Genomic DNA, 72,089 nt, shown 5'->3' with positions numbered 1-72,089 from the left:
GTAATGTCAGTGGCACGTAAAGTGCCCTCCGCCACACACCGTTTGGTGGCTTGCGGAGTATAAATGTAGATGTAGATGTTATCTATAAGGTGTGTTTCATATTTACATGTCAGATGCTAGCGAAGTTGTTGGGTGGCAGACTTGAATGTTTATCATACAGTGAGATTCCTTTCAAAGTTCTCTGTAAGATATGAGAAAGAGAAGTGGTCTGAATGTGTTGATTAAGTAATTTGATTGAAGTGTTATCCACAGATTATTATCTCAGTAATTTATATCTACTACATTAAGCAAAACAAGCTCTGTATCATTTGAGAGATACAGAGGCGAGTGAGCGTGTCGGGACTCACCCCAGTTCACTGCTAGAAGCGCCACGTCACCACAACTCATCTGTGCGTAGCACACAAGTATTGCACCATAATTTAATTTCTCCCCTATCCTATTCAATACCTCCTCATTAGTTATGTGATCTACCCATCTAATCTTCAGCATTCTTCTGTACACCACATTTCGAAAGCTTCTATTCTCTTCTTGACCAAACTATTTATCGTCCATGTTTCCCTTCTGTACATGGCTACACTCCATACAAATACTTTCAGAAACGACTTCCTGACACTCAAATCCATACTCGATGTTAACAAATTTCTCTTCTTCAGAAACGCTTTCCTTGCCATTGCCAGTCTACATTTTATATCCTCTCCACTTCATCATCAGTTATTTTGCTCCCCAAATAGCAAAACTTCTTTACTACTTTAAGTGTCTCATTTCTTAATCTAATTCCCTCAACATCACCCGACTTAATTCGACTACATTCCATTATCCTCGTTTTGCTTTTGTTGTGGTCATCTTATACCCTCCTTTCAGGACACTGTCCATTCCGTTCAACTGCTCTTCCAAGTCCTTTGCTGTCTCTCACAGAATTACAATGTCATCGACGAACCTCAAAGTTTTTATTTCTTCTCCATGGATTTTAATACCTACTCCGAACTTTTCTTTTTGTGTATAAATGTTTAAACTGCCAAATCTCAGACTGACCAGATGAATATTTTCCGCAAATACATCGTTTTAAGAAAAAAATAAGTGGCACTAAATAATAAAGCCCGGAAGCCAAAAATTGGTCATAATGTGTAGATACATGTCAAAATTAACTGGTACAAGTTTCAATGTGATTAAAGCAATATTTTGGTGGGAATCCAAGTTTTTAAGAAGAATTGAAGGCGCTACATATTAGACTTAGAAATATGAAAATTTGTATGAAGTTTCAGTTTAGTACAAAAACTTTAATTATGTGACCTCATCCAACCACCTCTAATAGTTTTCAAGTAATTTACTGAAAACTAAATTTGGAAGAAAAACGTCCTTATTTGTAATAGATTAAGTATCTGTAATATTAATGCTAGAAAGTTTTGGTTACATCACGTGATGAAACCTATTAAATAATTCTGCTATAACACGTTTCAAGGTGTGGATATAAATAGTAACAGATATAAGGCCTCTTAAAGTTGTAGTTCAGAGATCATGTTCTACTGCCTGTTCCGTTCTGAAAATTCTAGACTCCAAAGTTCATGTGTAGGCGAGCTAAAACCTTTTCTGTGATTTTAACCAATTTAACTACATTCATACAAAAATTACGAATATTCTAAATTAATACACAATAGTGTTATAAAGTATTATGTGTCCGAGAAAGTGGCCATTTAGAGGCTGCTACTGAGGGCATACGAGGTGCATTCAAGTTCTAAGGCCTCCGATTTTTTTTCTAATTAACTACTCACCCGAAATCGATGAAACTGGCGTTACTTCTCGACGTAATCGCCCTGCAGACGTACACATTTTTCACAACGCTGACGCCATGATTCCATGGCAGCGGCGAAGGCTTCTTTAGGAGTCTGTTTTGACCACTGGAAAATCGCTGAGGCAATAGCAGCACGGCTGGTGCATGTGCAGCCACGGAGAGTGTCTTTCGTTGTTGGAAAAAGCCAAAAGTCACTAGGAGCCAGGTCAGGTGAGTAGGGAGCATGAGGAATCACTTCAAAGTTGTTATCACGAAGGAACTGTTGCGTAACGTTAGCTCGATGTGCGGGTGCGTTGTCTTGGTGAAACAGCACACGCGCAGACCTTCCCGGACGTTTTTGTTGCAGTGCAGGAAGGAATTTGTTCTTCAAAACATTTTCGTAGGATGCACCTGTTACCGTAGTGCCCTTTGGAACGCAATGGGCAAGGATTACGCCCTCGCTGTCCCAGAACATGGACACCATCATTTTTCCAGCACTGACGGTTACCCAAAATTTTTTTGGTGGCGGTGAATCTGTGTGCTTCCATTGAGCTGACTGGTGCTTTGTTTCTGGATTGAAAAATGGCATCCACGTCTCATCCAGTGTCACAACCGACGAAAAGAAAGTCCCATTCGTGCTGTCGTTGTGCGTCAACATTGCTTGGCAACGTGCCACACGGCCAGCCGTGTGGTCGTCCGTCAGCATTCGTGGCACCCACCTGGATGACACTTTTCGCATTTTCAGGTCGTCGTGCAGGATTGTGTGCACAGAACCCACAGAAATGGCAACTCTGGAGGCGATCTGTTCAACAGTCATTCGGCGATCCCCCAAAACAATTCTCTCCACTTTCTCGATCGTGTCGTCAGACCGGCTTGTGCGAGCCCGAGGTTGTTTCGGTTTGTTGTCACACGATGTTCTGCCTTCATTAAACTGTCGCACCCACGAACGCACTTTGACACATCCATAACTCCATCACCACATGTCTCCTTCAACTGTCGATGAATTTCAATTGGTTTCACACCACGCAAATTCAGAAAACGAATGATTGCACGCTGTTCAAGTAAGGAAAACGTCGCCATTTTAAGTATTTAAAACAGTTCTCATTCTCGCCGCTGGCGGTAAAATTCGATCTGCCGTACAGTGCTACCATCTCTGGGACGTATTGACAATGAACGCGGCCTCATTTTAAAACAATGCGCATGTTTCTATCTCTTTCCAGTCCGGAGAAAAAACATCAGAGGCCTTAGAACTTGAATGCACCTCGTACAGTGGAAAACAGCAGGTGTTCCTTTGGCTGTCCGCTGCTCCATTATATAAATACAGCCCGAGAGGCAAGGCCAGGTTTCAATTCGCACCCAGCCAACGTACGATCCGCATCAAGCAAACACCGGAGTATACGCTGCCTTGGATGACGTCAGAGAAAGGCTGTTACTAAATGTATATTTTCAGTAATAATTGAAAGCAAAATCCCGAGGACTGTAGACAGTCCTGGATCACTTAGATTTTGTGGAAGTAACTGTTGGTACAGTGTGTGTAATGTTTCATAAATGCACGTGGTAAGTGGTATCAATTATTTTCCACTTTTGTGGTGAGCAATTATTTTGATTATCAGAAGTCAGCGCGAAAGACAATTTAATAGGAACTTACCATAGAGGTCGCCTCTGAATTGCTCATTGTACTGTTTAGGATAGAAAGATTTATTATTAGTATTAACATAATAAATATTAAAATGTTGTGCATATGAAGCTTTACCAAATGTATCTATCAATTAAAGCTCAGAATCTTCAGTTATAATCATGGTCCTGATCCAGCTGAGTAAATAGAGAATAGGAACGTTTCTTTCAGTGGGTTGGACAAGAACATGAATTTGCAGACTGGAAACTATGGCCAGTATGTTCTCCATCACTTTCTGGCTGACCACAGAACTAGTTTCCAGGTTCTCGTAAAAGACGGCAAACAATATTATAGTATTCTAATATTTCCTCCTATTACTTATGATGATGGTTATTATAATTATTAACCCACCGCCCCACAACATGTATGATATAACTTTTGCCTTTTCTGGAAGGGAAGAAGTCGGTGAATATCATATGACTTTGGGCCTGTATAGAATGTCCCCAACATTAGCACTAAAACAAAAATACAGCATGCTGTGCTGTTGCAGTGCCCACTGTGGACTGAGGTGTGCTGCCTGCCACGCAAGAAGCAGGCAGGGTTTGGTTCCCACACGCATCTCCTAACGCATCAGATGCCATTCAACATGGTGGCAATGGCGAGCTTAAGCTTCCAGCATGCAGTGCAAAATGGCCAAGTTGTGTACATTTACTGTCTTCTATATCTACGCCTATTAACGACAAACCGCCATGGGTTGTATGACAGAGGGTACGTTCCATTGTACCAGTTATTAGAGTTCCTTCCTCTTCCATTCACGTATGGAGTGTAGAAAGAATGATTGTTTTAATGCCTCTGTGCGCATTGCAATTATTCCAATCTCGTCCCCAGAATCCCTATGTGAGATATACGTAGGAGACTGTGGTATATTCCTAGAGTCATCATTGAAATCCAGTTCTTGAAACTCTATTAGTAGATATTCTCGGGATAGTTTGCATCTTATCTTCAAGTGTCTACCAGTTCAGTTCTGTTCCTTCAGTATATCTGTGTCACTTTCCCATGGATCAAACAAACTTGTGACAATTCATGCTGCCCTTCTCTGAAGACATTCAATATCCTGTTCATCCTATTTGGTATGGATCCTCTACACTTTAACAATATTCTAGAACTGCACTTCGCCAGTATTCTACCAATAAACTGAAATCTGCCACCTGCTTTGCCCACAACTGAGCCTATGTGATCATTCAATTTTATGTCCCTACAAAATGTTATACCCAGGTATTTGTATGTGTTGGTCGATTCCTATAGCAACTCACTGATATTGTTTTGTGAAGTGCATAGTTTTACATTTCTGAACATTCAAAGGAAGTTGCCAATTCTCGCATGACTTGGAAATCTTACCAAGATCTGACGGAATATCTACGCAGCTTCTTTCAGACAGTACTTCATTATAGATAACCTCATCATCTGCAAAAGTCCAAGGTTACAATTAATATTGTCTGCAGGGTCATTAATATACAACATGAACAGCAAGGGTCCCAACACACTTCCCTGGGACACACATGTGACGATGACTCTCCATTCAAGATGACAAGCTGCTTCCTCCCTACCAAAAGGTCCTCAATCCAGTCACAAATTTCACTCAGTACCCTATATGATCATACACTTGACAATAAGCGTACGTGTGGTACTGAGTCAAATGCTTTCTGAAAATCAAGAAATATTGCATCTACCTGACTTCCTTGATCCTAAGGTTTCACTATGGCATTTGAGGAAAAAGCGAGTTGGGTTTCACATGTTCTATTTCAGAATCCATGCTGATTGACACTAAGGAGGTCATTCTGTTCAAGATACCTCATTATGTTTGAGCTGAAAATATGCTCAAAGATTGTACAACAGATCAGTGTCAAGGATATTGTATGGTAGTTTTGTGGATCACTTCTGCTACCCTTCTTGTAGGTGGGTGTGACATGAGCTTTTTTCAAAGCATTGGGCACAGTTTTTTGTTTGAGGGATCTACGACAGATTATAGTTAGAATAGAGCGCAAATTCGGTGTAGAATATGATAGAGATTCCATGTGTTTCACAACAACACTAACATTAATACTTATTTCGTTCGTCTTTTTAGTGGTATGAGGATTAAATAGGTGCAGTTTTCCTAGGTTTTTCTCGTAAAAGAGCATTTGAAAATGGGAGTTAAGCATTTCAGCTTTTGCTTTGCTACCTTCAATTTCAGTTCCTGTCTTATTCACTAGGGACTAGACACTAACTTTCGTGTCACTAATAGCCTTTATGAACGATCAGAATTTCTTTGTGTTTTATATCATTTGACAAGTTTCTGTTACAGTAGTCATTGAAGGCATCTCGGATTGCTCTCTTGACAGCCAAATGCACTTCATTCAGTACCCTTTATCTACAGGCTCATGCTTTGTTTTACAGCTATTACGTAGTAATCTCTGTTTCATTAGAAATTTCTTTATAGTGACTGTATACCATGGAGATTCCTTCCAATTATGATCTCTTCTACTGGGTAGATAACTACCATGGTCAACTACTCTTTTAAAATTGAGCCATCTTTCCTCTACATGCTCCTGCCCTGTGCTGAAAGTTTTAAGTGCCTCATTGAGATTTGACACTACTGATTTTTTATCTAGTTTAGTGAATATAAATATCTTTCTGCTTATTTAAGTTGTTCTTTGCACTTTGGTAATCACTGTTGCCATAACTTCGTCATGATCACCGATATCAGATTGGATGTGATCATCAAAGAGGTCAGGTTTATTTGTTTCCATCAGCTGAAATACATTTCCATCATGAGTAGGTTTATAAACTATCTGTTCTAGTTAGTTTTCAGCGAAGGTATTTCGTAAAGTTTAAGACAATGTGTTATCATGCCCACTAGTAACAAAACTGTAATTTTTTCAATTAACTGTTGTATAATTAAAGTCTCCACTGATGATTACAGTGTGATTGCGGAAATTATGTACAAGTGAACTGAGGTTCTGTCTAAAGTTTTCGGTTACATCAAGAGAGGAGTTTGGTGGGCCACAGAAGGATCCAATTATCATGTTATGCCCAACCATGATACCAAGTCTTGCCCAATCAGTCTCACATGCGGCTTCAATTTCTACCTCGGTCGGTTTGAGTTTCTTGCCTACTGCGACAAATACACCACCTCCATTTCTCATTTGCCAATCTTTTCGATATAAAATTTTCACCAAAAATCTCACTGCTATCAGTTTCAGGTTTCAACCAGATTTCTGCATCTAGTATTATGTGAGCTTCACTGCTTGTCATGGGCGTTTCAAACTGTGACACTTTGTTGCAATTGCTGTGACAGGATTTTAATACTGTCACCTGTGGGAGGCATTTCTTTCGATCTCACACTGATGCTTCTGGGTTTCCTACACCTATCATTATCAGGACTGGATAAAGAGCCGCTTGATCTAAAAACCCTTGCGTGCACCCCTCCAACAGTCAGCAACCTGAGTAGTAGCCTCTGATGTGTAGTGCACAACTGACCTAATTAGGGGGACCCTACAGTTCTCAACCCTATGGCGCAAGTGCACGAAGTTGCACCCGAGCTCATCACAAAACTTCGAAGTCTCTGGTTCACTCCTTCCCTTCAACTCAGAACCAAAGGCCACGATCAGTTCAGGGGACAATGCTCCAATTTGCGAGCTGGGTCAATGGTGCAATTTGTGAGCTTCGTTGAAACTCCAAGCACAAGGCTGGTCTTCTCAACCTTCTCTGCCTGAATGACTCAAGAAATACCTCAGAGCCCAGACGATAGGCACCTTTTGTTCCAACGTGCGCCACAATCTGCAGTTGGTTGCATGCTGTTCCCTCAATGGTTGCTGGAATAGTATGTTGAATGAGGCCCCCAAGCGTACACACCGAGTGCACCTGGTGTTCTTTCATGTCCCTTCCTGCCATTTCTGTACGGGGTACCACCATTTTCCATACATCTCAGCTGCCGACAATTAATAGACTCCTACCCTTTTGCATTTGCCTCCTCTTGAAAATGGACAACACAGGTTTCCCCAAAACGAATGAAGTGTGCCCCACTGACTCAGTTCCAGTAAAAGACTGCACCTCTAACTTGTTGGTTATGGGGATTGGTACAATACCCTGAGTCCTCCCTGGTGCCCATCCACCCTGTACAGGAATCCTAGATCTGCCACTGATGAGCCACTCCCAGTCAAATGGACGAGTAATGTACTTTCTGCTGAGGAGACAGGATCGACAGGAGAGAATAGTACTTGAGGTGCCTCTGATACCGGTATCACAGGTACACGACTCCTTGGAGTCCTTCCAACACACCCGATTCGCAGCAGCTGCCAATCGTTTGACAGTAGTCAGGGCAATTTCCAGGACTTCGGTTCGGCTAATACAGGGTGTTACAAAATGGTACGGCCAAACTTTCAGGAAACATTCCTCACACACAAAGAAAGAAAATATGTTATGTTGTGGACTGACAAGGCAGCCAGTCCACAGTGAAGTAGCCGAAAGGGCACGCGTCAACTCACGCCGTCTTACGTTAAGTCTGAAACAGGATACGTGATGAAACCTATAAACAAAAGAACGGAGCTTCTCATATACTTTAATGTCTTCTTATACATTGCTCTTGATAATACAAGTGAGACTCTCTCCAGATATGGATAACTGCGCCTTGCTAGGTCGTAGCCATGGACTTAGCTGAAGGCTATTCTAACTGTCTCTTGGCAAATGAGAGGAAGGCTTCATACGTCTAGTCGCTAGCAATGTCGTCCGTACAACTGGGGCGAGTTCTAGTCAGTCTCTCGAGACCTGCCTTGTGGTGGCGCTCGGTCTGTGATCACACAGTGGCGACACGCGGGTCCGACATGTACTACTGGACCGCGGCCGATTTAAGCTACCACCTAGCAAGTGTGGTGTCTGGCGGTGACACCACATTCCTCCCCCGCAAATCGGCGAACGGTCGTGTTATAAGGCTTCCGTCCGCCGTGGAGAGGACCCCATGTTGACGTATGCGACGAGGTGGGGAGCCTAACAACAGGCGAGGCTGTGCCACCCGCACCCGGCCATTCGGTCCGAGGGGAGCTAGGAAACGCCTGAAAACCTAGTCCAGGGTGCACGTCAACATGCGGTGTATGCGCCCGTAATGAGACAGGAGGGGCCGAAGGGTCGACCTCCATGTGGTCGGGGCACCCGACGGGCGAAGACGACATCTGGTCTGGAGCGGGCAAGAGTTCCATGGCGGAGGACATCTGGTCACGGGAAGCGAGCGGCTGCGCGTGACCCAGGGAGGCGCCAGGCGGTGGCAGCGACGCGTCCACTGCGGGCGGCGCCAGCGGGATAACAGGCGGCGGCGGCGGCGCGTCGCCCTGAGGCAAAATGGAAGGCAGCGTCGGTAACACCTGGGGATGAGGCGAGCCAGTAGATGGGTCCCCAGGGCGCTGACCTGACGGCACCGTCGCTGAAAGCAGACGGGGAGCGGCAGAACACAGGCGACGACAGAGGCGCAGCTGATTGAGATGCCGACGCACCTCACCAGAGGCCCCCAAAACCAAATACATCGCGCGGCCGAGGCAGCGAAGAATGCGCCCTGCGAGCCAACGCCGTGAACCGCGATAGTTGCGATAGAAAACAACGTCGCCAGGAGCAAAAGCAGGTGTCTGCCGCTGCACAGGAACCTGATGCGGCGGATGCAGCAAAGACATCAAGGTTCGATGAGGACGACCATGGAGGAAGTCAGCCGGCGAACGACCATCGCGGGGCTGAGAGCGATACGAAGACAAAAAGAACAATAACGCGTCCTCCCGAGAATGCGACTCTTTCAACTTCAACATCTGTGACTTGAAAGTCCGGACCAATCGTTCAGCGGCACCGTTTGACTGAGGTGAAAACGGCACGGATGTCAGATGTTGAATACCATGGGCCTTGCAGAATGACTGAAATTCTGCGGACATGAATTGTGGGCCATTGTCGGAAACAATAGTCTGAGGAAGACCTTCAATGCAAAAGATAGCAGACAAGGCTTGGATTGTGGCAGAAGACGTCGTGGAATACATCTGGACAACAAAAGGAAAATTACTAAAGGAATTGACAACAACCAACCATCGAGCATTCCAGAAGGGACCAGCAAAATCGATGTGCAAGCGTTGCCAAGGGGAAGTGGCTTCCGGCCATGCAAAGAATTGCCGCGGCGGTGTGGATTGTTGTTCGGCACACGCCACGCAAGAGGAGCACATATTCGTAATCGCAGCATCGATTCCGAACCAAGTACAGTGCTGTCGAGCAAGTTGTTTCGTTCGCACTATACCCCAATGTCCTTGGTGAAGAAGCCGTAAGACAGAGGACTGTAACGAACGTGGGACCACGACTCTGGATTGATCAGTATCGGAACGCAAAAACAAAACACCACGTCATACAAAAAGTCTCTCCTTGTGGGCAAAAAATCGGCGAACCAACGGATCCTCGATCCGTGACTTTGACAAGGGCCATTGCGTAGCAACAAAACGCAAAACAGTAGCAAGGACAGGGTCAGCAGCTGTGGCTGTAGCGACACGACAATCAATCGGAAACGATTCGACCACGTCATCGGTTTCCGAATCAATGAACATGCAAGCAAGTTCGGAAGAATCGAATGCTTTATCCTCAGCAACAGGCAAACGGGACAACGCATCAGCGTTTCCATGCTGAGCAGTGGACCGATACAAGATATCGTAGCGGTACTGCGAGAGAAAAATAGACCAGCGAATGAATTTCTGCGCTGTACGTGGAGGTACAGGCTTGGTCGGATGAAAAAGCGATGTCAAAGGTTTGTGGTCTGTGATGATGGTAAAGTGACGACCATACAAGAAATCATGGAACTTTGTAACACCAAAGACGAGAGCCAAAGCTTCTTTCTCTATCTGGGAATAATTTCTTTGCGCAGATGAGAGCAATTTTGACGCAAAGGCAATAGGGCGATCATGCGATCCATCTTTGTGCGCAAGCACAGCACCGATCCCGAAATCCGATGCATCTACCATTAACAAAAGGGGTTTCTAGGGATCGAATGGCGTAAGGCAAGTATTTGAAAGCAACGCCGATTTCAACTGGCGAAAGGCGCGTTCGCATTCCGTCGTCCAGACGAACGGAACACCTTTACGGCGTAAGCGATGAAGCGGAGCTGAAATGGAAGAGGCATTGCGCACAATAGTATCTGAAGAAGGAAGTCCACAGTCACACTGAAAATCACAATCCCTAGTAAGTCCTTGCAATGTTGCAACCAACTCCCTATTAGACTGACCGGCCGTACGTTTCGTACGAAAGAACATATACCTTTTTGCAACGACATTTACTGTTTCTTTGAAATAGGCATCTAAAGCAGACAAAATTTCTTCGTAGGACAGAGTTGCTACGTCGCGTCGGGGAAACAATTTCACTATCACACGGTAGGTGGACACACCGACACAAGAAAGCAAAAACGGCTGCCGCTCATTACCTTGAATTCTGTAGGCGGCGAGATGAAAGCCAAACTGTCGGGACCATTCCGGCCACGTTTCCATGGTTGAGTCAAAATTACGGAAGGACGGTGCAACAGCGTGTTGTGGCTGCGGTAGCGATGAAGCGGCGGCTGCCGCATCGTGGTGCAGTGCACGTTGACCCTGGACGAGCTGTCCAAGGTCATCCAATAACGCCTGCGTCTGCTGATTATGCAAGCGATAAAATTCGGACAGTACATCTGGAGAATTTGGCGAAGCCATGACACAAGCAAATTAGTGCAAAACAAGTAAAAAGAACACGATTTTTTAATCCGCGTCGCCAATGTTGTGGACTGACAAGGCAGCCAGTCCACAGTGAAGTAGCCGAAAGGGCACGCGTCAACTCACGCCGTCTTGCGTTAAGTCTGAAACAGGATACGTGATGAAACCTATAAACAAAAGAACGGAGCTTCTCATATACTTAACTTTAATGTCTTCTTATACATTGCTCTTGATAATACAAGTGAGACTCTCTCCAGATATGGATAACTGCGCCTTGCTAGGTCGTAGCCATGGACTTAGCTGAAGGCTATTCTAACTGTCTCTTGGCAAATGAGAGGAAGGCTTCGTACGTCTAGTCGCTAGCAATGTCGTCCGTACAACTGGGGCGAGTTCTAGTCAGTCTCTCGAGACCTGCCTTGTGGTGGCGCTCGGTCTGCGATCACACAGTGGCGACACGCGGGTCCGACATGTACTACTGGACCGCGGCCGATTTAAGCTACCACCTAGCAAGTGTGGTGTCTGGCGGTGACACCACATGTTATGTGGACATGTGTCTGGAATCGCTTACTTTCCGTGTTAGAGCTCATTTTATTACCTCTCTTCAAATCACATTAATCATGGAATGGAAACACACAGCAACAGAGCGTACCAGCGTGACTTCAAACACTTTGTTACAGGAAATGTTCAAAATGTCTTCCATTAGCGAGGATACATGGATCAACCCTCCGTCGCACGGAATCCCTGATGCACTGATGCAGCCCTGGAGAGTGGCGTATTGTATCACAACCGTCCACAATACGAGCACGAAGAGTCTCTACATTTGTGCCCCCATAAATGAAAGTCAAGAGGGTTGAGGTCAGGAGAGCGTGGAGGCCATGGATTTCGTCCGCCTCTACCAATCCATCGGTCTCCGAATCTGTTGTCGAGAAGCGTACAAACACTTCGACTGAAATGTGCAGGAGCTCCATCGTGCATGAACCACATGTTGTGTCATACTTGTAAAGGCACATGTTCTAGCAGCACAGGTAGAGTGTCCCATATGAAATCATGATAACGTGCTCCATTGAGCGTAGGTGGAAGAACATGGGGCCCAATCAAGACCTCACCAACAATGCCTGCTCAAACGTACTGTAGAGCAATGAGTCTCATGTCAACACAAGCACCGAAGTCAACATTACCTTCCTTCAATTGGGCCAACTGGCGGTGAATCGAGGAAGTACAGTACATACTGACGAAACTAAAATGAGCTCTAACATGAAAATTAAGCGTTTCCGGACACGTGTCCACATAACATCTTTTCTTTATTTGTGTGTGAGGAAAGTTTGGCTGTACCTTTTTGTAACACCCTGTATTTTTGGAAATAGGGACTGTGTTCGTTTAGATCCTGACTTATGTTAATTGAAAAGAATATATAGAAATTATGCACTCGCTTGTCATCCTCTGGCATGTTTCCACAGGTTGTGTGGTCTGCACTTTCTTTGCTTTCCTTTATTCAAATAAGTATGTTGTTCACAAATTGCAAACACCTGAACTTCTCGTGGTAATTAAGGGCATAGAAGTATGGTCCTTTCCTAATACACTTTTGACTAAAATGCGATTACAGTACCTGGTGGCCACGGTTTTAGTTGATCATGCCTTTTGCGCTCTTGTGATGATATTTCCAAAGAAACTTTCATATCCTAACACATTTCCTTATACCTAACCGAGAAGTGAAGTATCAACTTTCGTAGATTTTTTAATATAACTAGGTATTATATTAAAAATTTTCATCCCTTATTTCACTCTCTTAGTGTTTGATTGTTCAGAAACACTGAAACATGTATTTCTTTATTTTTAATGGAAAAGGTAAATACAAATTTTCCTTCGTGATGAAATATTTTCATACCCATGCAGGTTGACATTTCAAAACCAGTGAATCAGTCAAGCCCTATTTTGCTATCTTAGGGGGTCAATTTCCAAAAACACCAAAACACATAATTTTTATTTCTAACCAAATTCAAATTTGCAAACCTTTAGCTTTAAAAATGGTTTCCAATGAAATATTTTTGTGAAACATTTCATCTGCTATTTCAGCCCTTCAGGGGTTGAATTTCCAAACACACTGAAACATTAGGCTTTCTATGTTAAACTGAAAACTAAAATACTAATTTTCATATTTGTAGGTTTAAAAATACTTTAGTTGTTCTTTAATAACGATTTCCTTAAAAAGATCCCATAGGTGTTACATTTACAAAAATGCTTGAACACAGATTTGTTTATTTCTGACTGAGAAACCAAATGCTACTTTTAGTAGATATAGTTTCAAAATTGCTTAACAGCGACATGTTGTCGTTGTGTCTTCAGTCCAAAGTGTGGTTTGATATAGCTCTCCATGCTACTCTACCCTGTGCAAGCCTCTTCATCTCCGAGTAACTACTGCAACCTACATCCCTCTGAATCTGCTTACTGTATTCATCTCTTGGTCTCCCTCTACGATTTTTAGCCCCCCCCCCCCCCCACATCCACTTTCCTCCAATACCAAACTGGTTACCCCTTGATGCCTCAGAATGTGTCCTACCTACACTGATTCCTTCCTTTGATGCCTCAGAATGTGTCTTACCTACTGATTCCTTCTTTTAGTCAGGTTGTACCACAAAGTTTTCTTCTCCTCAATTCTGTTCAGTACCTCCTTATTAGTTACATGATCTACCCATCTAATCTTCGACATTCTTCTGCGGCATCACATTTCAAAAGCTTCTATGCTCTCCTAAACTGTTTATCGTCCTTGTTACATTTCCATATGTGGCTACACTGCATACTAATACTTTCAGAAATCCATACATGGCTACACTGCATACAAATACTTTCAGAAAGGACTTTCTAACACTTAAATCTATACTCGATGTTCACAAATATCTCTTCCTCAGAAACGCTTTTCTTGCCATTGCCAGTCTACATTTTATATCCTCACTAGTTCGGCCAACATCAGTTATTTTGCTTCACAAATAGGAAAACTCGTTTCCTACTTTACGTGTCTCATTTCCTAATCTACTTCCCTCAACAACACTTGATTTAATTTGAATACATTTCATAGTGTCACAAAAATCTTTCATCCCCTATTTTACTCCTTAGGGGTGGAGTCTCGAAAAGTCTCTTCCTAAGCGAGGCCTAAAGTGTAAGATAAACACCATTTCCAAATTTCAGGTTTCTATCTTTAGCAGTTTGGGCTGGCTGATGATGATTCAGTGTCAGGGCATTGGCTTTTGTATACAAGGTCTATTATTTATTTATTTATTTATTTATTTATTTCTTACACCATGGATCCAACTGTGACAATTTCACATGGATGTAGTGTGTGTCAATTTTTACATTGTCAATGACAAGTACTTGTACACTATGTTTACAGGTAAAGAATATAAAGTTACTTAACCACTACAATGATCCATAACACAATATAATGGAATGAGAATCCTTAGACCTACAGATTACAGGTATAAAACAAAGTAAATTAAACCTGAAAAGTCATATAACCCAGACTGTTAAATATAAGCAGTTAACACTAAAAGAGTTACATATGTGACAAGAATGTTCAGCTTAATGTTCAATTTATATGATAATACATCTTATTTTAAGGCCGTTTCTCACTGTGTTTCATAAACTCTTCCAAACTGTAAAATGACATGGCTAAAAGAAATTGCCTCAGAAGCTCTTTAAATGTAGATTTGTTGGCAATTTCACATTTGATTTCTGGAGGAAGAGCATTAAATATCTTTATACCAGAGGACTGTACACCCTTCTGCACAATCTTCAAATTTTTACCTTCAGTGTGGAAATCATGTTTCCTCCTTGTGTTATACTGATGGTATTCACTGTTACATTTGTATAAATCAGTGTTTTTACTTATGAAACACATAAGTGAGTATATATATTGAGAAGTAGTTGTAAGAATTCCCAGATTCCGGAATAGGCTTCTGCAGCTGCATCTAGGATCTGCACCAGACATCACTCTTACAACACGCTTCTGAGCAATGAATATTTTCTTTGCAAGAGGTTGATTTCCCCAGAAAATAATTCCATATGCCATCAAAGAATGGAAGTAACCATAGTATGCAGCTTTTTTAATGCTTAAGTTTGCACTGACAGAGATGATTCGCATTGCAAAAACTGAAGAGCTGAGTCTCTTGTAAAGATCTAAAATGTGATGGGACCAGTTTACTCTACAGTCAATCTTCACGCCTAGAAACTTTGTTACTTCCACTCTTTCTATGACCTGTGTGGCATATTTAACAGTCATTTCTTCCTCAGTTTTGGCAGTTGGGGTGAACTGAATATAATTAGTCTTACTCAGGTTAAGTGAAAGACCATTTGCAGTAAACCATTTCATTAAATCTATAAGAATAGTATTAACAGACTCTTGAACATTTTCACATTTAAGACCATTAACCATTATGTTAGTATCATCTGCAAAGATGGTAAAATTGCACTGAATCATTGAAGAATAAGGTAAATCATTTATAAATAACAGGAACAGTAAAGGACCAAGAATAGAGCCCTGTGGAACTCCACAATTAATGTCTCTCCATTCCGATGAAATCATTCCACCACACAAATTGTCTGACTTATCTAAGACTACTTTCTGTTTCCTCTCTGTCAGGTATGACTGAAGCCAGTTATTTGCTACACCACTTATTCCTAGATGGTCTGCCTTCAGTAACAGTATTTGGTGGTTCACAGTGTCAAAGGCTTTACATAAATCACAAAATAACCCTGTTGTCACCATTTTCTCATTTAGAGATTCCAAAACCTTATCTATAAAAGCATATATTGCTTGTTCAGTTGACAGACCTTTCCGGAAACCAAACTGATGTTTGCTGAGAATATTGAATTTATGTAGGTGTTCTAAAATTCTAGAATACATGAGCTTTTCTAGTACCTTTGAAAACACAGACAGGAGAGATATTGGTCTGAAATTTTTAACATCAGTTTTCTCCCCTTTCTTAAAGAGAGGCTTCACGATAGCATACTTTAGTCTATCAGGAACAATTCCTTGCTGCAAAGAGGCATTGAAAATATGACACAGTATATTGCTTACAGAAGTACAACACTGCTTTAACAATTTGCTAGAAATATTGTCTACTCCACAGGAGTTCTTGGTTTTCATGGAGGCAATTGTTCTTTCAATTTCTGATACTGTAACAGGTCTAATATGCATTTGGATGATTTTGTTAGGGAAAGCATTTCGCAAAAAGGTCAGGGCATCATTCACAGAACCCTTGCAGCCTATTTGCTCAGACACTGACAGGAAGTGTTTATTAAAGATTTCAGCTATGATCTCAGGATTTTGCACAAGATTCCCTTCATGTTTGATTATGAAGTTTTCTACAGCTCTTTTTTTATTGTTCCCTGTCTCCTTGTTAACTATTTGCCAGACAGTCTTCATTTTATTATTGGAGTTATCAATTTCTTTTACATAATACAGTGCTTTTGATGTCTGAATAACTTTCTTTAGGATTTTACAATACGTGTTATAATGGCTGATTAATTCTCTGTCCCTTGACCCTCTGGTTGCAACATAAAGTTCTCTCTTATATTTACATGACACTCGAATACCCTTTGTGATCCATGGCTTCTTTAAGGACGAGGAAATATTGTTCCTAACAAACTTTTTAGGAAAAGCTTCTTCAAAGTGGGATAGGAATTCATTTATGAATATGTTGAACTTTGTATCAACATCATCTACTCTGCGAACTGAATTCCAATCTTCATGCTGCAGCTTATGGTTAAAAAATTCCAGGGTCTCTTTGTTCATAAGTCTGATTGCCTTCCAGGATGGGACTGCTTTCTTGACAGGTCTGTAGTCATGTAGAGTGAGGAGCTGTCCATCATGGTCTGATGATATTAGAAAAGTATCCGACCTTTTGCCAGCAAAAAAAAAAAAAAGCTGTCTCACCAGGAATGTTGGTTACTTAATCACTGTCAAATAGTTCCCTTGAGACTTCACACACTTCTCCCAGCAGTGCCGCCATTGTTGAAATCATGCCGAAAAGGCCTCTTTTGGAATAGACTTTAGCTTCGCTGTTGTTGCTGCCATAACATCCTCTCATCTAAAATCTTGTTCCTTTCAATGGCCGCTCGAGTTTGGGGAACAACAAGAAGTCGCAGTGGGCCATATCCGGAGAGTAAGAAGCCTGTTGAAGCACAGGAATCTGGTTTTTTGCCAAGAAAGTCTGAACCAAGTGCGAGGAATGTGGTGGAGCATTGTCGTGATCCTTCATCCATCCTACCCTCTGTTCTGCCAGCGTTGCCTGGATCTCCGTTTTTATAAGGCCCTCCAAATCCTAGAATGCCACGCACTCAGCCTTACCTTCCACATCCACCTTCCGTCCCTCACATGACTCCTGTATGACCTCATCCCCTTCCCCCACCTCCTCTTCCTCCAACAAACCAGCATCATTTACACTTTCTGCAGGCATGATCCCCCCCAAACCCTGGTGTCCTCCTGCACCCCTATTGCTGTATCCCTCCCTCTCTCGACCTCCAAACCTTCCATCTTCTTCATCAGGCCAATTTCCTGCACGCTGGTTTCCCAGAGCGGTTTTTCCCCCTTCCCCCACAGTTTCTGCACCCCATCCTCAGCTGTTTCCCTCCCCCATCCTTCCCTCCATGGCTCCCTTCAGTGCACCCCCACCTGTCTGCCGCTCTCTTCCCCCCTCTAGCACCGCCCATCCCTCCTTTCTTCCATTCTCCCTTGTCTCCGTACTCTGGCAGATCCTCTCAGTTCGTTCGTCATCGTCAGTGTGCTATGTCAGTGTTGTGTTTGGTGCTGATCTACAGTGATGTCAAGAGCTGTGATTTTAATATTGTGCTGGTCTCGTACACAGTGTTGCTGTCCATGATGATTGTGTGCTACGCTGCCCATCGCAGCTTTTATACTCCAGCTGTACTTCACCTTGTGTTTCTTTTACTCATCACAGTGTGTGGTTTTTGTGTACACTTTTTAGATTTTTATCAGCATTTTTACAATCATCCTCTTCTTACGCTATCTTCATTTATGTTTCCCCTTTTATGTGCCTGTTTCGCCATATTTTCTCCTTTACGTTGTTTTAAATGTCTCCCTGTTATGCACTCTCTCGGCTGAAAAGCAGCGCCTATGCTGCTGCCTGCTCGCCCCGTATGGGGCATTGAAATTCAATAAAGAAAACAAATTCGTAAAATATGATACATTCTCGAGGAATGGATCCCCTCGCTTCGAAGCCGGAGGATTGCACTGCCTGGGCTACACTCAGGGTGGAATTGACGCATTTGGAAGAGCCCCATGCCTCTGCTGCTGCCGTCTGTGTGCTGCTGCTGCCAGCCAGCCAGCCATCCGTCTGTCTGTCTGTCTGTCAGCCTGCCAGCCCTGTTGCCATCATCGTCCAGCTGCTGCCCGGAGGGGGTTGTCAGACCACCTTCACCACCTACAGGGACTGCCATCCCGCCCTAGTCGAGTCGCCACTGCCTCCCACTCACTGAGCACTCCATCATCATTGTTGATCCTTCTGCCATTGCCGCAGTCCTTCCCCACCGCCACTGTCCTTGCTGCCACAGGCGTTTATCGTCCCTACCGCTGCCGCCACCGTCACCGTCGCTCTCGCCATCACCACCGTCGCCATCTTCACCCCCCCCCCCACTTCCTCACTACCACCATGGCCCACCCTACCACCATCCATAATTTTCACCTCCCCCTCAGCTGCTCCAACCACCATCACATGGAGCTCCTCTGCAGACCCCATCCCCATTCTCCCTTCCCTCCCTGTCCACCCCACTCCTGCACTGTTTTCAGCTGTCACTTCCCTGACTCTCCCTCTCCATCACCCTTAGCTGTCATCCCATCGCCATTGTCAGAATTCCCACCACTCACTGCAACACCTATGTCAGGCTCCCAGCCAGCATGAATCTCAGTCCACCACACCACAGTCTCTGCCACACCTATACCACCACCCCCTGCATCACCTGCCCCTCAGGGAGGACCTGCTCCAACACCTCCCCCTCCAACCCATGCCCCAGCTGTCTTCACAACCTGTCCTGTTCAATAAACCTACTAAATGCCAAAATGTTGACCCTGCCCCCACCCTCTCCACTAGAGAAACACTTGATCCCCACATCTCACACACCCTCATGGATGTGACCCCATCCCCCACCCCTACAAATCCTTCAACCCACAGCTTCATTCTCTCTAATCCTGACCCTCAGTTCCTCGATGTCCACACCCTCACCCTGACCACCTGTAAATACTTCCCCAATTCCTACATTTCTCTTCTCATTCCTTACAAGAACTTGGTCCTCATCAAATCCCCCCAATACTTCGTTCCACACCAATCTCTTCTCCAAAATCCCACGTATCCAATTTGGCCCACAGGCCACCCTTCCCCCTACCACACCCCCTCCTTTCCCTGATAGCCTCGATCTCCCCATCGTCCACCGACCTTCACTGCTGTGATCACAAAGCTTAACCCCATGATCACGGAGGCTGAGATGTTTTCAGAACTCAATTCCAATCCCGACATTGAAATCTGCTCAGCCCGTCGCATCTTAGATGACGCCGGGCTTACTTACCGTATGTGACTATTCATGGAATCGTCCTCCTTTGTCGACCACCTCCTTATAGAGGGAGCCCTCATCTACAAGATATGTATCGAGTTGACCCCTTCTGTTCCCCCTTGAATCATACCGCTTCCAACACTATCTTAAGTATAATGACCATGTCGCTGCTGCTTGTAAGAGTCCCCCTACCAGCCCCAATTGCACAGATTCCCACTTCCTGAAGAACTGCCCCAACCTAGCATCTCTTCCCTCCTGTAATACCTGTATTGAACCCCATCTTACCCTCCTCTAAATGTAAAGCAAAACCTCCTCCCTTCCCCCTCGAGCTCACCATCCCTGTCTGCTCCATAGATGATGTCATCCACCCCAACAACTCACTCTACCCTCCTCCTACAACAGAGGACATCATCCTTGACTTGGTGGACATTTCACTACAACATGACAGAGCAACAGCTTACTCTTCAAGGGCATCAATGGCTGTTTCAAGGCAACATGTCAAGAAGCGCCTCACCTCAGTAAGGGGCAATTTGGAGTCCAGTTATATGAACTGTCCAAGGACCCTACAAGACCTGAAGTCCAACATCCAGGTAGAAATGGCCAACGTACCTGCTGCTGTGCCAGTAAGGTTTATGAGTGCCATGAATAGGCTTAGTCATTTTGTGGGCAATGGGGAACATCACCTATTTATATGATTTTCAGAACTGTGTAAAAGAAAACTTTAGATATGTACCTACACTATTAAAAAGTAAAAAAAAATCTTATTCATTAAATGGGTTTTATTGTCAGTTGAAGTCAGAAGGGTACGATGCCACACTCTCTATGACATTGTGCCAAATTTTCAGCCCTGCACTGAGCCCAAGAAGGTTTCCTTTGACAAACGTTGTCAGTTGCTTACACAGTATTTCGGCCATCAAACCCATGTTGTAGCAACGTGGCTGCAGTTGAAATAGGACCACAACTGCCACGGGCAGTCGTATGCAGCCTGGAACATAATTGTTCAGTTAGCTCGTGATCCTGAGGATCAGACTAGGGCGTTGACCTTATCTAACCCTCCTTTAGCTGACATACCATAAATTGCAGAATCACATGAGTTTATGGCGAGAGGTTGGGACATCCTTCCTGACAATTGTCAGGTGGCAGAATTAGGTGTGCATGGTCAACAGCTCCAGGTGCCCTGTCAGGTACCCTAGATGGTCTCGCCTCCTGCTGTGTCGTTGTGAGTTACCACCACTGATGCCGAGGCAACAGCCCCTGTCTGTCTTTGCCTGTGCTGACGTCGCGTTTTGTGTAGCTCTGGGCATCATAATTTTTGCCTGCAGTGACATTTGGGTCCTCGGCGGCATTTTTCTGCCACACATATGGCAAGCCAGTGGTCTTTCCCCGATTGCCATTTGTTGCACGTGTGACGAGACTACAGACATGTCGAGGGCTTTTCGGGGTATGCTATCTGATAGAAACTTTGCCAACTGACGGTGACATTTCGCGAGCTGCGAGTCCATCTTCAGGGCCCCTGGTGTACACCTTGAATAATGATGTCACTTTTGATCCCTCGATGGCATATGAAACCTGATGGATGATAGATATAATCGCTTCAGTGTCATGTGCCAACAGATAGCGTAGTAGCATAGCTACCAGAATACCACCTTCGTCTATCCTTTAATAGTGTTCACAGCCAGAGACCTCAGAGTGGTGCAGACTTGTGAAGCAATACTTGAATGACTTTAGCCAATGATAGACAGTTTTTGCTGTAGGTAGTTCACCACTTTACTCACGTCTAAAATTACTTTGCTGTCTTATAACCGACACAGTTTTCACAAGCCAAATAACACACTGCGCTTTCTGTTGCGGTGTACGCATTGTTGCGTGGTTGCTATGCACTGCACCCACACCTGGACTGAACAGAAGAAAAAAACAGCACTGGTGCCATCTCAAGGTCCAGCAGACCTGCCAACTGCAGGGGAGCCAAGCTTGGAAAGTTGATGAACCAAACACCAGAAACTGGAATAGTGTATGTCACTTTGTACAGGTTCTAGGACACATTAAAACTAGGGACATCATTTTCAAACACACTGTGTATTTAACACTTCTGTAAAATGGTCTACATTACTGTGAAGTCTGGAGCAACTTTAGCCCATGCCAAAGTGACGCCAAAATGAAGATGAAGTGGTGTTAGAATCTGATAGTCATTCTGAAAGTTCTTGTGATGTGCAACATGTTGTCCAGTATCACAAAATGTTGAAAGATAAAGTTAACCATTGGGCAGTAAGCTACAGCTTTATACTACAAACAAGAATATTCTAGAATATGGATTGAGGTGAGTGATGAGTATGCTGAAGTAAATTATATGGGAAAGACTAAGTCCTACTGCAAATTGATACAACAAAGAGAGAAAGTATTTATCGTCAGGATGACTTGGTGACAATTATCAGTGGAACAAGGTTAACAAAATGTGGCTATTTTCAAATATTCACACTTGAGTAGTTTGTGTAAAAAGCCTCATGTTCATAATATACTGTATCCTTAACATATGATCTAGTCTTTTTGCAAATTGTTCTCATAGTGCAAGGTGTAACTTGAAAATTAATTGTTCAAATGAAGAAATATGCTACACTTGTATATTTTCTGATTGAAGTTGATTACACCCTGTCCTTACCCTTGAAAATTATTTGTTTCTTATGATCCTGAATGTCTAATCTAGAGACATTCATTGAATTTACTTTGTCCCAGCATCATATTACCATTTTTTTCACGCAGAAATGACTGTGTGGGTCGAAGCAGCCCTGTGTGCAAGTACATTGACTCACTTTTTTTTATGATACCAGGACAACAGATGTGATGCTTTTTGTTTAATAACTTACTTAATGGTAAACGCGTTTGCCAATACTACAAAAATGTATTTGGAATTTTTTCTCTGTCACTATCCTTTGTTTTTTTTCTTTTTTTTTTTTGACGCATAGCAAAAGAGAGGTAAAAATTGGACTAAATTAATCACAGTTTCAGGTGCATCACATTACATGGTTGGGTAATGCACACGACAGTTTCTCCCCCATCACATACTACTTACGTAAATGCTTGGAAGTAAGCTATTTTTTTTTAAGCGAAGATTCATTTCAAGTTTCATGGATAACAACAGTCTATACACACATGTGGAGTACTGAGGAAACAGACATAAAATACCAATAAATTTTTAATTAATCGCCTGTAGATCAGCTGTTTACATTAGATTAGCAAGTTCCTTATATTTCGATATTGTCTTGTTTCAGTTCCTTGTTTCCTATAATTGTACACTAAAACATTTTTTTTTCCTTTATTGTATTTCGATTCCCCCCGAAGAGGGTGTGTTCGCAGCAGCTTAGTACGCTGCTCCGCAGCCTACAGACTTTTTTTAAAACGTAAGAAGTTAATAAACAATAAAAGCAGGCAATAAAACAGGAACTTAAATTGTAAAACGGCGGAAAATTGTGGAAAGTTAAAACATAAGGGAATGGGTTGGCAAATCGAATAAAATACACAGGATGCAGACAGGTAACATAGTAGAAAGACAATTAAAAAACATGGCGACATTCTGGTTTCTGTTCGCAAGAGATATAAAATCACACCCAGCGACAGTATGATGGCCGTTCGCAACACCTCAGAAAAGCCACACAACACTGAACATCCACTGTGAACACTACACTGAAATGTCGGCACAAAGAGGACACACCATAGCCTAGGGCAGATGGTGGGGGGGGGGGGTCCTGGACAGATAAGGGGGAAAACAAGGACGAAGGAGAGGATAAACGAAACGGGGGGGGGGGAACCAAAGGAGGGAGAGGACTCATAATGGGGGGGGTGTAAAACAAATGATTTTTTTTCTTTATTGTATTTCAATTCCCCATCGGGGCGGGCTGGCAGCAGCATATGCGCTGCTCTTCAGCCAAAAGACATAGAACAAACAATAGAAGACATTTAAAAAGAACAAAGGAGAGAATATGGTGAACATAGATATAAAAAAGGGGGAACATCATGGAAGGCAATAGACAAAAAACGGGGTGACCATAAAATGGAGATAAAAAACTGTTAAAACCGTTTAAAAGTAGCACACACAAAAAGCCACACACCGCAACAATTAAAAGAACACAAGGCACAGTATGACTGGAGCATGAAAGGTATCGACGGATGGCATAGCACATAACAAACACTGACGGCGAACCTCAAGGCAGTACACAATTAAAATCACACCTCTTGACGCACAGGAGAAACAGCACGAAACACCACACTGATGTGGCATACTGATGATGATCAAAACAGAGGATCTGCCAGGTGCAAGGAGATGAGGGAGACTGGAAGAAGGGAGGGAGGGGAAGAGATGGGGGAGATGAGCAGGGGGCGCACTGAAGAGGGCCAGGTAGGGAGGGATGGAAGGAAAGAGGCAAGTATGGGGTGCAGGGTCTCAGGGGAGGGGGGGGAAGGAGGAAAATCTGCTCTGGGAGAAGGAGGGAAGAGGAAAAAAGGGAGCCCTGGGGAGGGGGGGGGAACAAGGCCAGGTTATAGTTGGAAGGAAGGGTAGATGTCCTGGCGAAGTTCGTCATCCGGGAGGGAGAGGCATTGGAAATTGCCCTGATGAAGGAGATGGAGGGTGTGGAGGTGGAGAGAGGGAGGGATACAGCGATAGAGGCGCGGCAATGGGCGTGGGGTGGAGAGGAAGGAGGAAACCAGAGGGTGGGGGCATCAAGCCTGCGGACAATGTAAAGGATGCGGAGATGTTGGAGGAATGGGAGGAGGTGGGGGAAGGGGATCAGTTCATACAGGAGCCGTGTGGGGCAAGGAAGGTGGATACGGAAGGCAAGGCGGAGCACATGGTGTTCAAGGATTTGGAGGGCCTTGTAAAAGCGGGTGGGGGCGGAGATCCAGGCAACGCTGGCATAACAGAGGATAGGACGGATGAGGGATTTGTAGGTGTGGTGGATGGTAGAAGGATGCAATCCTCATGTCCGGCCAGACAGGAATTTCAGAAGGCAGAGGCGGGAATGGGCTTTCTGCTGGATGGTCTGGAGATGAGGGGTCCAGGTGAGGTGTTGGTCGAGGGTGAGGCCAAGGTATTTCAGGGTGGGGGTGAGCTGGATAGGTCGACCATAAAGAGTGAGGTAGAAATCGTCTAGGCGAAAGGAGCGAGTGGTGCGGCCTATGATGATTGCCTAGGTTTTGGAGGGGTTGAGACGGAGGAACCACTGGTTACACCAAGTGGTGAACTGGTTAAGGTGGGTTTGGAGGGTACGTTGAGACCGTTGAAGAGTAGGATAGAGAGCCAGGAAGGCGGAGTCATCAGCATACTGGAGAAGGTGGACTGGTGGGGGTGGCTTGGGCATATCAGCTGTGTACAAGAGATAAAGGAGAGGGGAGAGGACAGAACCCTGGGGGACGCCAGCTATGGGATAAAAGATACGGGAGTTGGTGTTGTGGAGGGTGACATAGGAAGGACGGTGCGAGAGGAAGGAAGCGACCAGACGGACAAAATTGATAGGCAGGGCATAGGTTTGGAGTTTAAAGAGGAGACCGGGATGCCACACATGGTCATAGGCATTTTTGAGGTCAAGGGAAACAAAAATGGCGGAGCGAATGGGAGTTGAGCTGGAGGGACAGAAGGGGAACAAGGTTGAGGTGTTGGTCTTCAGCAGAGAAGGAGGGTCGAAAGCCACACTGGGTAAGGGGGAGGAGGTGGTGTTGAGCAAGGTGCTGATGGATACGGTGGGAGAGGATGGATTCAAGGACCTTACTGAAGACGGAGGTGAGGCAGATGGGACGATAGGAAGAGGTGGCAGAAGGGGGTTTGTTGGGTTTGAGGAATAAGAGGATGTGGGAGGTCTTCCACAGGTCAGGGTAGAAACCAGTAGAGAGGATGACATTATAGAGATGGGCGAGGACAGTCAGGAAGGAATAGGGGCTTTCTCGAAGGTGACACAGTCATGACCAGGGGCCGTGCTGCATTTGGACTGGAGGATAAATTTAATGTCTTGTGCTGTGATGGGAGTGTTTATGTTGGAGGGGGGCAGCTGCCCCAAGTACTGGAGACTAGGAGCAAGTGGAGCGACCGAGGTATCGGTGGACATAGATTGTGGCACAGGTAATGGTGAGGGAGGGGAAGAAGACGTTAAGGATAAGGTGTTCAGTGGGGTCATTGAGGAGAGGTTGTGGCCGGACGGGGATATGCTTAAGGTGGCCAATCGCGACTCCACCCTGCGCACGAGGACCAGGAGTGTCAGTGTGGTGGAGGATATAGGGAGAGGTGCAGATAGAATGGTGGGGCTGGAGAAAGGTTTCGTTCAAGAGGAAGGTGTCGACCTGGTGGTGGGAGAGGCTGTGCATGAGGAGGTATTTGTTGGAGCGGAAGGAGTGAATGTTCTGGAAGAGGATGCGATACTCGTGCCGCGCCATGGCGGGAAGGAGGGGGGGAAGAGAGGGAAGGGAAGAGACTTAAACTAGGGTGTCGAAGCGGGTGAAGGTGAAGTGGGCTTGGTTGTGGGAGTAGGTGGCAAAGGTGTTCAGGTGGAAAACGGAGCGAGCGGCGAGGGAGATTTGTTGGAAGGTGTGGGGGCGCTGAAAAGGGTGAATGTTTTGGAGTACAACGGTAAGGAACTGGATGATGTCCTCGGCCGTGGGGGTTGGATGGAGGGAATTGTTGGGACGGACAGGGGGATCGACGGGATGAACTGGGACTGTAAGCTCAGGGGTGGCTGGAGGGGGTTTAGCTTTACACTTGTGGGAGTAGGTGGGATGGGGGTGATTGCAGGTATTACAGGAAGGAGGAGCAGCGAGGTTGGGGCAGCTCTTAAGAAAGTGGGAGGCCTTGCAATGGGGACAGGTGGGGGGTTTTTGCAGTTGGGAGTCAGGTGGTCATTGTACATCAGGCACCGCTGACAACGGTAGGATTGGGGAGGGGATTTGGAGGATTCGACAGGGTGGCGACGGTGGTATATCAGGGCACCCTGGGTGAGGAGATGGTCAATGGATGGGGTGAACTCAGAGAACACCCACATGAGGTAGGTGGGAGCAGGGGCATTGTGGATACGGTGGGCAGAGCGGATTTCCAAGTCCGGGTGGGAGTTCAGTTCTGCCAACACTTCATCTTCTGTGATCACCGGGCTGAGCTTGGTGATCACAGCGGTGTAGGTGGGGGGGGGGGCGACGGGGAGGCTGGGGCTGACGTGGAGTGGAAGCGGAAAGTAAGGGTGTCAGAGAGGCGTGGGGGCCAAATATAACTCGTGGGAGTTTTCGCAGGAGGTCTGTGTGAAAGGATGGGGACGGGGACTCGATAAGGACTGAGTCCCTGTGGGAAATGAGTTGGGAAATGGGAGCACCAGGTAAGTACTTTCGTATCTCCACAGTAAGGAACGTGTCGAGGAACTTAGGATCGGGAGTTGACAGGACAAAGGTGTGGAGGGTGGGGGCCGAGGTATGGGTGGCAGGAGGAGGGGTGGTGTCCATGGAGACGGCAGGGGGAGGGGGAGGTGGTGTTGACTTTTTGTGGGAAGTGGCGGGAGCAGGGTCGAAAATGACGCGCTTTTGGGGTTTTTTGGAGACTGGAGGCTGGGAGGAGGGGAGAGGAACGGGGAGGAGAGGGAGGTGGCGGGTGGCAGATCCCTGTGGCGTAGTGGAGGCACCGGGAGAAGCAGCCGGTTCAGTGGTGGCGACGGTGGCTCGGCGCGACATGATGCGTGCGGGAGATGCAGATGACAAAGTGACGGGGTGGGTGAGAGAGGGGAAGCCGACCACCCGGGGGGCGGCAGCAGAGGTGGCAACAGAAGTGTACGTGAGGGCGGGGGTAGTAGTGGGAGCTGTTGAGGGTGTGGAAGCTGGAGGAAGGGTGTAGAGGTGCGGGTATACAGCAGGGGAGGAGATAGGGGGATGGATGAGTGAAGGAAGGGGAGGGGAGGTGTGAGGAGGGAGGCCAGGGACGGCACTCCAGGAAGTGACCGTGGGAGAGGGGGAGGTGTAGATGACAGTGGAGGTGGGAGTACTCATTGCAGACGAACGGCGACTGACAGACGGACGGGCAGCAGGCGGCGGCGGCGGCAGCGTCGGTGGCGGCGACGTTCGGCGACGAACAGACGGACGGACAGCAGGCAGCAGCGGCGGCGGCGGCGGCGACAGCGCTTACGGCGGCGGCGATGGACTGCGAGCAAGCAGGCGGACGGATGGACGTACAGCAGCACTCGGCGGGCGGGCGGGCGGGCGGACAGACAGACAGACAGACACAGTCTTCGAAGACAGAGATTCCACCCTGAGAGTAGCCCAGGCTTTGCAATCTGACACTTTCGAAGGAGCGGATCCAACCCTCTAGATGCGTAAAAAAAAAAAAAAAGAAAAAGAAAGAAAAAAAAAAGAAAAAAAAATGAAGTCTCCTGCTTTCACCTCGAATTTACAAAGATGCATAACCCCTGGTATCTGTACCAAGCAACAGCAACATATACGATCAACGTGGCTGCAAATATTATGTGATTCGTTTTTACCCAATCACTAATTTGGAGCAGCGGCAAGAGACGGTGTACAATGATTGCCATCTTTCCCAAGGCATCGCGACTGGTCCCTTACAATTGGGTTCAAATGAATGTACTTAAAAAAATGTTTTAAGAAGCCAGGTTCACAGTCTACACTTGCCAACCATTTGTAAATCAATGATTTATGGGGCAGAGGCATTAATTTTTGCAGGTATTCACATGCTGCTGGTGAATAAAAGTACACAGTGTAATGGTACTTTGACTTCCGCAAAGTTATAATTTACGATCGCGCACGCAGAAGAGCGCTGCGCCAGCGACCGATTTTATAAATAATTTTGTTCTTTTTTTTTCTTACTTTTGCGTAGTTTTTTTGTTTTTTAGAACGACTAGAGTCTCTCTCTCTTGTCTTGATACGAAAGACGTGTATTTTTCCCGCTGTGTTGAATGTGCTTTTGGTGAAAAATTAAAATTACATTACAAGGCGATGTTGTTTCAATAGATAATGAGGAGAAGAGAAAATAAAAAGGTAACACCACAATTGGCGTCCTAGTGACAGGACGTTGCAATCTTCGGATTTGATACGTTGCAATCTTCGGATTTGATACAAGTGCAGTTCGGATTTGATACAAGTGCAGTTCGGATTTGATACAAGTGCAGTTTGGATTTGATACAGGTGCAGTTATTATAAATTTTGGACATTTTATCTAATTTTAACCACTTCATAGCATCAGAAAATGAATTTGGACTAAGTTTCATTCATTTCAATTGTAATGTTACGTGCATGAAATTTACAACAATATTGTTTTCCCTGTTATTAATTTGTGTTAATTTTCATTTTCATGCTGAGGAAATTAATTTGTTTTTAAAAAAAAGGAAAAGGATAACATTCCATAAAATAATTTCCACGGACGCGAAAGAAAAATTTTGGATTGAAAACTGCATATCTGACGCTACATTTGCAACATAAGACTAAAAAAAAAAAAAAAAAATGGTGAGTACAGAAATTTACATTTTTTCCAGTTTCAAGCAGCCATCTGTACTTCCTTTATTCCGATCCATTTATTTCGAAATTATTTTTTTCAAATTGTAGTTAAAATTGATTTACTACTATTATTGCAAATGATAAGTGAAGAGCATATTCACAGTCATTTATTTGTGAGAGGGAAATTTCAGTGCCAATGTAATAATTCAATTTCTAATTAGAAATCATATAGAAATATCCATTTCCATAAGAGAAATTTCAGATTTCAACATATCATATTTCAAAAATCTTTTTTTACCATTGGAAAATTTTATTTGCAATTAATTATGAAAATCGCAAGATGGACGCTAGACGCGTAGAAATTGTTTCCGCGGACGAGCTTAGTGAAAGTGACACACTGCAAAACATGTCCGACAGTCAAATGAATATTGAACTTAATAGGGAGGATGTTCAAGACATAATTTTACCGGATCGATTAAGACAACAACCCCTATATTTAAACAGATATACAGGCGAATGGAGAGTGAGTACTACGCGACAAAACGTGACATTGACAACGTCAACTTCAGAACCAGACATCAATCAGACACGAAAAAATGACGAAACTAAGACACAGGACTCTGACATGCTCAACCAGATTCTGAAGTTACTTGGTGACCAAAACAGAAAATTTGACACTTTAGACAAAAGATTTGACGCTTTAGACGAGAAAAATGACAATTTAAAACATGACATTGGGAAATTTGACACTAAATTCGATGAACTGACACGGGACATAAAACAAAATTTTGAAAAACAATCGAGACAAATTGCCGACTTGACAGAAACCACCAGTAGTCTTGGAAGGAAATTTACTGACTTATCAGACAAGGTTACGAGACAAGAAAGGGTATTTGTGGAATTCAGTGACGAGACCAAAACTGACTTACAACGATGTAATGAGAAATTGTTAACAGTAGTTTTTGAACAACAGAAAACCAGTACCCAAGTTGACGAATTACGACAGTCACACAATTCCGTAAAAACAAACCAAGAACACTTAGACCTGACGATTACAGACCTTTCAGACAGATTAAATGATGTAACATTGGAGCAGAAATCCTTACAGGAAAAGTTAGAAAAGCTTGAAGACAGAGCAGATGTAGCATCTTTAAAGAATGACACAACTCTAGCAGAAAAACTTGTACATGAATGCAAATTATGTGATGATTATTTAGATGAGAAGTTTGAGACAATGACACAGATCATTTTAGATAAGACAAAGGGACAAGTAAAAGGAGAATCCAACATTATAGCCGATGCTCTATCTCGTTTGCCACAAGGCCTACAAGAATTTTCAGATATGACAGAACAAACATCATATTTTAAAATTTTACTCATGTATGACGGTACATTTGCACCTCACTACAAAAACATGTGCAGGAAGTTAGCCATATTGCAGGACAATGATCCCAGGTGGATTCAGATAAAGAATAAATTACGTGCAGGAACAGACCCACATCTTGAAAAATATTACACGTTACACAAAGAAGTATTATTCCACCGACGAAACCCTGAATCACAGCATTGGTGTGTTTGCTTACCTGAAGCTCATGTTGATGATTTTATTTTATTTACACACAGAACTTGGGGACACTATGGTGTAACCAAATGTACAGATAAGATTATACAATATTGCTACTTTCCAAATTTAAGGCGAAGAGTATTGAGTAATATTAGGAAATGCATCATATGTCAGAAAGCCAAATATTCTAATCGCACAAGCATGAATGAATTGCACCCAATCATACCTAAGAGGCCATTACAGCTAATTTCTTTAGATATTGCAGGACCCTATCCACAAGCACGTGGAGGAATGAAATACATCCTTGCTGTGTTAGATGTTTTCACAAAGTATTTAAAATTATATGCTTTACGTTCAGTTTCTACCACTGCTGTTACCAGACGTCTATTAACAGATTATTTTGTAAGAATAGGAAAACCTGAAGTTATGATCACGGATAATGCAGCATATTTTACCAGTTTAAAATGGAAGACATTTATTGAAGAACAGAATGTTAAACATATTATAATTTCAAGATTTCACGCAGCAGGAAACCCAGTAGAAAGAACATTTCGAGAATTTGGACAGTTTATGAGAACACACACACCAGAGAAGCACACAAAATGGGTAGAATACCTAGCACCATTTGAACAAATAGTGAACAATTTAACTCACATTTCTACTGGATACACACCAACTCTTCCCCCATGAACCATGGACCTTGCCGTTGGTGGGGAGGCTTGCGTGCCTCAGCGATACAGATGGCCGTACCGTAGGTGCAACCACAACGGAGGGGTATGTGTTGAGAGGCCAGACAAACATGTGGTTCCTGAAGAGGGGCAGCAGCCTTTTCAGTAGTTGCAGGCGCAACAGTCTGGATGATTGACTGATCTGGCCTTGTAACATTAACCAAAACGGCCTTGCCGTGCTGGTACTGCGAACGGCTGAAAGCAAGGGGAAACTACAGCCGTAATTTTTCCCGAGGACATGCAGCTTTACTGTATGATTAAATGATGATGGCGTCCTCTTGGGTAAAATATTCCGGAGGTAAAATAGTCCCACATTCGGATCTCCGGGAGGGGACTACTCAAGAGGACGTCGTTATCAGGAGAAAGAAAACTGGCATTCTACGGATCGGAGCGTGGAATGTCAGATCCCTTAATCGGGCAGGTAGGTTAGAAAATTTAAAAAGGGAAATGGATAGGTTAAAGTTAGATATAGTGGGAATTAGTGAAGTTCGGTGGCAGGAGGAACAAGACTTTTGGTCAGGTGATTACAGGGTTATAAATACAAAATCAAATAGGGGTAATGCAGGAGTAGGTTTAATAATGAATAAAAAAATAGGAGTGCGGGTTAGCTACTACAAACAGCATAGTGAACGCATTATTGTGGCCAAGATAGACACAAAGCCCATGCCTACTACAGTAGTACAAGTTTATATGCCAACTAGCTCTGCAGATGATGAAGAAATTGATGAAATGTATGACGAGATAAAAGAAATTATTCAGGTAGTGAAGGGAGACGAAAATTTAATAGTCATGGGTGACTGGAATTCGTCAGTAGGAAAAGGGAGAGAAGGATACATAGTAGGTGAATATGGATTGGGGGGAAGAAATGAAAGAGAAAGCCGCCTTGTAGAATTTTGCACAGAGCATAACTTAATCATAGCTAACACTTGGTTCAAGAATCATAAAAGAAGGTTGTATACCTGGAAGAATCCTGGAGATACTAATAGGTATCAGATAGATTATATAATGGTAAGACAGAGATTTAGGAACCAGGTTTTAAATTGTAAGACATTTCCAGGGGCAGATGTGGATTCTGACTACAATCTATTGGTTATGAACTGCAGATTGAAACTGAAGAAACTGCAAAATGGTGGGAATTTAAGGAGATGGGACCTGGATAAACTGAAAGAACCAGAGGTTGTAGAGAGTTTCAGGGAGAGCATAAGGGAACAATTGACAGGAATGGGGGAAAGAAATACAGTAGAAGAAGAATGGGTAGCTCTGAGGGATGAAGTAGTGAAGGCAGCAGACGATCAAGTAGGTAAAAAGACGAGGGCTAATAGAAATCCTCGGGTAACAGAAGAAATATTGAATTTAATTGATGAAAGGAGAAAATATAAAAATGCAGTAAATGAAGCTGGCAAAAGGGAATACAAACGTCTCAAAAATGAGATCGACAGAAAGTGCAAAATGGCTAAGCAGGGATGGCTAGAGGACAAATGTAAGGATGTAGAGGCTTGTCTCACTAGGGGTAAGATAGATACTGCCTACAGGAAAATTAAAGAGACCTTTGGAGAGAAGAAAACCACTTGTATGAATATCAAGAGCTCAGATGGCAACCCAGTTCTAAGCAAAGAAGGGAAGGCAGAAAGGTGGAAGGAGTATATAGAGGGTTTATACAAGGGCGATGTACTTGAGGACAATATTATGGAAATGGAAGAGGATGTAGATGAAGATGAAATGGGAGATATAATACTGCGTGGAGAGTTTGACAGAGCACTGAAAGACCTGAGTCGAAACAAGGCCCCGGGAGTAGACAACATTCCATTAGAACTACTGATGGCCTTGGGAGAGCCAGTCATGACAAAACTCTACCATCTGGTGAGCAAGATGTATGAGACAGGCGAAATACCCACAGACTTCAAGAAGAATATAGTAATTCCAATACCAAGAAAGCAGGTGTTGACAGATGTGAAAATTACCGAACTATCAGTTTAATAAGTCACAGCTGCAAAATACTAACGCGAATTCTTTACAGACGAATGGAAAAACTGGTAGAAGCGGACCTCGGGGAAGATCAGTTTGGATTCCGTAGAAATGTTGGAACACGTGAGGCAATACTAACCTTACGACTTATCTTAGAAGAAAGATTAAGAAAAGGCAAACCTACGTTTCTAGCATTTGTAGACTTAGAGAAAGCTTTTGACAACGTTAACTGGAATACTCTCTTTCAAATTCTGAAGGTGGCAGGGGTAAAATACAGGGAGCGAAAGGCTATTTGCAATTTGTACAGAAACCAGATGGCAGTTATAAGAGTCGAGGGGCATGAAAGGGAAGGAGTGGTTGGGAAAGGAGTGAGACAGGGTTGTAGCCTCTCCCCGATGTTATTCAATCTGTATATTGAGCAAGCAGTAAAGGAAACAAAAGAAAAATTCGGAGTAGGTATTAAAATTCATGGAGAAGAAGTAAAAACTTTGAGGTTCGCCGATGACATTGTAATTCTGTCAGAGACAGCAAAGGACGTGGAAGAGCAGTTGAACGGAATGGACATTGTCTTGAAAGGAGGATATAAGATGAACATCAACAAAAGTAAAACGAGGATAATGGAATGTAGTCAAATTAAATTGGGTGATGCTGAGGGGATTAGATTAGGAAATGAGACACTTAAAGTAGTAAAGGAGTTTTGCTATTTAGGGAGTAAACTAACTGATGACGGTAGAAGTAGAGAGGATATAAAATGTAGACTGGCAATGGCAAGGAAATCGTTTCTGAAGAAGAGAAATTTGTTAACATCGAGTATAGATTTAAGTGTCAGGAAGTCGTTTCTGAAAGTAGTTGTATGGAGTGTAGCCATGTATGGAAGTGAAACATGGACGATAACCAGTTTGGACAAGAAGAGAATAGAAGCTTTCGAAATGTGGTGCTACAGAAGAATGCTGAAGATAAGGTGGGTAGATCACGTAACTAATGAGGAGGTATTGAATAGGATTGGGGAGAAGAGAAGTTTGTGGCACAACTTGGCTAGAAGAAGGGATCGGTTGGTAGAACATGTTTTGAGGCATCAAGGGATCACAAATTTAGCATTGGAGGGCAGCGTGGAGGGTAAAAATCGTAGAGGGAGACCAAGAGATCAATACACTAAGCAGATTCAGAAGGATGTAGGTTGCAGTAGGTACTGGGAGATGAAGAAGCTTGCACAGGATAGAGTAGCATGGAGAGCTGCATCAAACCAGTCTCAGGACTGAAGACCACAACAACAACAACACACACCAACTGAATTAATTATGGATAAAACAGAAAGAAATGAATGGACAGACCCTCTACCTAAACTTACAGCAACAACAAATCATGTTAGTTTAGAAGAAAAGGTAAGACAAGCTTACACAACATTATGTGACAAAGCTAAGGAAAGAAAGCAGAAATATGACAGAGGTGTCAGGAAAGCACAAACATTTCAAGTTGATGAGTTAGTTTTACTAAGAACACATCCTAAACCCACAAAACTGAAACATTTAAACAGGAAATGGCAGATCTTATACTCTGGACCATACCGAATTGCAAATATTCCACACCCTGGCTGTTATTCATTAGAATATCCATTAACACATAAACCCAGAGGTCTACATCCACACAGACATTTGAAAAAATACATACAGTAAAATGTTAGCCAATGAGAAGAAGATAATTAATATGATATACAGTTATGATGAGCCTACATTTAAGTTATACAGATACTTACAATCTAATGAATGCAGGTAAGTCTAGAAAGCAATGTGAACCATCCAATAGCTAATAAGATATTTGGTTGTAAGAGGAGTTGCTATTGAGGCATATACACATTAGAGGTGGCAGAGAACTGAACAGAATTATTTTCTTTAGGAGGCATGTGATAATAGTAATGTTGATATGAGTGATGTGAGTGACTGAATGAGATGAGTGAATGTAATTTTAGTTTAATAAGAGGATAAATAGTAATATGGAGAGAGGTAAAGTGGTGATGAATAAGAGGAAAATATATATATAATGCTGAGGAATAAGTATGTTATTTTGTGAAGAATGAATAATGGATAGGTGAGAATGTTATGAGTAATTGAGAATATGTTGAGAGGAGAGAAACTAGATTTGAACGCTATATCACATGTACTCTTGGAATACAGAATGAAAGTAGTGGAAAGAATATTATTTATTGAAAGATTGGTATACCTGAGATAATAACTTATGTGGTGTCTTATATATTCTTATAACTAAAGGTGAAAGTATAGATTTATGTGGAAAGAATTATTTACAGTAGCCACTGTTGGAAATATACCAGAAGATTTAAATCTATAACACTTTAACACTAATCTAATGGGAACTTGTAATGAAATTTTTGGAGTTATGTAGGCTTGACACTTCAGATTGGAAGAATTTTTTAAGAGAACATATTTAGCAGTCATCTAATGACATAATTAAAGCTCATCTACTGTACTGAACTAATGCGCCATTAAATAGAAAGGAGAATAAGGAGAAAACAAAACGTCAGTCCTCTGTTGCGGCTCATACTCTCGTCCCTCCCTTAGAAAAATTTATACATGTTGATGAAATATATGACATTATATAATTCGTGATTATCTGACAGTATGGAGAGACATACACACATATTTATTTATGAATAGAATTTTACAGGTACCACAAGGTAAATACAGAATGGATATACAGCATGGAACGCAGCAGCAATTATCTAAGAAGATTTATTTATTTATTAAGTAAAACATTTATTTATATTGCTTGATACTCATGAAAGGAAGGAGATGAACTACACAAACTTTATAGGAACATGATTGACTTGAACTGTATATATACACACACTTACCACACTGATGTACATATTTGTAGGATCCTAAGATATTTAGAGGGGCACCACTCTTGAGGGGTACCACTCTTAGAAACAGCAATAGTGGGGACACCACACTTAGAAACGGTATTAGGTATAGCAACTTTTACGTTATATTAAGTTAACATGTATTTTATTTATCATATTTTATTTTGTGTAGTCCACTGTAGGGGATGACTTTACTAATATTTATGAAGTAGTTAGCAACCATCCCATGAATCTATCCTCCTACAGAGGGCTGCCTTGAAGCTTGAAATATGTGTAAATTTTATTCCAGGAAGCAAGATGAATTTTAAGTTGAATATTCTAGCGAGTTGCCACAATTATCTTCAAATGTTGCAAGTGTAACGAAAAAATAAAAAAATAAATAAAAAAATTTAAAAAAATTTAAAAATAAATAAATAAATAAATAGGGAGCTAACAAATAAAATGTATATTTCAATCTGAATGTAATGTAATTCACATGTCAGCACAATGATATTGAATGTAACGTAAAAAATTTACTATATTTTTCATTTAATATGTAGTATATGACAACAATGTAACTATCTCATGTAATGATTAATTGTAAATATTTGTATATTTATGTACTTACTATATCAAGAAATGTATTTTAAGGAGATGTTAATGAGCTGCAAAGGACTTGTGCATGTAGCACATGATTCATATAAATGGAACAAAGTGCAAAGAAGAAACCAACGTGATGGAACACTGGTCAAGAAATATTTACGTAGTGTCAATATTAGAGGTGGGCCAAACGGTTATTCTGGAGTAACCGTTATCACAGTTCCAGTTATTGTTTGATAACCGTTATCGTTAACCGTTATTAATAACTGCCAAGTTATTTTTCGCTAGCGAATACCGATAACTGCGACAGTTAAATAACGACATAGTTGGAATCCATCAGTTTGGTTATCAGTATAACTGCGAGTGCCGAGTGGTGTGAAATAGCAGGAATGTCGTATGAATCGTGTCATAACCTCAGCTTATTAACTCCGGGTACATTTTAGTTGATGTTAGAACGATTATTAGTGTTTCAGATTATATGTATGTAGGTTATCGGTCGCTATTAGAAATATTATCCTCGCAGCTGCAACAGAAAGTACGCGGAACTTCGCCACAGCGCTGTTTAAGTAAAATGTTAACAACGTGCGTTTTTAAGTTTGAAGAAATATGTAAACTGAATACTTTAGGTTAAATTCGAAGCTTAATTTCTTGTGATGTTTACTTAATAGAATAAGTGTACTGCCTTGTAATAAAACACAAAAATATACGTAATGTGAAAGATTCGTTTACTCCTCTACAAGATAGTCATATGGTTGAAAGTGTGAGTACGCTAGTTGGAAAACTGCACGATTTCTCCAGCTGCAGCATGTGTATAACATAGGATGAATGAAAGCGTCCGATTCCACCCGTCTGCTTTGACCTGTGACGTAAGGTTCTGTAATCCCATAACATATAAAGACATGCAGATCGAAAAGATTTACAGTGTTAAATTTCTGGGATTATAGCTCGATAATAAATTCAGTTGGGAAGGGCTTACCACAGAATTGCTAAAGCTCCTACACAAATCTGTATTTGCAGTTAGAATGGTGTCAGATGTAGGAGACACAAATGTAAAAAAGTTAACATACTTTTATTGTTATGTCATAAGGGATCATTTTCTGGGGTAACTCATCAACGGAGCAAAAGTTTTTAGCATGTAAAAGCGTGTAGGCCTAATAAAAATCGTTTGTGGTATAAATAAAAGAACACCATGTTCTGTTCAAGGAACTTCATATTCTAACCACTGCTTTATAGTATATTTATTCTTTAATAAAATTTGTTGCAAGTATTTCCAAACAATAGCACAATACATCGTATCAATACTAGGAATAAGAACAGCTATCTACATAAAGATCTAAAATCACTTACCTTGGACCAGAAAGGGGTTCAATATTCAAGAACACACATTTTCAATAAACTGCCAGCAACCATTAAAAACTTGGTTTCAGATAAAGCACGGTTTACTGAGAGTTTGAAAGACTTTTTGGTAGGCAACTCCTACTCTATAGATGAATATCTTAACAGGGACTGTTAGACCAGCTTAAGTAAAAATTCTGTTACCAGCATATTTCAGTTTTGACAGCACTTGGTCACAACAGTCAAGATCAGGTATTCTGTGTGTGATAAATTTATTAAATGTGCATAACTATGTTTTGTTCTGGCAGTGTATTAATACTGTACATATTAGCAACTCCAGTTTACTGCAATATATTCACATATTTTGACAATCTCGTGACAGATGATGATGGTGGTAAGTATTATATTCAAATGCTTTATGTTATACTTTGACATGTTGCACATCCATGAGAATCATCTCATTTTTGGGTCCCTGGGACAAAAACAGGTTAATCTAATCTACAGTGAGGGTTTTGATTTTGTGGTGGGAGAATGACTAATGCGTATGTCCAAGCCTTCAGTTTGTTGTGTATCTCTCATGTTTGGCATTATTGTATACAGAATTCCAGTTCTGAATGATTAACATCTCATAAGGCTTAATGTATCAGATGTCATTACAATACATTTTCACTCTTTTATACAATTCTTCTTTGGATATCCAGATTGTGAGAGTATGAATTAATGGTATTGTGTAGGTAATACAAATTTGCAGTAAGTTTTCAGAAATCTGATATTGACTGTTGCAGTAAAGTGCTGTCAAAACTGAAATAATACTTTTTACTTAAGTTACTCTACCAGACCCTGTTAAAATATTGATCTACAGGAAATACAAAATTTCCTTTCCTGGGGAATGCTTTACCTGTGGATTCCACGTTTTGCTTTTTTTCTGTCTCACACGAGGCAATAACACGAATCCTTTCGAAACACTTCATCTGTCAATGCCAGCTGCCTGCTTTGATCTTTTTGCAGTTTAATATCATGACAGTTAACTGTCTGAATAGGTAAGACTAATTCATGAACAAGACAAGATGAGCACTCAAAATGAAGGGCAAAGTCTTGCATATAACAACCTCAACGTAGCATGAGTGCACCTAACAGTTTTTCAGTGTTGCTTAACATAATAGAAAATAAACTGACTTGAGCTCTTTGAAAACAAAATAGCATATTTTATTCAAAAATGTTCATGTAGTATGCACAAGTGCTAATAGGCCCAAATGTAAGTAAATCTATACTTTTATTTAAATACACTGACAAAGTATCTGACGTGATTATTGTAAGCATATTGTATTCATGCCAAATATACCTCCGTGAAATGCTTCAATTGCAATACATGTGTTTGAAGTGTACACTGGACAATGTTCCTGCATAAAAGTGATGTGCTCCAAACTATGTATAAAATGCTTCAAACTCAATGGCCAAAAACTAATTAAATGAAAAAAAGCCTATTTGCAATGGATGTGTACAAATTGAGGAAACTCATTTTTCTCTCACTAATGCCACAAAGCTAAGTCTCACCAAATTACTTAAGTTTCTTTGTATTCAAGTTGACCTGATACAGCACTGGCACTTTTTCATCATGATGCTACCAAGCATTAGTGATGGTGTATACTTGGAGAAGACACTCAACTATGTTCCATTTTTAGATCACCGCCAATACTCAAGGCATTTCAGTAAGTTTAAAATCCCTAGAAAGTATTAACATGTTGCATACACACTACTACACTTCATAGCTTTCCATACTATGTATGAGACAGCAAGTATTTGTGCTCACAGTAGTGCCACAAATTGACATTTCTTGAGAAGGTAGGAGATGTGATACATGTATCACTTGAGATAAGTTTCCTATCCTGCCCCAAAATTAAAATATATTCTTACAAGATTACTGCACAGCTGTTTAATTTCTGTATGTTCTATGTAAGACACCTATGTTCATGAGACAGTAATATCACCTCAACAAAGACAGATTACCATATTTGTACATAAAATATATCCTAAAATGGTAGTAAGTGCTCGTCTTTGAGCTCATGGGTTTTCAACAAATTACTTAAAGAGTACAGGGAACAAAAGGAAGTAAGATAAGTTAAAACAAAAAATGGTAACCAACACAAATGTATGTACATGTGAGATCAATTTTATTCTGACTTTTCCACAATGATATGGAACACTTAAAACATTGCAGCATTATAAAGAGAATGAATAAATATTTAACATGTCAGAGACTGAGCAGAAACTCAGATTGGAAATGGCAGGTAATCTGCCATGGCCTATTCAGTGGAACCAACAAAAGTATTTGCCTAAAGGAATTTAGGGAACCCACATAAAATGTAAATCTGGATGTTTAAACAGGTGAAGGATCCCAATGCACCTGAATGCAAATTCGGTGCCATAACCACACTGCAATTTTCTCAGTAATTTAACATGTGACCACAAATACAAATGTATAAACTTTTTTATTTCATCCAAGAACATCTCAACATAATACAACAAACATCAATAATTCAAAATTTGGGAATACACACAATGTTTAAAGGATCTCTTTAAGGTTGGGACAGGTGGTCAGCCGTGGCCTTGATGAAGGAACCATCCCGGCATTTGCCTTAGCGATCCAGGAAAACCCGAATCAGGATGGCCAGACAGAGCGAACCCCATCCTCCCGAATATGAGGTCAGTGCTGTTAATAGCTACACTGCCTCATTCGGTTGTTACCTATTGTACAATGTTCTGATTTACATGAAAATAGATCTTACCACTAGCAAAAATAATGATTAAATATATATGCAATTACACTTTAACATTTTTCTTTATCACTTTACACAAACAGACCACACAACACTTTGTTCACGGAACTTCAATAAACTGCCAGAGGCTGCTTCAGCAGTTGCTGCATATATGAGAAGTTATCTGAAACAGAAGAGCAGGAAACAAACAGCAGAAATATCCTTGTCTAAAGACACTTTAGAAACAACATAAAAACTTGCAGCAACTACTTAGCTGACTCACATTAGTAGTAAACATATTCACTTAAGGCATGTCTAGCAATTAATTTAATATGTTCTTCAAACTTCTATATGTATGCTGATAAAACTACACTGTAGAGTGTGACCACAATGAAACTAACAATGTAAGGGATATCTTTTACACAAATTCTGGGATGTTAACATCTGAATAGCTGTTCTCTGCAAAACACTTTTTTATAGTTGGAGGGTCCAGCATGTGAAGCAAGATACTGAAACTTGTTAAAGACTTACTGAAATTTATCTTTTGATGCAGTTTTATATTTGAAGTTAACATTTAAATACCTCAGATAATGACTGACTTTTTCAGTAAACAAAATGTCCATGAAAGCCTCTAATAATAATTCCATGTCCCACAATGTAATTTCATTTTTTAAAGAGTGGAGCCCCTCCACACTGCCACTAGCAAAAGTTCTACAATCACCTCTACATAGATTAGCTTTTTAATCAATACAGGTCCATCAGGAGATAGAAAATGGATGAAAAATGTAACAAGAATTGAGATTTTAAGGGCAGAGGGCAAAACATGTCATGGCAAGCACCAAGGGGAAAAAATCCTCCACAACTGTTGGACAGGTAGTAAGAGCAGTAGCGGATATCTTGCTGTCTGCAGCAGATCATGCAAGGGTAGGTCACATTAGTAAGTGGGTACCATGCAGTTTGATACTAGTGTTATAACCACCTGCACATCAGTACAAATGCATGTTGGAGCACATCAGGCTACAGTGGGAAAGGCCAGTTGCACCCTTTCTGTACTCCAACCTACTTACATTTAATGCCCGATTTAATAAAAATTATACTCTTCCATTTCTGGCACCCTTTCTAGAATACAAACTAGCAAAATTATGAGAATTTGTTGTGTTCCACCAAAAAACTTCTGTGTTTTCCAAATGAAATTAGTATTGAGCACAAGAGGTTTCACCAATTCACGTTTGGCATTTTCAGTGGTATTCCTTTCGGTCCTATTCAAAGAAACCATTTCTTCCAGTAAATATTTCTCAGCAGGTAACATATACTGCAAGTCTACAAAGGCTGAAGTGTTGTTATCATTACAATAAAACAATTTCAGTTAACATCTGAGGAAAATAGCATATATTAACAATAATATATGGCTTAGTGTTAACACACATGAAACTGATGTCAGTATTATTTTAAGAAACTTGAAATTCAAAATAATTAAATGTCAGAATGGGTGCTACAGCTAACAATTTTTAAGTAAAGCAGAAAACAAAATGCTACTGTACTTACAAACTTTGAGGTGCCACGTGCCTCGACACAGGCTACCAATAACCCACAAGTATTTTTGACATCTCATGCCTCACAGGTACTAAACTGGATTGCAATCTGATGATTGCTGCTATCAACATGAAAGATAATATAGTTGTATCCAGTGACCAAATTTCAAAGCCGATACTGAAATTAAGTTCTAAGTTACAAATTCCAGTATTTACATATACATCACTGGTAATCCATTCACGTGTCATAACATTAAACTCAGTGCAAATGTACCTCCATTTTAAGTGAAAGGTCAAGTTTGCCATTCTATGCAAAACACTATTACCTCATACTTCAAGTTTGCCTCTATAGGACTGTGTAACATTTGCTGCTGCTGGAAGACTATCGGAGCCATAACTGGAACAAAGAGCTCCGAGTTACCACCTGCCAATATAAACAAACTTCAATTTTAAACTGAAGGTGAAATATGTCATATGTATTCAAACCACTACCACATTATTCTTCAAGCTTCTCGCATTATGGCTGTGTGCTGCTGCTGACTTCTGGAGCTGTAACAGGAACAAAGAGCTTTGAGTTACCATTTGCCAGTTTACTCTTAAGGACTGTACTGTACCTTCATTTTAAGTGAAAGGTGAAATTTCCCACACATGTATCCAAACCACTAGTACCTTATTCTTCAAGTTTCCCGTTTTATAACTGTGTGACATCTGCTGCTGGTGGCGGTTTTCTGGAGCTATAACTGGAACAAAGTTCTGTGTGTTACTGACTGCCAAACTATATTACACACTTCAAATGTATCTGCATTTTAAGTGGAAGTTGAATTTCCCACACGTGTCCAAACCACTAGTACCTTATACTTCAAGTTTCCCATTTTATAAATGTGTGACATCTGCTGCTGGTGACTGACTTCTGGAGCTATAACTGGAACAAAGTGCTCCGACTTACTGACTGACAATATACATTAAACACTTCAACACAAAACCACTAGTACTCTTTTAATGTAGCATAACAAATATATGCTATGCCCTACAGTTATATCTCCATTTTAAGGGAGAGATCAAATCTGCCAAAAATGTACCCAAACTAGAATTACCTTACTGTTATAATATCCCAAGTATTAAACGGAGACTCATCTGCTGGTGTTGGTGTGCCTCTCGAATCCACTACTGAAACAAACATCTAAGATAAGAAAAGCATATTTTGGGACCAGTAATCTCTCATTAAATACAATAAATAACACGTACCCTGTAACAGGAAATTCAGGAGTTAGTGCTGTTCATATTTAGAAATATAAGTTTTTCAACTTTGGACGCCTTCAGCCGTGTTCGCCTTTCATTTATAATGATACCAGTTTTAGAAAATATTCTTTCGCACGGCACAGAAGTGGCCACTATATTGAATTTTTCCCTCACCACTTTAGCAACATTTGGGAAAATATATTGATTTTCACGCCACCATGCCAGTGGATCCTCACTTCTACTAATAACTGGGCTGTCCATGTACCTTTGTACTTCCACAATAGCAGCTGACTGAGGAGTGCCCTGGGGCTGTGTTGATTTTATAATTGCATCATAGACACCCCATACTGACAAGGGATCAGTGGTGGTTGAAGTTGACACAGTTTCATGGCTCTGGCCTGTGTTTGTCAGTCTTCTGTTACCCATCTTTTGTGCTACTAGTTCAATAAGCTGTTTCTTTGCATTATCTGCTGCAACTCGGCTTTCAAACACAAGAGATTTAAAGCGTGGATCTAGTAGAGTGGCTACTCCTATAGATTTGCTCATCTCTACATTGTGGAAACGGTCCTTCAGGCCTTTTGTTAATTCTTCAATGATAGTCCTTGTCACACTGTTAAATGGCCTTTTCAAAAGTTCTGCACACACTGATAATAATCCCCTTGTCAGAACAATAACCTGAAAATTGGAATAAGTTCAATATAACACAAACAGTACAATATCTCAGAAATGATTACGCCATAATACCACAGCTAACATTTTAGCAAGAAAAAAGCTGCTTAACTTACTTGGCTGCCAGTAGGATATGACTCAGCACTAAGCTGTGTTGAAACCTGTGCAAATGGCTTCAACACAGAGCAGAGTTCTGAGCAGATGTTCCATTCCTCGTCTGTCAGTTGTTCAAAATCAACTGTGCATAGTACAAGTGAAGTCTTCACCGCATCTTTAATTTCAACTATTCGCTCCAACATACACAGAGTAGAGTTCCACCTTGTTGGCACCTCCTGCACCAGTTTCTTAACATGACCTGCCCCATTATTTTGTTGGTATGTCAGCAGTCTTTCTGTTGCCTTGCAGCTTCTCTTGAAGAATGCTACAATAGTTTTCACTTTCTGCTGAATTGACACAAAATGTTTTAGTGCATTCTGAACAATAAGATTTAGTGTATGTGCATAGCACCCAAAGTGTTTCCACTTTAAAATGGATACTGCATTTTTAATATTTGGTGCATTATCCGTCACAACCGGCAAAACTTTGTCTGTCAGCCTGAAGTTATCTGTCATGCCTATTAGAGATACCGACAGATTCGGAGCAGTGTGTGCACCAGAGAATTGGGAACATCCTAACAACACAGATTGCAAGGTGAAATCTTCAGACACAAAATGCCCTGTCACCGCCATGTAACCTTCATTTGCTGCCGATGTCCAGCAATCTGTGGTCAAACAAACTGTCTTCGCAGCTGACAGTTTGTCTACCACTTTCTCCTTTGCTGCTGTGTATGCTGCTTGCAGCATTACATCTGAAATATGCTTCCTGCTTGGTAACTCATAACCAGGATTAAGGGCCCGCACAAAACCCCGAATCTTCAACGACTGAAAATGGTTGGAAGTCTTTAGTGAAGAGCTGAAGAAGTTGCCCATCTATCTTCTTTTTCTGGTTCACTCCGATCCTTTTGGAGAGGTACGATGTCATAGAACTTTGAACACCTTGCTGCATTGAGGGGGCTGGAGCAGCTCGCTCCTCTTCCACACTACTGGTGCCAAGGATCACCTCTACAGGAAGGGTTTCACCTACAGAAAAATAGGTTTCATATCAGCATAAGCACAATAGAAATGATGCCATATTTTTGTTGATATATATTACATTGTTTGCGTACAGTATTCTACATAGTACTTGCAGCTTGAATATTTACTTCATACAAGTTGACAATTGACTCAGTTTTAGTAATGACTATAGCTTCAAGTTTCTTCTTAAATCCTAGCAACACCAACACATTTTCATTTTCAATAATGTGTATTGGGGGGAAGGGAGGGTACTGTATTTCCACCCTAAAAAAATATCTTAATTGTTGTTGACATATCATATTTTAAACAAATACTGATGTATAAGTAGGGCCCTGAACTTCAAAATATTCAATATCACTGTCACTGTGGAAAGTCACATGTACGATTAACGTGTCAAATTTTTGGGTTAAGTTTCACCACAAAATTTAAAACATTTATGGAATTCAGTTGAAGACTCCATTAAAAACAATTATCCTTTTCAAAATTTTAAAATATGAAACAGTATCTAATTCCTCCCCCCCCCCCCCCCCGCATCGTCAGGGTTACAAACAAATGATACACAGGAATGAGCACTGATACAATCCGCTATCCGATTAGTTACTAATAATTGCGAGACGACAGTTCATATACCACACAGTGGCATTTTATTAGCACTATCGTTATTACACCTGTAACAATAACTTCGAATTAAATAATTAAGTATTCCGGCACCATATGCAACATAATTTAATGTTTGAAAATGTCAAGGCAAACAGGTGCGGTGGTATCGACAGCTTAAGTAATCACGACAAATGAAAACTTGTGTGTAAAAATTCACAAAGCACCACACTGTATAGCATGCTCTTATCTTAAAAAAATTAATAAAATAAAAAAATAAATGATTATGCATGCACTGAAATAACCGTAATTGCAATAAATATATTTATTTCATTACTCACCCAAATCTAGCTCCGAAGGTCTTTGTGAAGAGAAATTCACAATTAAATGTGATTTCTGGAGATGTTTCTTTAAATTCGTCGTCGTCGATTTGTACGATAATTTCTTACCGCACAAAGTACATTTCGCAAACTCTCGATCAAGAGTTTCGAAATATGACCACATTTCGCTTGTCAGATTCCAGTTATTTGCCATCCCCTCTCCCCGATGGCCCGTAGCAGTACGAAAATATTTGTTCGCTCCAGTTACTACCCTCTCTGGAAATAACACCGGGATCTACGACCTTTAACTGAAGTCACCGAGTCAGGAACGTCTAGACACACAGTTATTCCGTTACCAGCTTCCACGTTACCTGTGGTGGTAGCCCGATAACTGCCAGAGAACTAGAACTGCGAGCCAATAACGATAACTGCCAGAGCAGAATACAGTTCTCTGACAGTTATTTCCATAGTCGCTCGAATTCCTTAGTAACTCTCCTTGTACTACCCGTCCAAGCTAAATTAACACGTAAGGCGGTGGATCAAGGGATCGACTGTACTTGTTAATGCCTGTACTGCAGCTCCTATCAGCCACGGCTCGGACATTAACTTTATTTAATTGTTTATGCTAAAAGTAACGAAGGCCCACGAAATAGTACACAGTTCTTATCAACAGATGGCGCGCAGTCTCACAGTTATTCCCATGGTCTATAGAACGCCTTCCAAATGCGCAGTACGATCTTCGGTCAACAGATGGCGCGAGGCACTGTTGACACTAAACAGTTATTGAAATAACTGCCAGAATCAGAGGAACGGTTATCGCAGTAACCGTTACTTCTCAGTAACCGGTTATTTCTATCAGTTACGTTATTTTTTGCCACCTCTAGTCAATATGCTTTGAAGTGTATGGTGTTGTGGAAGCCGGCAGGTCTTCAGGTTGGTGTAAAAGACAAGCTCATCACCTGTCGTAGGCAGTGAGGTGTTTCCTGTGCCCTCATTGACCATTTATACCCCGGTAGACGCCACCAAAATTCGACTGCTGGAGATCACAATTTCGTGTTGACACATTGAACAAACTTTGGATTTTCTTCAAGTCACACGCACGAGATCCAGGCAGTACACACACACTCAGAATCCGATACTACGTTTAAAGACATTGGAGCAATATAATAGAAACATTTATTGTTCGAATTAATTCCATTGTAAACACGAATCATGTGAACTAAATTCAAACGCTGTGCTAAGCAACGATAATACGCTGCAATTCAAAGATATTAATGTTACGACACCTAAAGAAGATACACACCAGAAAGACTGTATACAAAGACTGATATGCAAAGAGCATTGTGCTCAGAAATATTTTTTGTAATATGTAAATTTCTTATTTTCTCATATATGTATGTATCTATGTAAATTTTCTATACTGCCACGCTCGCTTGCGGAGCGTGTCAGTAGAGGAGGCATTGTAATGGTACTTTGACTTCCGCAAAGTTATAATTTACGATCGCGCACGCAGAAGAGCGCTGCGCCAGCGACCGATTTTATAAATAATTTTGTTCTTTTTTTTTCTTACTTTTGCGTAGTTTTTTTGTTTTTAAGAACGAATAGAGTCTCTCTCTCTCTTGTCTTGATACGAAAGACGTGTATTTTTCCCGCTGTGTTGAATGTGCTTTTGGTGAAAAATTAAAATTACATTACAAGGCGATGTTGTTTCAATAGATAATGAGGAGAAGAGAAAATAAAAAGGTAACACCACAACAGTCATCGCAAACATTTTCACATTTGTTGTGTATCTATTACCCTTTGACGAGAGAGAGTTGTTCACTAAATTGCACACTAATTCCACTTGTGTTCATTTCTGATGATTGAGGAAGTTATGTAACCTCTCAGTAAGAGTACCCTTTCTCCTTCAATGAACTTATGTCATCCATAGAAAACACTTTCTTCTCTTTTCTTCGAAGTTTTTCACGGAGGCACTTCAGTTTAGGTTTTAATTCGTGCACAATGTCTGAGAAAAAATTGCAAGTTTCGGTCGCCTTGTCTTCCATTTCTACTTTCGACTGTATACCACAATCAATTACTTAAGAACCAACTGCACTCTGAAATAAAGAAATAATTTCGTTATATATGATTAAAATAATTCAAGGCTTGATGAAAAAATATTATAAAAAAATTTGGGGGTGTGAAAACATCCTTATACTAACGTTTTCGACACAATTCGCAGCTTCTGCATTGGATAAATGGGACATGCTTTCCACAGAAGAATTCTCATTGACAACATTCTCCACGCAATCAGTAGCTTCTGCAGTGGGCACATCGAGCACGGATTCCAGGACAGAAGGCTAAAAACAAATATATGGACCTGTATTACAACACTACCTAGACCTATGTAGCCCATTTATGTCCGTACGAAATAAATTCACAAAAGTCAAAAGCACACACATAGCAAGGAAATTAATTAGCTACCTCAAATGGAGAAGCATCGTTGTCACTCAAAATCCTAACAACATGTCGTCGTGGCTGTTTATTTGGTGGCATCAAATGTGTCGGAAAGTCAAAAACTGATGGCACGTTTCTTCCACGTTCCAGGGCTCACTACGTAATCATCTTGTCGGAAAAGGTTTCCGCAAGGAAAACTGCAAGACGTAGGATTAAAATGTTTCCGCTTCACGGAAGTAATCCACTTCTTTAGCAGCTCTGGGTGCTAAAGAGGAAACCTGTTCAAAAACATCGAATTAGCAAACGCACTAAGTCTGTATTGTTAGAATAGAATATTTTTATTAGCCTTTCGGTACTTTTCATACAATTGGCTTCGTCAAAGTTTACAGAGGGTTTTGGTTTCAGTACGATATTCACATAGTTACAGAAAGGGGAGAAACAGAACTAAAGACCTTTTCTTCAGCATTATGTAAAACAATGTTTTATACAGTAATTAAATACACACATAAGAAAAGAATCACAGTAAATAACTAGCTTATATAATATCAAAACATTTTCTTCATAATTTAGGTTATCGTATTGTATCGGTAGTCCTATTACCTGTGAAATGGTAAGTCACTTTCCTTACTCCATCGCTTCGTACAATTGAAAGCGGAACAAGAAATCACCATTTCGATAATCCTTAATTCCTTATACACCGTACAGACCGAGAGAAACTTCTTGGCAAATTCGAATACGGCGGGCAATACAGACGACAGTAATCAGCTGGTAGAGCCATCTATCGGTAGGTCCGGTAGTTGAGCATCCCTCATTTCGCTAGCTTTAGACGCCTGTGGCATCGCGTCGAGCTGACATCTGTCGGCCATAACATGAAACCCTGCCGTACCAATTAGCCTTTTATTTTACTTCCCATTAAGGAGTCTAGCAAGAAAATGTTGGAAGGAATAAACATATTTTTGGCTGCGTTAGTTAATTATCTTTAGTTCGTTAATAAAATAGCTATAAGTAGTCACATGTTCTTACTATTTATGACGAAAATACTTCGTACCCTGTCATAATCTTGGTAACACGGTTTTTATATATGCGAGCTATATTCAATAAAACAGTTATTACAGACCTTTGTGTAAATCTTTGGACGGTTTGGATTGCTATAATCCAAGCCGGATATAGGTGAATCTGTCTAAGGTATGTACGTTACATTAATACGATACTAAGAAACAAGTCAAATTTATGTCTATCAGTAGAATACGAAGGCTTACTATTGCAGAAATAAAAATTATATACAATGAGTTGAAAATATTACCAGCAACACGAAACAAAAATAATATTTTGATGTTAACTGTCAAAGAGGGCAATTTTTCATTAAGAATTTTATTTAGTTTAATATGTTCCTTTAGGTAAACAGCAGAGCAAACATACACATTATTTACATGGGGACCCCATAACTGTTTTTCGCAAACGATTACCCCAATACCGTTTTTGGTTGGTTATTGTAAACACTTCAAAATCGATTCTGGAAATCCGCTTCTAGTTGCCGGTTTTGCAATTCAGCCATATATTTTCGCTCCCTTGTAAATTCACCCGGTTTTCAAAAGTGTAGGGCTGTCAGGTTTTGTCTTGTTTTTAAAAATTTTCAGCTATTATGGACGGAATGGCTTTTCGTACGGTGAAGGATAAGTGGAAATATTAGACTGAAGCGGGTTACACCTAGGCTGATTAAGGACAAATGGCGATTGTCCTGATTAACACAGAAACTATAACCGTTGTTTTCCAGGTGCCAAATTTAACTGGGCTAGCAAATCTGCTTGAGATCGTAACATGTAAACACGAAAGCGAAAAACGGTTTCCGCAATTCGGTTTTCTTAATTCAGAAAATGTTTCGCATGTGAACGTAGTGATACAATTCAAAAAAGTTACTCTTTGACTACAAATGTTAGCGGTAAGCGAAGGGTGCAGATTGCAGAAGATATGTGACGTTGTGGAATGGGTAGGACTTGTTCTCGGTCAGGGGATGTCGTGAACGTTCCCTGCAGACGGTTGACTCGATCTAAAGTCAATATTATACCTAAACATGTCAAAGTCGTTTTCCTTATCTATCTACAATTAGCTTATGAAAATTAAATATAAGAATGACATAAAGTAGAAATGACTATTAAAGCACTAAGATATATAACTTACTTCGTCACTAATTAATTGCATGTGTAATGGTTGAATTTTAACTTGTAAATTCTTCCAATTGTGTCCCTGCACATTTTAAATTATTTAGTGACTATAGTGAATTGTGACCGTGGAGGTGTTATAAACTAGTGTCCTACGTACTGTTGCAAACACCTCGGGAAAAATGTGTCTTTGCTATAATTTGCTTGTTCCTGTTGTCAGCCAAGAGTTTGTCCCAGTGTGGGCTTGCACGAAAGAAATGCTACAGTGTTTCATGGATGTAGTGTATTTTCTTCAAGCTATGGTCCTTCTTTTTCCATTGTTGAATTTCTTCAGCAGAACTGCTCAGTGAGTACCATGCAAAAATAGCTTGTATCGATCAAGCAAGAACAAAACAATTTGACTGCCTTTTGGAATTACAGTCAAAATTGGTGTTTGTTCCACACATACTGTCGGAACTGAAACTTAGGTTTCAGCTGTGCTGTGGTTCCACTTTCTCTAAGTTCACATTATTCTTTGAGGGTACGTTTTTTGGTTTTAGCTTTGGGTGACTTTTCTCACACTCAATCAATGAATCAATCTCTTTATTCATCTGTAAACAATTTACATTGTATGGACGTCGTCAGTTACATTGTAATTTCTTATATTTAATTTGCTTCGAGAACTTGGGTAATAAAAACGAATATTTTATATCAGTATATATAAATAATTACTTTTCCATTTTCAGATATTCTTCAATGTTATAAAAACTATGTGCTAGTAAAAATTGGTTAAGATTTAGCTTGAATTTATGAAATTCTGTAATTTTCTTTGTTGTGGCAGGCAATACACTAAAAAGTATTTTGAGCTTGTAGTTTACACTTTTTTGGTAGAGTGCTCCTTTGTGGGTGTCTCTGTGAAAACCATCTCTGTTCCTTGTCTTGTGGTTATGAACCTGATTATTTAATGTTGAAAATTCCTGGAGAGTTTTCTGAAAGCAGACACATTCATAGATGAATAAGCTAGGGAAAGTTATTATTTGATATTCTTTAAATATTTCCATGTATGACATTCTACAGGGAACCCCTTTCATTATTCTAATAGCCCTTTTTTGAAGTTTGAAAGCTTATTTTGCCATACCTGTATTTCCCCCGACGATGACATCGTATCTAAGCAAACTGTTCATATAGCATAGTGGGCACATAGCGATGATTAAGTGTTGCAACATTCCCGAAGAATTCTTAGCACATAGCAGCATTTACTTAGATTTTTACTCAAAACTTCTAGATGCTTTTCCAATCTCGAGTGCTCATCCACCCATATACCTACGAATTTTGCATATGGAGCTTGTGCAATAACATAGTTCCCTAACTCGGCTTTTACTCTTCTTCTAGCTTTACTTTTAAAATGACTGAAATTCATCAATACCATTTTCTCCTTATTTATGATCAAAGCATTATTGCTAAACCATTTTCCTCTCTCATTTATTGTCCTTTAATGAAAATGCTATTGTCAACAGCGAACATCGCCGTTTCTGCAAGTGTCAGATGGTTTGGCAAATCGTTCATATACACCAAGAACATCAGAGGGCCTAACATGGAACTCTGGAGCGCTGCATAGCTAGTTTTTTTTTTTTTATTTTTTTTTTATTTTATTTTATTTTATTTTTTTTATTTTTTTTTTTTTTTTAATCTGAAAGATACTCTTTGCCTTCATGACATATTTGTGCTTTCTGGTGCCTGTAAGAAAGATAAGACGTGAACCATTTGAAGGCTTGTCCCTAGACCCCATAAAATTCGAGTTTCATAAGCAATAAACACTTTAGATAAATCTAAGAATATCCCGCAGCTTAATTCGTTCTTGTCCAAGGCATTTATGACCATTTTCATGAATTGCAAGATTGTCACTTCTGTGGATCTGTTCTTTCTAAACCCATTTTGAGCATTAGTCAGTACTTTATTTTTATTCAGGAAGTCAGCTAGCCTTTCACACATTACTCTTTCAATTACATTAGAGAAGCTTGACAATAATGACACTGGCCTATAATTATTTATGTCAGTTGTACTATTCTTTTTGTGAAGTAACTTTATTATGGAGAGTTTTAGTTTTGATGGGAACACTCCTGTCCTGAAAGAAGTGTTAATAATGTCGGTTAGGTGAGTATGTATACCAGTAGAACTACACTCATGCTCATAAATCAAGGATAATTGCAGAATGTGGTGCCACATAATGTGTCACTACACAAACCGGGCGCTAATAGTGTAGGCACATGGGGAACACACACGACGCAGATCTGGAAGTTCACGGTATTGGTGATAAGTTGAAAAAACAGTTCTGAAACATGTGCACTATAAAACGCCACTGTTTCCTGTGCATGTACAGCAACATCAATATGGGACGTGACCACCGTGCAAAGGTACACAGACCGCACAACAGGTTGGCATACTCTGGATCAGGTGGTCGAGCAGCTGCTGGGGTATAGCCTCCCATTCTTGTACCGGTGCCTGTCGGTGCTCCTGGAGTGTCGTAGGGGTTTGAAGACGTGCAGCGATATGTCGAACGAGAGCATCCCAGACGAGCTGGATGGGGTTTAGGTCTGGAGAACAGGAAGACCACTCCATTCGCCTGATATCTTCTGTTTCGAGATACTCGTCCACAATGGCAGCTCCGTGGGGCCGTGCGTTATCATCCGTCAGGAGGAAGGTGGGACCCACCGCACCCCTGAAAAGGCAAACATACTGTTGCAAAATGACATCCCGATACACCTGGCCTGTTACAGTTCCTTTGTCAAAGACATGCTGGGGTGTATGTGCACCAATCAGAATCCCACCCCACACCATCAAACCACGACCTCCAAACAGATCCCTTTCAAGGATATTAAGGGTATGGTGTCTGGTTCCTGGTTCACGCCAGATGAAACCCCGGCGAGAATCACTGTTCAGACTATACCTGGACTCGTCCGTGAACATAACCTGGGACCACATTTCCAATGACTATGTACCCTGTTCTTGACACCAGGCATTACGGGCTCTCTTGTGACCAGGGGTCAGTGGAATGCACCTTGCAGGTGCAGGCGAATAAACCGTGTCTGTTCAGTCGTCTGTAGACTGTCTGTCTGGAGACAACTGTTCCAGTGGCTGGGGTAAGGTCCCTAGCGAGGCTACCTGCAGTACTCCGTGGCCGTCTGTGGGCACTGATGGCGAGATAACGGTCTTCTTGTGGTGTTGTACACTGTGGATGTCCCGTAATGTAGCGCCTGGACACGCTTCCTGTCTGCTGGAATCGTTTCCATAATCTTGAGATCACACTTTGTGGCACAAGGAGGGCCTGTGCTATGCCCTGCTGTGTTTGACCAACCTCCAGTTGCCCTAGTATTCTAGCCCTCATAATGTCATCAATATGTGTTCTTTGAGCCATTTTCAACACACAGTCACCATTAGCACGTCTGAAAATGTGCGCACACTTACTCGCTGCACTGTACTCTGAGCTGCACCAATACACGTATCTGGACTGTCATCAATATGTGTTCTTTGAGCCATTTTCAACACACAGTCACCATTAGCACGTCTGAAAATGTGCGCACACTTACTCGCTGCACTGTACTCTGAGCTGCACCAATACACGTATCTGGACTGCTGCCAGCACCACTGTACAATGACCACAGGTCAAATGCACCACACGGTCATACCCCGAGGTGATTTAAATTCGCAAACCGCCCACCAGAGCATAGTTTCACCATGTATCAGCATTATCCTTAATTTATGAGCATGAACTGATGTTTGTTCCTGATCTGTAATTACATCAGTACCACAAGACGTTTTATTTTTAAGTTTATTAATAGCATTTCTAACTTCACATTCAGTTATTGGGTACAGAAACATTGTTTTTTCACAAGCTGGTACTTATATGTTTTTGTTGTTTGCATTGCACAGACTTTTAATTAGGTCCAGTGCTATGTTCACATAATGTTCATTGAATATGTTAGCTATCTGTTGAGCATCTTCTATCACTTTACCCTCGCTTTTAATTTAGAAGTCATTGGTCTTGATTTTACATTTTCCTATGCTATTATTTATAACCTTCCTGATCAATTTTGATTCATTGCTTTCCTTGTTAGTGTATGAATCATTGCTTAGCCTTTTTGCTGCCTGTAAAACTTTCCTATGACCTGTCTATATTTCCTATAATATGGTGCTATTGTTGTATTTATTTTAGCATGTTTGCTTAGGTTTCTAAGTGCAATTGCTGATTTTTTTAAACCCTTGTGTTACCCATGTCTTTGTTTCTCACTGAATTTAATTCTTTTTAACGGGAATGCTACATCCTAGCAATATTTATAATCAGCAAGAAAAGTGTCATATTTTCTGTCTACATCACCAGTTTCTCCTATGCACCCTTTTTAGCATACTATTAAAACCCCTTATGCTGTTTGCATTAATAAGTCTTCTTTCTACATTTTTTTCAGTGACTGTGCACTTCTTATTGTTCTCATTCCTTATTATCATTTTTAAAGCCATACGGTTACAAAAGCCTGTATCTGTTACTTCAATATTGTACCCAATGCTTTGTTTGTTGATAAATATCTGATTAAGTGTTGTTTCAGACCCATCCCCATATCTGGTAATTTCATACACCAAGGTTGCATTTTGTATGAGTTAAACAGATTTAATAATTGGACCTTGTTCTTATTACTTTTGTTAAAATTAATTTTAAATTCACCATAACTACTATGTATTTTGACCTGCCTCTCAATTCAATTACAATATCATCTATATAATATAAGAATTGGGCAAAGTCACCTGATGGGGATCTATAGATGCAAGCAACGATAGTCTGGCAATCAGTAAGTTCACAAATACAACATTCAAAAGCTTTTTCCGCACACTTCACCTTGCTAAGTTTTGCCTCTTTATATTTAACATTACTTCTAACATAGATGCATACACCTCCACATTTATGACTTTCCCTGCAAAAGCTACTTATTAAGCCAAAGTCTGGTATATTTGCTGCACAATTCTGAGTGTCCCGAAGCCATGGTTCATTGATACGCAGCACAGAAAAATTACTTCCAGCTCACACATTTTGTTGCCTAGTCCATGTACATTCGATACAGCAAAGTAAAGCGACCTAGATTTGGTGCACAGCTCACCCTAGTGTCCCCTTCAGTCTGATCGGTAGAAAAAAATTCTTCAAGTGCGAGGGTCTCGTCACTCTTCTGATTGGCAGCCTGCTGATTGTTTCTACTGGACTGGACGCTGTTGTTGACGATGGTGGTGTGTCTGCTCCTGCTGCTGCTAAAGCTGACAGATTCTCTGCTGCTACTGGTTGTTGTTGTTGTTGATCTGCAGCTGATAATGGAGATGATGTTGTTGTGCTGTCTCTGGTATTGACAGACACTCAACTGTTGCTATTCTTCCTTCTGCAAATAGGTCTGTCTCCGTATACGGTGTCTTCTTTCCTGTCGCATCATTCGCTGCTTCTTCTAACTTTTGCACTGATCTCTTGGGTATGTTTACTTCTTGAGTACTTGTGATGTAAATAGGTACATTTTTCACTTTTAAGGATTCTCTTATTACTTGTGCACGAGTTGTGTCAGTAACCGTTCTCACTGATTCTTTACCTGAGACTGCAGTATCCTTCCATTTCAGCTCTATTGCTGTTTTGTACACTTCCCTGTTTGTTTCCCCTGATTCTTGAATTCTTGCAGCCATTAGTTCTTTACCAGTTGCATTTAGGCGCTGTCCATGTGCTGTATATAGCTCCTTGTTACTAGGAGTATTAATAAAACAAGTGTTATGGATGCCTTTCACTATTTTTGTTATTTTTTTTATTTTTCTGTGTGTGAATTGAATTTCTTGGTTTACACAAGACCATTCAGGCAGGTGCCTGTGTGATACTCCAGCTACAATCACATTTTTATTTTGTAATGCTGACAAGGGTTTTTGTAATGATCAAATTGCCAAGTTGGCTTCATCCTTTGCTACGTCATAAGTCCCTGCCCAAATAACTTCGAAATCTTCTTTTGTCAGCTTATGAAGATCATTGTATTTTTGTAATATTACATTAGTGGAGGCACCTGGTATCACCTTCCCTTCAATGTCATATTTATTTGAAGTTAAATTTAAAATGCTTCTTGCACTGTCTCTGCCATGGCTAGCAGAGGCAACGAATATTTCGGGTCACCTACTCACTAACTGACTCTCAGGAGCAAAGTTTTGCATTTTCATTGCTGCACCCTTAGATTGCTTTCCTTTTAAAACTGCATTCTTTGTTGTGGTATGCACACTGTATTGTGAATAGCACTTTATGTTGGACGCCTTGAATCTGTAGTTTTTACACATTTCTTTCTTGGCTGATTCTCACTTCTGGAGTTTGTTGTTGTTGTTGTGGTCTTCAGTCCTGAGACTGGTTTGGTGCAGCTCTCCATGTTACTCTATCCTGTGCAAGCTTCTTCATCTCCCAGTACCTACTGCAACCTACATCCTTCTGAATCTGCTTAGTGTATTCATCTCTTGGTGTCCCTCTACGATTTTTACCCTCCACGCCGCCCTCCAATACTAAATTGGTGATCCCTTGATGCCGCAGAACATGTCCTACCAACCGATCCCTTCTTCTGGTCAAGTTGTGTCACAAACTTCTCTTCTCCCCAATCCTATTCAATACTTCCTCATTAGTTATGTGATCTACCCATCTAATCTTCAGCATTCTTCTGTAGCACCACATTTCGAAAGCTTCTATTCTCTTCTTGTCCAAACTATTTATCGTCCATGTTTCTTTCAGAAATGACTTCCTGACACTTAAATCTATACACGATGTTAACAAATTTCTCTTCTTCAGAAACACTTTCCTTGCCATTGCCAGTCTACATTTTATATCCTCTCTACTTCGACCATCATCAGTTATTTTGCTCCCCAAATAGCAAAACTCCTTTACTACTTTAAGTGTCTCATTTCCTAATCTAATTCCCTCAGCATCACCCAATTTAATTCGACTACATTCCATTATTTTCGTTTTGCTTTTGTTGATGTTCATCTTATATCCTCCTTTCAAGACACTGTCCATTCCATTCAACTGCTCTTCCAAGTCCTTTGCTGTCTCTGACAGAATTACAATGTCATCGGCGAACCTCAAAGTTTTTATTTCTTCTCCATGGATTTTAATACCTGCTCCGAATTTTTCTTTTGTTTCCTTTACTGCTTGCTCAATATACAGATTGAATAACATCGGGGAGAGGTTACAAGCCTGTCTTACTCCCTTCCCAACCACTGCTCCCCTTTCATGTCCCTCGACCCTTATAACTGCCATCTGGTTTCCGTACAAATTGTAAATAGCCTTTCGCTCCCTGTATTTTACCCCTGCCACCTTTAAGATTTGAAAGAGAGTATTCCAGTCAACATTGTCAAAAGCTTTCTCTAAGTCTACAAATGCTAGAAACGTTGGTTTGCCTTTCCTTAATCTTTCTTCTAAGATAAGTCGTAAGGTCAGTATTGCCTCACGTGTTCCAACATTTCTACAGAATCCAAACTGTTCTTCCCCAAGGTCAGCTTCTACCAGTTTTTCCATTCGTCTGTAAAGAATCTGTGTTAGTATTTTGCAGCTGTGGCTTATTAAACTGATTGTTCGGTAATTTTCACATCTGTCAACACCTGCTTTCTTTGGGATTGGAATTATTATATTCTTCTTGAGGTCTGTTTCATACATCTTGCTCACCAGATGGTAGAGTTTTGTCAGGACTGCCTCTCCCAAGGCCATCAGTAGTTCTAATGGAATGTTGTCTACTCCCGGGGCCTTGTTTCGACTCAGGTCTTTCAGTGCTCTGTCAAACTCTTCACGCAGTATCTTATCTCCCATTTCATCTTCATCTACATCCTCTTCCATTTCCATAATATTGTCCTCAAGTATATCGCCCTTGTATAGACCCTCTATATACTCCTTCCACCTTTCTGCTTTCCCTTCTTTGCTTAGAACTGGGTTTCCATCTGAGCTCTTCATATTCATACAAGTGGTTCTCTTTTCTCCAAAGGCCTCTTTAATTTTCCTGTAGGCCATATCTATCTTACCCCTAGTGAGACAAGCCTCTACTTCCTTACATTTGTCCTCTAGCCATCCCTGCTTAGCCATTTTGCACTTCCTGTCGATCTCATTTTTCAGACGTTTGTATTCCTTTTTGCCTGCTTCATTTACTGCATTTTTATATTTTCTCCTTTCATCAATTAAATTCAATATTTCTTCTGTTACCCAAGGATTTCTACTAGCCCTTGTCTTTTTACCTACTTGATCCTCTGCTGCCTTCACTACCTCATCCCTCAAAGATACCCATTCTTCATCTACTGTGTTTCTTTCCCCCATTCTTGTCAATTGTTCCCTTATGCTCTCCTTGAAACTCTGTACAACCTCTGGTTCTTTCAGTTTATCCAGGTCCCATCTCCTTAAATTCCCACCTTTTTGCAGTTTCTTCAGTTTTAATCTACAGGTCATAACCAATAGATTGTGGTCAGAGTCCACATCTGCCCCTGGAAATGTCTTACAATTTAACACCTGGTTCCTAAATCTGTCACCTTTATATAATCTATCTGATACATTTTAGTATCTCCAGGGTTCTTCCATGTGTACAACCTTCTTTCATGATTCTTGAACCAAGTGTTAGCTATGATTAAGTTGTGCTCTGTGCTCTGTTTATTAATACACATATAATTCTTTTCGAATACTTGACAGTCACTGCATTTCCAGCTTTTCACTCTATCTGTTGCATTTACACACGAGTTATGGAATTTCCTCTTACACTTTGCACAACTGACACCTTTTCTTGCTTTTTTGTTACAGGAACACAGTTTATTCCACATATCCTCACTTATTTCCTAAGTAGTATTCAAATTTTCCAAACTGTTTGCGGCCAATGTGCACGAGTTGGTTACAAAACACAGCAAGTCCCTGTTCTTTCGACAGAGCTCTATGCTTTTAGTTACACTCAAAGAACAATTACTAATCCACATGTGCACACCATAATATGTTTAGATTAAGTCTGTTTCTGCAGTGGATATTCACCTAAATACTGAGTAAAGAATTCAGTGCTAAGCTGTCTTCAGCTACATTTGCTGTGGAAGTACCCGGCACACAGCTGAGGCCAATTCAGCAGGTGTCTTGTAATATAGTAGCAAAATTTCCCGTCTACAAAAATAGTAATTTAACACTCACTGCAAAAAGTGTTAAAATTCTTTTTACACTTGCATAACTTTTAAATGTTTTGTAAATATCACAATTATGACCTGAAATCAATTTTTAACAAATTGAAAAAAGCTGCTGAATTGTATACTTCACTGCAGTGTAACTAAAGAAGCATTTTCATTTTTATTGTTTGTTGTAACATGTTAGCTATTCCCACTGTGTGTTCTGTCATTGGATATTCCACAATTTAAATATTACAGTAGTTTCACTGACCAAGTGCTGATGGTGTGAGGGAGATTTATGTGGTATAATTTTAAATTTTTACAATATTTATGGGTATTTTCATTTGTACAATTGAAAGTGAAGAATTAGCATGAAAATAAAATCTGGAAGTTACTAATTTTTGTACAGATAGAGCTTTATATGAACATACAATTAATACTTCCACCTAACTTACAGTGATTGACTGTACCGAAAAATGTTAAAATTATTGTGCAGTATCACATTTATGAATAAATGAAGACCATTAAGAATACAGATTTAGTGGGAAACATTTAATTTCAGTGTAGAAAAATTTAGGCTTTCCCACATTTGTGTGGAAGGTTCTTGCCAACTTTACTTGTATCATACTTTTCTGGACATACAAATTTATTCCCTTGCCTGTCAAGCAGTTTAACTAAAGTTTTTAGCATTGTTTTCTGTCCACTTGTCCAACAATAAAGTGCAAACGTCCTCATTCAGAATGTAGTCTATAATAACCCACTGCTCATTAAATGATGAAAAGTTTTCACTGCCGCAAGAGGCAATGAAAGGATCTACGAGTGTTTCTTGGTGAACACTCTGGTTTGCATTAGGTATGAACTGGAAGTATGTGCCATTTCCAGAAAACAATCTTATTTAAACTGTATAATTCCTGATGGTGTAGAGATTGTGCACTTGAGTGTTTGTTCAGATTTAGTATTATCCAGTGCATCTCTACCTGGCCAGCATGGTGTTGTCACCTCCTCCACTCGAACTTTTGATACGTTAAGTTTCAGTTAGGGATTTTGTATATTGTAGAAAACGTGTGTAATCTGTAATGAGAAATTGTCTAGCTTTCAGATACTCCCAAACATGATACCTTGGTTCCATCAGAGAATATATCCACCACTTTAGGATTTTTTTGTCCTGAAGTATTTTTTCTGATTGAAAGCATGAACATGTAGCTTCCCACTATCTGTGTAAAGAAACTTGGGAAGACATCTATGAATGTAAAAGTACAAATGATATGTTCAACAAATTCCTAAATAGTTTTAGCTATTATTTTGAACTTTGCTTTCCACTCCATAAAAAAAGACAGTCACAAAAAAGGATCTGAAAATAAAATGGGTCACAATAGGAATACAAATATCTGTGAAGAAAAAGAGATTACTTCATGAAATATCTAGACAGCATACCACATCCCCAGAATTTGATTCCTATTTTAAGAATTACAGAAAGATTTTAACTAAAGTCATAAAAGAAGCAAAAAAATGGCAAATAGTTCCTTCATAGGAAATGCACAAAATAAAATGAAAGCCATATGGGATATTGTAAGGCGTGAAACAGGAGTAAAACGGAGAGAATACCGTAATATCAAACTGAATGAAAACACTTCTGTAATTGCAGCTAGCAAATAATTTTAACTCATATCTCTCAGAGGCAGCTGAGATTCTGGTGAAGCAAAACTTTCAATATGCTGTCACTGCAAATCAGATTAAAACTATCCCTAGTAACAAGTCTCTCTTCCTGTACCCAACAAATGAACAGGAAGCGCTAAAAACAATAGGGGAGCTAGAATCAAAATTTTCCTCTGGTACTGACAACATACCAGACCATATCATTATAAAATGTGCACGCTTAGTAACTAGGTCCATGGCAGACATATGCAATAGTTCCCTTTCTCAGGGAATCTTCCCAGAAAGTTTAAAAATAGCTAAAGTGAAGCCATTGTACAAAAACGGTGAAAAAGCAGATATAACAAATAATAGGCCGGTCTCTCTACTATCTGTTTTTTTCTAAAATAATTGAAAAAAATCTTTTATAAAAGATTCGTAGATTTCACTGGAAAAAAAAAAAAAATTCTCAGCCACGCAGCACAGTTTCCGAAAATGTAAATCCACTGAGACAGCTATTATCGATTTCTTAAACGAAGCTTTAAATGCATTAGATAAAAAAGAACACATAGCAGCAATATTCCTAGATCTTTCAAAAACATTTGACATTATTAACCATGGTCTATTGCTTAGAAAGCTAGAAAATGTTGGTGTCAGAGGCCCAGCCTGTGAGTGGGTAAAGTCATATCTACAAAACAGACACCAAATAGTTGAAGTCTTGTACAAAGAAGGAAAAAATTTAACTTCCTACCAATCAGAAAAACAGTGTGTTAAATACGGTGTGCCGCAGGGTTCCGTACTGGGACCAGTCTTGTTCTTGCTGTTTGTAAATGACCTAGAACCATCCAGCCCTAACTATAAGTACATTAAATATGCCGATGATACAAATATACTTATCAAAGGAAAGACCCCAGAAGAGCTCCAAAATGAAATAAAAAAGGAACACTTCTCATGTATCAGAATGGTTTGCAGTGAACAACTTAATAATAAACACACATAAAACAAACACTGTGCAACTACACACAGTGCAGAATAAACAGCCTTTAACTGCAACCACAGAACTGTTAGGCAAAAGACTTGAAATTGTAAATAGGACCAAATTTTTTGAAGTTTGGATCCAAGATGACCTAAGATGGCAGAAACACACACAACACCTATGTAGTAAATTAAATACCATTTGTTATAGTATAAAAATTCTTGCTGGATGCACATCAATGCAAGGCATAAAAAATGTGTACTATGCCCAAGCAGAATCACTACTAAGATATGGTTTAATTTGCTGGGGAAATTCACCACCCAGCAAAAGCTGTTTTATTGCACAAAAAAGAATTATAATAGCCATGGAAGGCTCAGCACCTCAACCTTCATGCAAACTTCTGTCGGGTGTTTCACTGTCGAGTCGAGCCAGCCGACGGCATTAGGCGTGAGGCTCTGCTGCGACTGCCTGCAGGCACGTGGCATTAAACGTATTGACTGTTGTGAACAAAGTGAGCACGATCAACAGTTTTTCTGTAGAATGCTGACAGCCATTTTCTAGGATATATTGCATGTCATGAGGTTGCGGTTAGGTTGTTGTTGTTATTGTGGTCTTCAGTCCAGAGACTGGTTTGATGCAGCTCTCCATATCCTGCAGCTATCCTGTGCAAGCTTCTTCATCTCCCAGTACTTACTGCAATCTACATCCTTCTCAATCTGTTTAGTGTATTCATCTCTTGGTCTCCCTCTTCGATTTTTACCCTCCGCGCTGCCCTCCAATACTAAATTGGTGATCCCTTGATGCCTCAGAATATGTTCTACCAACCGATCCCTTCTTCTAGTCAAGTTGTGCCACAAATTTCTCTTCTCCCCAATTCTATTCAATACCTCCCCATTAGTTATGTGATCAACCCATCTAATCTTCAGCATTCTTCTGTAGCACCACATTTGGAAAGCTTCTATTCTCTTTTTGTCCAAACTATTTATCGTCCACGTTTCACTTCCATACATGGCTACACTCCATACAAATACTTTCAGAAAAGACTTCCTGACACTTAAATCTATACTCAGTGTTAACAAATTTCTCTTCTTCAGAAATGTTTTCCTTGCCATTCCCACTTAACATTTTATATCCTCTCTACTTCGACCATCCTCGGTTATTTTGCTCCCCAAATACCAAAACTCCTTTACTACTTTAAGCATCTCATTTCCTTGTTTAATACCCTCAGCATCCCCCGATTTAATTTGACTACATTCCATTATCCTCGTTTTGCTTTTGTTGATGTTCATCTTATATCTTCCTTTCAAGACACTGTCCATTCCGTTCAGCTGCTCTTCCAGGTCCTTTGCTGCCTCTGACAGAATTACAATGTCTTCGGCGAACCTCAAAGTTTTTATTTCTTCTCCGAATTTTTCTTTTGTTTCCTTTACTGCTTGCTCAATATACAGACTGAATAACATTGGGGAGAGGCTACAACCCTGTCTCACTCCTTTCCCAACTACTGCTTCCCTTTCATGCCCATCGACTCATATAACCGCCATCTTGTTTCTGTACAAATTGTAAATAGCCTTTCGCTCCCTGTGTTTTACCCCTGCCACCTCCAGAATTTGAAAGACAGTATTCCAGTCAGCATTGTCAAAAGCTTTCTCTAAGACTACAAATGCTAAAAATATAGGTTTGCCTTTCCTTAATCTATTTTCTAAGATAAGTCGTGGGGTCACTATTGCCTCATGTGTTCCAACGTTTCTACGGAATCCAAACCGTTCTTCCCCAAGGTCAGCTTCAACCAGTTTTTCCATTCATCTGTAAAGAATCTGTGTTAGTATTTTGCAGCTGTGGGTTATTAAACTGATAGTTCAGTAATTTTCACATCTGTCAACACCTCCTTTCTTTGGGATTGGAATGATTATATTCTTCTTGAAGTCTGAGGGTATTTCGCCTGTCTCGTAAATCTTGCTCACCAGATGGTAGAGTTGTGTCAAGACTGGCTCTCCCAACGCTGTCAGTAGTTCTAATGGAATCTTGTCTACTCCCGGGGCCTTGTTTAGACTCACGTCTTTCATTGCTCTGTCAAACCCTTCACGCAGTATCGTATCTCCCATTTCATCTTCATCTACATCCTCTTCCATTTCCATAATATTGTCCTCAAGAACATCGCCCTTGTATAGACCCTCAATATACTCCTTCCTCCTTTCTGCTTTTCCTTCTTTGTTTAGAACTGGGTTTCCATATGAGATCTTGATATTCATGCAAGTGGTTCTCTTTTCTCCAAAGGTCTCTTTAATTTTCCGGTAGGCAGTATCTATCTTACCCCTAGCGATATACGCCTCTACATCCTTATATTTGTCCTCTAGCCATCCCTGCTTAGCCATTTTGCATGTCCTGTCGATCTAATTTTTTAGACATTTGTATTCCTTTTTGCCTGCTTCATTTACTGCATTTTTGTATTTTCTCCTTTCATCAATTAAATTCAGTATCTCTTCTTTTACCCAAGGATTTCTATTAGCCCTGTCTTTTTTCCTATTTGATCCTCTTTCCAGCTTCACTATTTCGTCTCTCAAAACTAACCATTCTTCTTATACTGTATTGTTTTCCCCATTTTTCTCAATAGTTCTCTAATGCTCTCCCTGAAACTCTCTACAGCCTCTGGTTCTGTCAGTTTATCCAGGTCCCATCTCCTTAAATTCCCACCTTTTTGGAGTTTCTTTAGTTTTAATCTACAGTTCATAAGCAATAGATTGTGGTCAGAATCCACATCTGCCCCTGGAAATGTCTTACAATTTAACACCTGGTTCCTGAATCTCTGTCTTACTATTATATAATCTATCTGAAACATGTCAGTATCTCCAGGGTTCTTCCATGTATACAACCTTCTCTTATGATTCTTGAACCAAGTGTTAGCTATGATGAAGTTATGCTCTGTGCGAAATTCTACAAGGCGACTTCCTCTTTCATTCCTTACCCCCCATCCATATTCACCTACTACCTTTCCTTCTCTCCCTTTTCCTACTATCGAATTCCGGTCTTTTATCTCATCATACATTTCATCAATTTCTTTGTCATCTGTGGAGCTAGTTGGCATATAAACTTGTACTACTGTGGTATGCGTGGGCTTCGTATCTATCTTGGCCACAATAATGCGTTCCCTATGCTGTTCGTAGTAGCTTACCCGCACTCCTATTTTTTTATTCATTATTAAACCTACTCCTGCAATACCCTTATTTGATTTTGTATTTATAACCCTATATTCCCCTGACCAGGAGTCTTGTTCCTCCTGCCACTTGTTCCTCCTGCCACCGAACTTCATTAATTCCCACTGTGTCTAACCTCAACCTATCCACTTCCCTTTTTAAATTTTCTAACCTACCTGTCCGATTAAGGGATCTGAGAGTCCACGGTCCGATTCATAAAACGCCAGTTTTCTTTCTCCTGATAGGTTATCAAATGACTTTCAATTCAGGGCTACAAAATGTCATATTTGCCACAGTTATGCCACTGGTCACCCCAAAATCAGTTGTCGGCAGAACATCTCGTAGTCCTGTCATCTCACGATGTCCACTTCCGACACTGCACGGAGTTACATGTATACGTCTTACACCCTTTAGTAATCCAAACCTGTGCTCTAGCTCTACCAAGTTGAACCTACTTTTTTTTTAACATGAAAATTAAATTGAGCAGCACTTGCTGAGTGACCCGCTCTGTTTGTTGCCTATAATACGGCGGCACCAACAAGTGACAGATGGCAATGTACAAGCAATTTTAATGAAGCTATACCACTATGTTCAGGTTGAAAGAAATGGTTTCTACAGTTTTCGATAATTGTGGTGCTGATGTGTAAAACAGCAGTCAGCTCGTTAACCTATTGACAAGGCATGTTTAGCATAATTGTCTTCCCAGTTAGTTTACTTTTTGTAAATCCACATTTACGGTAATTAGATTTTTCTACATAAATATTCTTCGCATCTCATTTGTTTGCAAAGGATATTAATGCCACATTTATTGAAACCACAATAAGCCACTTCACTTGTTGGAAAGCAGTGTGGTATCCATTTCTTTGCTAGATGTGATAGGTGTTACGTCCAGTAACATTTTGCTCCAACACTGTCAAATATATAAACAATCTGCTTCCATCAATTCAGAACTTTATTATTCGACAAAACCTATGAACTGAATGGAATTTTATCTCATACTGAATTAAATTAATTAACAATAACAGATGTTAAATAATTAACTATAACAATACTTGTGTTTTTGCCTGTGAGACATATTTTATTAACTGTGCCAGGTAAAACAAAGTATTTCTTTACACAAATGCAGGGACATTTCCCCATCCCCTTTTTCAGTTCTGACTTTGCCGTTAAGAGTGTGCGCTCTAGGCATGGTGTTTTGGGGCCGAAATATTATAAAAGTAAAGAGATTGGTGTGCCTGAGCACTTGGTAATACTGTGCTGTATTAAGATATACTTACTTTCCATAAAACAAGTTTGTTACATGGAAAGTGTACTAAATAAATTTTATAGTAGTTCCTTATCGCTTTAGGAAGAACATGTTCAAAAGAGATTGAGAATCTTGGATACAAAGAAAAGCATTTGCCCAGCTACTCTAAACATGAAGTTAAGCAGTTAGTAGATAAACACAGGGATACCAAGGCAAAAGTGAGTATCCAGTCTGGGTTCTGCTTGGAGAAAATTTTAATGACCAGTTGACAGTATGCTTAAAAATTACTTGTTTTTAATGCTCTTAATTAAATAATTGATAAATTTGTTTTGTCCTACAGGTTCTTGCAAGGCTACACAAGGATTTAGCATTGCCATTCCCACCAAACAGTTACTTGCATTACTACTTAACTTTTTCCCAAGCAAGCACACACACACATGGTACCAAACATGTTGAAGCAAATTGGTACATACATCCTTCATATGTAAATGAAATAAAAAAATTCGTACTCAATGGAGAGACATCTCTCAGTCATTAAGTTGGCTCTAGATAGATTGGTTGATAAATTTTGCTGGGACACGTATACGGGGTCAAATGAATATTACATTTTATTGCACTGAGAAAGCAATTTACAGTCACATATATCAGACCTTGTACGGTACAAATAAAGTATTGTTCGATGAGACTAGACTGCAGAATTAGGCTGATGAGTGGAATAAGGAATCGAGCAATCACATGATTCATTATAGACATTGTACGGGTGCCAATGGAGAAGCGAAACCATTACTTTTTTGCTATCAGAGCTGTTGGCAAAGAGATCTTTTGAAGTATGGGGATAATTGTTAGTCACTACATACAAAACAACAACATATGATATTCCTTTATTTTTTATAGCTGTGAAGAGTAATGTGGACTATTTGTTTGTCTTTTTTTTCATTTAGGTTCACAATGCAAGTTCCATCCATTAAGTGTTAGACATTTTCAAGGACTGGAACCAGGGATTGGAATCCCCTCTACTGAGTTACTGATTTCTCAGAGTCCATTGGAAACAGGCAGGGGGAAGTTGGTTGGAAAAAAATGTAATCTTTATGACATTTCTAGATATATGGCAAGAAACTGCAGAATCGTCAACAGAGGGAGGATTTAGAGATCGTATAGGAGAGTTGCGAATGCATGAGGTTTTTCAGAGAAACTAGCATGTGTGGCCGTACTTTAAACAACAGTGGCTATTGGTATGTGAAAGATGGGTGGAAGTGTTTGAAGACAAGGGCAGATCTGTAACCACTGACACTACAAATGGGGCTGAAGCTATGAACAAGATTATAAAACATTTTTTCCTAATACACAATACAGACAAGACTTTAACACAGGTTGCTAAGGTTAGAGTAAACCAGTTTCTTCCAAGCCTAATTAGAAAGTCCTGTCTGCTGCAGGAATTCTGCCATCAAATCGTATAACAAGGTGTTCCACTGTTTTGGCATAAAAAAAAAAAAAAACGAACAAGTCTGTGAAACAGGTCACGCAGCGACATGCCTCAGCAAAAGTTGTGTTAACTGTAAGATCACTGAGTAGGAGATCAGATGGTTCATTTTGTGTGGAGAGTGCATTGTCCAAAAACTGTAATTATGTTGTTAACTTAGATATCCGAGATTCCGCATGTGAAGATTTTCAGTGATATAAATACCCATACAAGCATTTCTGTGCAACCTTAATTTTTTATCCAGAGTGGATTTTTGATAAAACACCAGAAACCTATAAGAATAGCCCCATATTCTGTCTTGATGAAATGATTGGGGTAGGCTTCAGAAGTGGCTGTTCAGTAATTTGATATGAAGGCAGTAGCAGTGATGAAGCAGTTGAGGGGGCTGTTGAAGCAGCTGAGGAGGCTGTCGAGGTCGAGGAGGCTGTCGAGGTCGAGGAGGCTCTCGAGGCCACAAATATAGATGGTCTCGTTGAAACCCTGAATATTCCTTTGCAGCAAGGGAGTTGTGTAAACAGATTTACAATCTACAACTGCAGCAACAGTGAAACATTACAAAAAGTTCTTGAATCACTCAGAAACTTGGTGCAAGATTTGCAATTAGCAAACCCTGAAGTTGGCAGTCTCCTGTTAGCAGTGCCATCAAGTTCCAAGAATAGAGAAGAAAGATGCCAAAACCCATACAGGATCTGGCTTAAAACACATCGTAACTTTCCATTTGAAGGGTAAGAAATGAAAGTTTATTTGTATTTAAGATAACTGTAAGTCTATGTAAAATACAAATAACCTCCTTCATTTCTGATCATTGAGGTGGAATGCTATGAGGTCTTTATGTTGGGCTCTGATTTTAAACTTTGTTGCACATTTGAATTTCAAAGTAGCAGTAGATAAAATAATATCATAAAAACGATAGTTGCTAATCTCCATATAGTGGAGATGCTCAGTTAAAAAAAAAAAACCAACTAACTGTCGGGATGTTAGCTTTTGGCCAACAGGGTTCTTTGTCAAAAATAGGCACCACGCATGCACGACCACAGTATCTGGCAGCTGGAGCTGTCGCTCCATCTGTGGTTCATTTTTGTGTGTGTGTATTTTGTCCACTTTTGAATAGGGCCTTGTTGGCCAAAAGCTAACGTTCCGACAGTCTTTCTGTTGTGCCTTTCCGCAACTCAGCATCTTCACTATAGGGCGAGTAGCAACTATGCTTTTATTAATATTGTTACAGCCCATACTGGATTTTCCATTGTTCAGTAGATAAAATAGATTTTCTGAGGAATTAGACAAGTCGTACTGAGATGTCATACGACTGACGCTGGAAAGATTTTGTATTTCTTTTTGCAAGTAAGAATGTACTAGTTCTCACTTGCTTCAATACATTTCTAGTGATTCACGTGAAACAAAGAAAAAGATAAAGACTGCCCTGTTAATGGACATGTGAGATTGCCCAATATCACGCTGTCAGAAGAGTACAGTGCTTCCTTGATACGAAATCTGGTCAGCAATGTCATTGGGGACCAAATGAAGTTTTGAAAGCTTAATGTGTGTAAGTTACCTACATATTGGATAACTACCTCCTTGGTTCTAATGTTCTTAATCACTTTGCAGAGTTACTGCAGATATCACACAGAAGCAAATACTGTTAATGGAATGCCAGTAATGTTTATTAGATTCGTTTCTAAATAAGTTCTCGGCATTGCAGCTGGCGAGCAGTGTCGTCAAGCACCGAAAGAAGAGTATTCAGTTTTGTGTATCAGTTATCTTAATGTAGCATAACTCAATTACTTTGTTTTAATGTTGTTAATTTATTTCTTAGGTTCAGTTATGATGATCTCTGGGCAGTCAATCCATGGGAAAATTCACACCAGGTTGGATCAAGACCGTTCTATTCCAAAGATAGCTTGGAAGATTGATAGTATTGCTGAAGAAAAATCATCCATATAGTTTTTCATATGTTTATCAAATTGCCATTTCTAGTAGCACATAAATTTTTGCAACTTGATTGTAATTTGTGAACAAAGTTTCTCGGCAATCCAATAATTCATTGTTCTGAGAAGTATACATCGTCAGCTGGGTAAAGGAAATGCAAATCAGGGTCAATACAACTACCTTATTGACTTCCCACAGAAAAATATTTTCCTCTACTGCTACTTAAAAATTCACATGTGTGAGAAAGGTTTACTAACAGAACCTAGCATAAAGATCTCCCTTATTTGTATTTTAGATGGCTCTTATTGTTTGACCCTTCAAATGGAATGCTATGACCTCCTTAGTAGTTAATTACCCATGAAAGCACAAGTATATGAACATTACAATGAGAGGGGTCTTAATGCCAGGCCCTGTAAAATTAACGTCATCTTAGTTAATATTATTTGTGGGAATTTAATGTCAGAGCTGTGGGGAGACCACAAACTTCAGAGTTCACTAACTGAAAACCTTGAACACAGTTGCTGAGTGATTTGAGTACATTTTGTAATGTTTAACTGTTGCTGCAGTTGTATGTGAGATTATAAACCTGTTTAACAACTCCCTCACTTCAAATTGCTGCAAATAAATGGTTCAGGTTTCAATGTGGTGCTCAATATTCGTTTCCTCAAATGTTTCCTCATTGTTACTGTCTTCATGTGAAATTACTGCAGAACCACTTCTGAAGCCAACCCCGTACATCTCACCGGGACAGATTTATGTGCTATTCCTTCAGCTTTCTGGTATTTTATCAAAATCCCACTCTGGATACAAAATAAAGATTCCACAGAAATGCTTGCATGGGTAATTATATATTTGAAAATCTTCACATGTGCAGTTTGGTAGGGCAAAGCTAACAACATTATTACAGTCTTTCAACATTGTACTCTCCATACAAAACAAACCGTCCAACATCATATTCACAAATCTTCCAGTTAACTCAACTTTTGCTGATGCGTATCACTGCATGACATGTTTCACAAACTTGTTTGTTTTTTTTTTTTATGCAGAAACAGTGGAACATCTTTGTTGTATAATTTGATGGCAGAATTCTGCAGACAGTACTTTCTAGTTACACTTGGAAGAAACTGATTTATTATAACCTTAGTAACTCCCTTCAAGGTCCCGTCTGTACCACATTTTGGAAAAATTTTTTACAGTCTGGTTCATGGTTTCAACTCCATTTGTAATGTCAATGGTGTGAAAGTTGCCCTTGTCCTCATAAGCTTCCACCCATATTTCATGTGCTGATAGCCACTGCTGTTAACAGAATGGCTGTGCATTTTCATTTCTCTGAGAAGTCTCATTATCACTTCTGTTTGACCTGTAAATTCTCTGTTGGTGATTCTGATATTTCTTGCCACATGCCCAGAAATCTCTTCATGTCATTTTGTATATATTCAGCCATCTTCCTTAAGCCTGTTTACGGTGGAAAAGGCACAAGTAAACTTTTGTCTG

The 72,089-nt window shown here is 40.5% G+C and overlaps 1 protein-coding gene across 9 annotated transcripts; it reads right to left on the bottom strand.

Annotated features, from left to right (window-relative positions):
• Window positions 1–40,650: 40,650 nt before the first annotated feature.
• LOC126213439 (E3 SUMO-protein ligase ZBED1-like) lies at window positions 40,651–46,796 on the bottom strand. Of its 9 annotated transcripts, none has more exons than XM_049941183.1 (9): window positions 46,427–46,796; window positions 44,493–45,494; window positions 43,714–44,382; window positions 43,563–43,635; window positions 43,320–43,390; window positions 43,138–43,208; window positions 42,961–43,017; window positions 42,685–42,865; window positions 40,651–42,590 (listed from the first exon to the last, which is right to left on the bottom strand). In XM_049941183.1, the coding sequence occupies exons 2-3, from the start codon at window positions 45,342–45,344 to the stop codon at window positions 43,729–43,731; spliced, it is 1,506 nt and encodes a 501-aa protein (XP_049797140.1). In that variant the 5' UTR covers window positions 45,345–45,494; window positions 46,427–46,796; the 3' UTR covers window positions 40,651–42,590; window positions 42,685–42,865; window positions 42,961–43,017; window positions 43,138–43,208; window positions 43,320–43,390; window positions 43,563–43,635; window positions 43,714–43,728. The 9 variants fall into 9 exon arrangements, with proteins under 9 accessions (XP_049797140.1, XP_049797138.1, XP_049797141.1 ...); XM_049941181.1 differs by having other exon boundaries at window positions 40,651–42,646; window positions 42,743–42,865; XM_049941184.1 differs by having other exon boundaries at window positions 40,651–42,646; window positions 42,795–42,865.
• Window positions 46,797–72,089: the final 25,293 nt, after the last annotated feature.

Source organism: Schistocerca nitens, chromosome 11 (assembly GCF_023898315.1).
Source record: "Schistocerca nitens isolate TAMUIC-IGC-003100 chromosome 11, iqSchNite1.1, whole genome shotgun sequence".
NCBI lineage: Eukaryota > Metazoa > Arthropoda > Insecta > Orthoptera > Acrididae > Schistocerca > Schistocerca nitens.
Note: the sequence above shows the minus strand (reverse complement) of the source record. Positions and strands in the feature narration are given on the sequence as shown.

Coding starts and splice junctions, on each gene's coding strand:
- LOC126213439 (XM_049941179.1), bottom strand. CDS start 45,344: ATGGGCAACTTCTTCAGCTCTTCACTAAAGACTTCCAACCATTTTCAG. Junction 44,383..44,492: donor CATATCCTACTGGCAGCCAA/GTAAGTTAAGCA, acceptor TCCAATTTTCAG/GTTATTGTTCTGACAAGGGG.